This window comes from Python bivittatus, unplaced genomic scaffold (genome assembly GCF_059951505.1).
Source record: "Python bivittatus isolate LINGU-HERP-01145 unplaced genomic scaffold, Pbiv_v1 ctg000700_np1212, whole genome shotgun sequence".
Classification (NCBI taxonomy): Eukaryota; Metazoa; Chordata; class Lepidosauria; order Squamata; family Pythonidae; genus Python; species Python bivittatus.
In genome coordinates, this window is record NW_028277098.1 from 61192951 (window position 1) to 61265039 (window position 72089).

The 72089-nt window shown below is 38.6% G+C and overlaps 1 protein-coding gene and 2 non-coding genes across 5 annotated transcripts; 2 read left to right on the forward strand and 1 right to left on the reverse strand.

Moving 5' to 3' along the window:
* Positions 1-8115: 8115 nt before the first annotated feature.
* Positions 8116-8188, forward strand: TRNAK-UUU (transfer RNA lysine (anticodon UUU)). The gene has a single exon. It is a non-coding gene; the product is annotated as a tRNA-Lys (tRNA).
* A 264-nt stretch (positions 8189-8452) lies between these two features.
* On the reverse strand, positions 8453-8525 carry TRNAK-UUU (transfer RNA lysine (anticodon UUU)). The gene has a single exon. It is a non-coding gene; the product is annotated as a tRNA-Lys (tRNA).
* A 642-nt stretch (positions 8526-9167) lies between these two features.
* MDM4 (MDM4 regulator of p53) lies at positions 9168-51954 on the forward strand. Of its 3 annotated transcripts, none has more exons than XM_007429734.4 (11): positions 9168-9650; positions 15072-15179; positions 18232-18306; positions 24715-24848; positions 26910-26959; positions 32746-32813; positions 33649-33694; positions 36082-36239; positions 40381-40527; positions 41488-41568; positions 44978-51954. In XM_007429734.4, the coding sequence occupies exons 2-11, from the start codon at positions 15105-15107 to the stop codon at positions 45533-45535; spliced, it is 1392 nt and encodes a 463-aa protein (XP_007429796.1). In that variant the 5' UTR covers positions 9168-9650; positions 15072-15104; the 3' UTR covers positions 45536-51954. The 3 variants fall into 3 exon arrangements, with proteins under 3 accessions (XP_007429796.1, XP_007429794.1, XP_087984579.1); XM_007429732.4 differs by having other exon boundaries at positions 9174-9650; positions 33649-33745; XM_088128453.1 differs by having other exon boundaries at positions 9187-9650; positions 33649-33745; positions 44981-51954.
* Positions 51955-72089: the final 20135 nt, after the last annotated feature.

Sequence of the window (72089 nt, forward strand, 5' to 3'; positions counted from 1 at the left end):
TAATAAATCAGGATAAACTTGCATCAAGGACCAGATCAAAGCCTACCAATTCTTACAGAGCACTAAATGTGGGAGATAAGATAGGAACAGATTTCTGATTGTTTCTAGCAAATAATTCAGCAATAAACCCTGCATCTTCATATGAGGTGTTATCTAAATTGCAACAGTCTCTGCATGGATTTCCTATTTCTCTGACAGGAGTTTATTCAGAACGGATTCAGCAGTGGGTTCCGGGTGAGGTTCATGGCAGACTTAAGACACCTCAGGAGAAGCGGAGACCCTGTTGCGGCAGAGACCGGCAGCCAGACAGCAGTTCAGGCCAGTGGAGCCTTTCCAGACAAGGGGAGACTCAGAGATCACCCACCTGTACTCTGGACGGCTGTTCCTTGTGAGGAGATCTTAATAAGATTTTGACCTAAGAAAGTTATAAATGGATAAAGGGGACAGCTTAAATTTGAAAGAGTAATATTTTGGCGAAATGCTTTTGATACTACTTGGAAATAATTAGACAAATAGACCATGCCATCATGAGAATGCTGATTGTTTAATATTAAAACAAAAAGAGACTTATGGACAATTGTTTTTGTACATGGTAACTATTATATGCACAAAAATGGAAAGACTCTGAAATACCTACAATGGAGGAATGGTTGGTGAAGATGACAGAGTTTGCAGAAATGGCAAAATTGACTTGTTTGATTAGGTTAAAGACAATAAGTACATTTGTTAGTGACTGGAAACCCTTTATGGACTTTTTGCTGAAAATGGGAAAAAAATGAACTTGTGATTTATGGATTTGATAATTAGAAAGGGTAGAATGTGGAAAGACGGGAGCCATGATATAACCTTAGAGAGAGAGGGTAAAATATAAATGCATTTATAACTCCTGTAAAGAAGATTGGAAGCCACTTCTTTATATTTTTCTTTCTTTTCTCTTTCTTTCTCTTTTTGTCTTTTCTCTTTCATTTCTATTTACTTATCACTTTTCTTTTACTTTATTTTTTCTTTAAATCTGTATTGTTTTTATTTTGCAAAAAACTTTTTAAATAATTTTTTTTAAAAAAATCTGATTCAGCACTAATGGCTCCCAAATTAGTGTGTGGAATATTTCAGCCTTAAATGCAAAATAATCCAGTTCAGGATTATTTTATGAGGGCAATATTGGTTTTAAATTGCAGGAAAGAGGTGAATAAACTCTGCCTTAGTATAATGGTTAACGTGGCAGGCTTGAACTACAGGTAGACCTTGACTTACGACCATTCTTCAGCAACTATTCGATTTTATGGCAGCGCTGAACAAAGGGACTTATGACTGGTCCCTGCAGTTATGGCCATTGCAGCACTCCCACAGTCATATGATCAAAATTTGGGTGCTTGGCAGTCCACCCACACTTATGACTGCAGGGGTACTTCAACTCCCTCCACCCACCTACTGTATCTCCCCCTATCTATGTCCTTTTGGCCCCCTACACTCCACGGCCCCTGCTGCCCTAGCTGACCTTTGCCAGACCTAGGGAAGATGGCCTCACGTGGCCAGGACAGGCATGCCTCATCAGCAGCAGGAGCAAGAAGATGGCAAAGGTCAGCTGGGGTGGCAGAGTGCAGGGCAGCAGAAGCCTCGGAGTGCAGGGTAGCAAGGGTGACTGCGGTTGGCACTGGGCTGTGGTGGCTTCGCACCATGCTGCTGGGGCTTCCTGGGCACTCCAGCTTTGCACCATGCTTGCTGGGGCTTCCTGGGTGCTGCAGCTTTGCACTGCGTTTGCTGGGGCTTCCCAGGCATGGCAGCTTTGTGCCTGCTGCTGGGCCAGGCTGGGGTGGCTGAGGCTTCCAGGGGTGGCTGTGGCTTTGTGCTACAGTCATGTGACATCGCGCTTTACAACCGCATTGCTTAGTGACAGAAATTCTTGTCCCAATTGTGGTTGTAAGTCGAGGACTACCGGTAGAGAAGAGCCAAGATCAAATGTCTTCACCATGAAGCTCACTGGAACCTTGGGCCAGTGTCAGTGGAAATCTATGTCTAGGCTAGGGCCCTTGAAAGTAATACAACACATAACCTTTCCCTTCTGAAAAATCAGTGTGAGTCCAGGCTTATTCCCACAACATCTTCCTTCCTCTCTTAAATTATTTCTGGAGAAATGAAAGTACAGGGGGTGTGGCTACAACTTTAACATCATACTTAACTTTTAAAAAGTTTAAAAGAAAGAAAGAAAAACTACAAATATAGTTACATTACTTGGAATGCAGGGTGAGAAATAATAGGGGAAGGGGAAGAGTACAGAGAGTGGGAAATGGAAAGAGGAGAGGAACTAATTTTTAAAGAAAATCTGAGATAGTACTCAAGGAACTGGGGTGGGAAGAGAATGTTACCTAGAGCACCCTCAAACATGGGAGCACTCCTGGCCATGATAGGAATAAAATGGGGGGAAAGAATGTGACTCTCTTGTCCTAAAGGAGAAGTGGTGAGATATGAGTGTCAGGAACAAAGGAAGCCTATCTTGACTGAATCCATGCTGAGAAGCAATTCCAAAAGCATCCATAATGCTTCTGTTCCACCAAACTCGGTTGGATTTCAATCTTCATCAATGCCCCTCCCCTGCCCAGCATAATGCTGGCTGAGTAATGGTGCAGATTGAAGGAAACATAATAATGAAAGTCAGTTCATTGTAGGGAATGACTGGAGCTGCGTTTGTGTCTTGAAGGCACTGGAATACATGTTAAGAAGAAGTGCTCTTAGAGCTAGAATTAGGATTAGTCTTAACAGTATTAACTTCATCACTGCACTGTCATTGCGGGAACTTTTTCCAGGGACGCATTAATTACAACGAAATGGTAATGTTACATTGAGAAAAAGGACCCTTATGTGTTTGTTACCAAGTACGTTCTCAATTATTTGCCAGTTCTCTACAGCCAGCTGAGGTTGCTGTCACTCCCACATGTGATAGATGACCTGACTGCCATGGCTATGGCTGAGTAATAATGAACTTTGGAGACCCTTTCCTTCTCTGATCTTGAACTGAAAGGAATTAGAGCGTTTGTTTTTTGTTTGTTTGTTTGTTTGTTTTGTTCATAGGTATGCATTCCATTCGCCTGGAAAAGATAACTATTTTTTAAATTATTATTGCTTCCAAGTATTTAACTCTGGCTATGTTTGTATATACACAAACATACCCAGAGCCATCCTGAGAACAAGAATAATTCAAATTTATTTTCAAATTAACATATTCTAAAATGGAAGTTGTATAATTTCCTATCATGCAGTGATTGATTCCAGCTTGTATTTTTTCCCCAGAGGTAAAAGGACAGAGAAGTGTCATATAACTAAGTAAACATTTCAGGTAGGTTTCTATGAAATAGTATGAGAGGCCTGCTAGAGAAGAAACTTGCAAAGCCCACTAAATGGCATCCATGCCTTGCACACACAGCTTACTTAGTAGTAAATCCCACTCATGAAACAGCTATAGCATCATATCTTTCCACACATATGCATAGTACAAAATCCATGTTAAGTCAATGCATGGCGTAGCTCACAAAAAGGGCGGGGAGCTTTTTCTTCTGGGCAGGGCCAGGAGAAAAACTAAACGTTATTTAACGTCTTTTTTATTTATCTTTATTTCAAATTAAGTATAATTAATATTATTACTCTTGAGTCAATACTTAGGTCTATCTCCTTAAAAATGTCAATTTGGTGACACTGTTCAGAACTATATCTAAGGTTTTCAGGACCGACATGTGGCCTTGTGTTATATATTTCAGATATACAACCTGGTGCGTGAGAAAAGTTCTAAGAATTTTTCATCAGACAAAATGTTTAAAAAATATAAATTTAATTATCTTGACTGATAAGATAGTTAAACTCAAAAACTGCCCTAGGTCAGTTGGTCTCATAAAGATGTTACCTTAATACTGTATAGATTTTGCTGGTCATCTGGACTTATGCAACCTAGATGTGGTAGCAGTATTGTACAATTGCAGTAACATGTTATACTTTTATTTATTTATTTATTTATTTGAATTTATTGAAATTATTTATATTTATTTATATTTATAATATTGAATTTTATTTCACTATACTTAAAGCTTAGTTGTTTCCTGGTAAAATCTGCCCCCTAGTGGAGGAAAATAAAATAGCACTGATGAGCAAATAAAATACAGTAGTGTATAACTAACAGTGAACCTATACTTAACTGGAAATCTGTCTCGTACTACCTACTACTGAGTAGACATCTACATTGTAGGAGTAATTTGCTAACTCCAAATTGTATGTAAGTTCAATCATACAGAGATCACATTAGATTTGTACTGAAATTGTAATTTCCAATTTCAGAACAAATCTACAAATTTCCATTTCAGGCTTCAACAACCCCTTGCCCTCCTTAGCAGTATTTCTGTTGGTTGGAGAAATCCAGTAATTCTAAAAAAAGTTTCAGTTCAAAAATGAAACAAAAGTAAGAAAGCAATCATGGAGTATTAAAACACTTCTTTTCAATTCACAAAAAAGTAGAAATCATACAGAAAACTACATACATACAGAAAAACTAATGTAACGCAGTAAACATGCAGTATTCTCACAAATCTGGAAGAAAATTGTAGAGATTCTGCCTAAGAAATTGGCAATGATTGCATATGTTTGCTTTAAATTCATCTCCACTCTACAGTTTTTTTCTGCATGCACCTGCATGTGATATTATAACTTGCATCTCTCTTACATACTAGAAACTACATTCTTAACCTGAAACCAAGAGAGTGGGCTACTGATCAAGACATACCACCTACAGTTTCTGTCTCGAGACTGACTTTGAACTCATGGCTAAAAGAGTTGGTCTAATTTTGGAGCTTTCTTGCTTCTTTCCCATCCCGTAGTGGTTTTGAAATAGTCTGAAGATCTCAAAAGGGTACACACTGGTGTAAATTCACTTATGCCAGGTATTTCTCCACTAACCTCTCTGATGATACATCCAGGGTTTTATAACTAAGATAGAATTGTATACTTGAAAAACAAAGTTTTATACAGAATAATACATGTTTATAAAAAAATTGGTAACTTACAGTCAGGAAGAGGTAGAGCAACAATTGGACTATAAAGTACTGTGGCTACTGTGGTCTCAGGAAATTACATTTCTGTGAGTTAAGAGGATGATACAATTTGTTAAACACTGCCTGCTATCTAATTCTGAGAAATCAGTCATCCATTATTTCATGCAATCTGAAGGAACAATATCAAAAATATACTTGGGTTTGTTGGAAACCAATATAAGTAACCTATATTAGACTGCAAAGAAGTTTGGGAGCCAAATTCAGGTAGGCAATTAGATGATGCCATATGGCAATCCTTGAAGAGATCCAAGGAATTCTTATCAGCTTCAATGCAGGAATGATAAATTAAGATTTTACATTGTGGGCATTAAACCACTGCTTTTCCATCTTTGGTGGGTGTGTGATAAAGTTTCAAAAGTTTGGAAGGAGATCTCTAATAAAATAATAGCAATGGCCAAGCAAAGAATTGAATTTTTACCTAGTTTAGGCTTGCTACATATATTTGACGGAAGGAATAAAAAGTTATAGTGCAAGAAACTTATTCTTTACTTGCTTTTAGCAGCAAATTTAATCATTGCCAACCAATAGAAATATTTAGAAAACCTCTAGCTTGAAAAATGCTTTGATGAGGCCTGTTCAGTAGCCCTCTGACAAAATTCACTTGCCCTAAAAACAAAGAGGGAAATCATTATTTTATCACAACTGGCAGAATTGTACCTGTTTTATAAAAAATAATGTGAGGACCCTTCAAGGTATATGGAAAATTTAAATTTATTATTTAAAATAACAACTATTTGGGTAATGCTATTTAAAAAATAAATAAATAATGGTTACACACCCTTTCATGACCTTTATTAGGTTACCTTTATTAAAAGTATTGCCCTACTATAGTAGTTAAATCTTTGTGGTCAAGATCTAATATAGCTATCATTATTTTCTATGCTTTAGCAGTGTGCCATACTAGAAGACAAGGATGATTTGGGTATCAAGTCTTGACTTGACAAGTGATGCTTACTAACATGTCTCTATTTTTGCTGGTGAAATGTCAGTAATTAAGTTGCTTGCTCGCTTTCCCCATGACTTTCCAAGCAACGTGCAGGATGCCTGTTAAAGAAACAAATGCTCAGGGACAAGTAATTGGGGTGGGGAGGGGGGAAAGGGGTGAGGGGCTTGACTCACGACTAGTGGCCAACAGAAGTATCAAATCTTGCTCACTTTAACAGTAAGAACAGACAGAGGGTTCAATTATAAATGGGAATACAGGTTGGATACTTCTGAATGTGTGTAGAGCTCTTTCCCTTGATAAGAAATCTGTTGAAAAACAATCTAAGGTGCCATGTCTCAGAATTAATCTTGATGTCATATATTATAATGGTGTCATATGAATAAAAGACAGTTAATAAAATGACTCCTCTCCATGGAAGGAATTTTTCCCTTGTCTCTGCTGACAGTTATGGGGGACTCTGACCTCTAGTTTTCCGTACTCAAATTTAATCAACCAATATAAGGTGGTGAATTGCTGAATTGCCTTGGAAGTGACAGGGAGTGAGATAATATATTGGTGGTCTCACGAAATTCATTCTGAAAAATGTTGATCAGTCACTTCTATGATCCTCTTCCAAAAGGGTGGAGCATCACCATCCCACAAGGCACAGCCTCCACAACAGCATTACATTTTCAAGGCAAGCTCCTTCTCTCATCGGGGGCAATGGATAAGTATGAATAGGCTCAAACATTCTTTGGCTGGCTTCACCCAGTATGTTAGTGTAAAGTGTGCAAAATTAGCCCAGTTGCTTGGGCTCACACAACACACTGAAACATAAACTAACCTCAAGAGCTGCAAGCTAGTCAACCACAGTTTGAGTTAGTGGGCTGTGTGAGTTTAGTCACCCTGAATTTGTATGCAGTTGAGCCACAAGGACTCTGTTGGAATTTTCTTTAGCATCTCACCCTTCTGTTCTAGCCTTTGGCCAACAGAGTAGACTTCTGATTAAACAGAATGTGTTTAAGTAGTAATCTTCTCTAGAAATGTACAGCAGAAGTTCTAAAATATAATTCAGAATTTTGCACGGTTGTCAAGCAAGCAACTGGCAATACAGGAGAAAAACTGGAGAATCAGAAGACACAAAGATCTAGTAGCCAGCCTCTGAACTGAATTATCTGCAATACTGTAGTGATGCATCACTAGTGACTTCTGTTTCTTCTTGGGCCCTCCATTTGCGCTCTTTCCCCACAGGCTTTAAAGCTCCCCCCTTTTTGGAGGGGTGAAGATTTGTGTGTACGGGTTGCACACTTTCCCCTCTTTTCTGGATTGAAAAAGTTTGCTTGTCCATGGCACACATAGCTAAGAACTTTGTTAAGTCTGTCAAAAATAATTAAAAACATAGGTCTTAGTTTGTTAGTTTTCCCCAATAGCACATTTGCAAAATTACCCTCTCTTTCATTTAGTAACCAAAAATCCAGCCATAGTCAGTTGCTCCTCCTTGTCTGCTTCCATCCTTGTTCTATTACAAAATCTTGGTTTGTGACCCATCCACTTTTTCTGTATGTGTGGTCAATATTGTGTGAACAAATCTAGATGTCCAGACAGAATTTGATCTGCATTTCAGAGCCCCCTCCCCTATGAAAAGGGGCTTATGTCTGGTCGATATTCACAAGGAAAAGCTCAGAGACAGCCTGAGCAGAGATATTTTAATTGGTTTGCTCATTTTGACAGAATAAAATAACAGGCGACATACATTCCGTCATTGCCTTTAGCAGGATCTTAAAAATATAGATTACATAAGTAATACTCAGGCTGAGGTAGTTTGATTACCAGTTCGATCCTTTAATTCCTCTTCAAAGCCTTGCCCTATCTTGTTTGCACCTTTTCACACTGCCTCTGAGGAATGAGAAATTGAAAAGGACATAGAAATGAAAGTTTACCGTAGCAAGAAATTAGTGAAAGGGGGAAACCATACCGATTCATATCTTGTCGGTGTAGAAATCGGCATAAACTCTGAGCAGAAATGAAAAAAACCTGCACTGAACTTCTTTGAACTGATAAAGGCCATTTGTGCGCGGAAAGAAACCTTTGCAGAGTGCCCGGATAGCTCAGTCGGTAGAGCATCAGACTTTTAATCTGAGGGTCCAGGGTTCAAGTCCCTGTTCGGGCGAAAATGATTTTTAATAGAAAATCGCATCCAAAAATTCTATGAGAAGCGTGAACCGACGGCCTTTCAAAGGACAAAATTAAACAAGAGTGTAAATCGCGTTCCTTTTTAAAATGCATAGCAAATCAGAAGCTTTAATTTTAAAACCGTCTGCATTCCGAGCAAAATCGGCGACATAAAATTCGAATTGCACCAAGAAGAAACGAAGGGGAAATTTAAAAAGAAAACCCTCGAAGCCAAAAAGCAAAGGAAAAAAAAAAATCACTTCGCCCGAACAGGGACTTGAACCCTGGACCCTCAGATTAAAAGTCTGATGCTCTACCGACTGAGCTATCCGGGCTTCATGCTGAGTATCTGTGCAACGACGCTACATAAAAGAAAGAACAGCTTGGCATGTGGTGGATTCATTTATTTGCGAGGGCCAATCAGGCATTTGTAACTTGGACGTTTCCCCAAAGCTACTATAACCGCTGTAATTTTGGAACATGAGATTAATTTTGCATTGTTGAAGTTTCACTCACATTCGGCATAGTTTATAAATGCTATATTAAATATAAATTTATAAATAAATAAATGTATTTAATTTGTATTGAATATAAATGTTATATTACCCCTGAGTTACTCACGCACACATTGCTGGTGAGAAACGAAGGGATTTGCATGAGAAGGTTGCAAAAAGAGCAGAAAGAATCAGCTTAGGGGGGAAAAATCCCCTTTGGTCAGATGCCAATGTGCATATTCACCGCTCTCCAAAGCTTGAAAAAGTTACCGACAATCTGTACGCTTAGGAAAGAGATCGGTAGCCATTTACCCTTCGGCCAATGCAGGGTGGACTACTATAATATGATCTGTCTGTAGCGTCATTAGTGCTGATTAGCCCTACACACACACACAGATACACACGACAACCCCTTGCTGTGGGTCTGTCTTCCACCCAGCCACCTTGGCCGGAAGAAAACATTTCAGCTGATTAAGAGATTTGGGTCCAAAAAGCACCCCAGCTCCAGGGACGGTAGTGGTAGTCAAAGAGATCAATACAGGGACAAGGTTAGAGATTTTATTTCACACACACACACAAAACTGCGCAGGTTGTTTATTATGGCGGAAGGAAACAAAACTTCGGAGTGCTCTATTCAAGGCTGTACTTCTCCATTCTCAGCTCAGCAGAGAAAGATATTTTTTAAAAACGACTGAACCCGGAAAGCTAGCGTTTCTCAAAAAAAAAAAAAAAAGTTTCTCAACCTTGGCGACTTGTGGTTGTGTGGACTTCAACTCCCAGAATTCCCCAGCCAGCCCTTGGCGGAGCCTCCGCTCTCTATGGTCTGGGCGGAAGGACGTGGGTCTCCATGTTGACTCGCTGGCGAAAGAGAGGCCTGCTTTCTTTCCCCTCCCAGGCTAAAATGGAGGCGACGGGATCGGCGTGAGGCCTCAGTCGTCCTCCGAGAGAGCTGGGGACAGCCTTACCGTGAGTACATCTTGCATCCTTATAGCCTCTTAGGCTGGCCGATGGCGGGACAGGTGCCGAGCCTTGGTGAAAGAAGAGCGCGGGGTTTCTAGGAGGCTGTTTAAAAGTGGAAGGAGTGAGGAGTTAGGCGGGCGTGCAGGAGAAGGATACGGGGTCGGGGAAAGAGAGCGCATTACGGCGAGTTGTCCGCTTCCCAACTTAAGGACTGATTAAAAGTCATTGGACCTGCAGGACAGTGGGGTCATCTGATAGGACCCAGGAAGTGTGCTTGTGCTGTTGTACACTGCCTTGTGGAACAACTTGCCCCTCAAGATTTGCATGGCCCTGACCCTGTAGGCCTTTCATAAGGCTCGTAAGAGGGCTAATGTATTGAGTGAGCCCATCTGTTTTATTTTCATGATTGAACAATTGTTGCCAATATAGGTTACAAGAGTAAGTCCAACGTTTCATAATTTATAAAAAAATTGAAAAAGTATCCTATCTTCCTTTCTGGATAATGACTGCAAAGAAACATTCAACATAAGCTTCTGGGTTTTTCCCCCCAAAAACAATTGTTTTATTTTTTTACCTTAGTATTCTAAATGAGGATAGTATTGACCAATGAGAAAGTGCTATAGCAGTGCTGTAATACATGAGATTCATTTCTCAGCGCAGACGAATGTGTAGGATAACTCATTAAAAAATGAACTAGTGTAAAAACCCTAATGGTACCAGTATATTGAGTATATTTTATTCCGTTGAATTGGAAAACAACACAACTTACCATGGATGAACAAAAATGTAGCTTATGTCCATTAATTCAGTTAGCATAAAGATATTTCAAAAAGAGGGATTATTGTAAAATCATATCGCAGTATGAAACTGGAAGGAGATACCTTTAATTCATTGGCATTAACATCCTGTATTCTCAGCAGGTGGCAGTACTTAGCTGACCTTATCTCAGAACAGAAATTAAGTAGGGTTGTGACTGATTAGTACTTTAGTGGAGACTGGAGCTCACAGTTTCTTGCCTGGTACCGTAATCTATTCCAGAGGAGTGCTTTCACTAGGTTCTCACATTGCACTAAGATGCAATTTGCTTTATTTGTTTGTTGCTTAGTGTAATATCTGAATTCAGCTATTTTGGTTTGTAAATATAGTTTAGTGTAATATGCAAGTTCATAAATGATGGTTTATTCAACAAACTGAGTTAAGCAAATAATAGCTTAGTGTGATGTGTGACCCGGGTCATTGTGTGAATAATTGAGAGAGGTTGAAGGGTATTACTGGTAAGGCCCATACTTGGTGTTGTCTCAGTATATTAGATTAGTAGCTGAGGAACCAAATGGTATCTTTCTGTGGCTCGGTTTGGGACAAGGCAATTAGTTGGTAAACTCATCACAGATTAAAAATAATTTTTACTTTGTGTATACCTTCACTGAAGAAGCTTTCTTTGGTAAAAGTAAGTTTATTTTACTGTTGTCTGCCATTGCAATACTGTACTATATAGGAAATACTGTGGTTTCCTAACTTACCACTCACGGCAAGAATGTGGGCAAGAAATTTTCTGAGAATATTGATAGAGGCTGGGAATCACAGGTTGCTAAAATGCTAACACAGCATTTGGTTTCACTCATTTTGCCATAAATGATGTTTGACAAATTAACATTGGTAGATTGGCACATCATTGATAATTTTGACAAAAACTAAGTAAAATCTGTTTTGGTGGTTGATGGGAGACCATAAGGAAATCCCAGGGCTGTAGGTTAAACTAGAAAGTTAAAAAATATCCCAGAAGATAGATAGTGGCAAATCAGTTTCACATTATTGCCAAGAAAATGGCATTAACATTTCCATGTAGACACTATAAGCCAAGTTAAACTCAAGGGAGTCAGTCTTTAAATTTGTAAACAAATAGGTATTAAAGATAGTATATCATGTTTTACATTTTGCATTGTTTATTGCTCCTGATACCCATTTTTAATGCAAAATTCTTCAGTGAATCTTAAAAATCTTACAATACTTGAAATTAATGCAACATTGTATTAATCATAAAGGTTTGATACACATTGTTACAACCATTTTTGCATTTTATTATTGAGATTACAGGTAATCCTCGCTTAATGACTGTTTAACGATGGCCCAGAGTTACCACTGCCTTGGGAAGAGTGCTTTATGACCCCTGTGGTCACATAATCATGATTTGTGACCTTTTTTATGATGGTTGTTAAGGGAATTGCATGGTCATTAAACAAATCATGTGGTTAAGTGAATTTTGGCAAAAAAATGTCCATTGGGGAAGCTGGATTTGCTTAATGACCATGTGATTTGCTTAACCACATGATTCACTTAATGACCACTGTGAATCATTTCACGACTGTTGTAGAAAAGGTCATAAAATCAGCTCTGATTCACTTAACGACCAAATTGTTTAGCAACCTAAATTCCAGTCCCTATTGTGGTTGGATAGCGAGGACTACATGTATGGCTGAGTGGCAACACATTCTGCAGTTTGATTTACAATGATATGTGAACTTAGCTATTATAGATTGTATACCATGGTACAGACAGTCCCCTACTCATGAACAGGCTACATTCCAAGAGGCTGTTCATAAGTCTGTTTTGTTCATAAGTCCAACCAAGTAAAAAGTAAAAAAAAAAAAAAGGCAGGAAGCAGGGCAGCGGTGTGGGCAGAAGAGCCCTATCTTCTGCTACCAATGCATTGCCAGTGAGACAGGAGAGGGGGTGATAGTGGGGGAGAGGGGGTGGAGGCATGCTGCAAATTAACCCTTTCCTGCCTTCTCCCGCCTTCCAGGAGGTTAGAGGTTTGCACTGGAGTTGGAGTTCCCAGAAAGAGTTAGTTTACGCAGCGCACTCCATTGCAGGGTGAGGCAGGAGAGGCGGTGGTGGCTCCTTGGGCGAAGGATGAGTCGATGGGGCATGGCACATTCTGTTGCCAGGCAAGGCAGGAGACCTCTGCCCCCTTCCCCCGTTCTCTGCCACTGCCCCCTCTCCCGCCTCACCCAGCAATGGAGCGCCCCACATAAACTAACCCTTTCTGGAAATTCTAACTCCAATGCAAACAGAAGATGGGAAAGGGTTAGTTTGTGCCTCCTTCTCCCATCTTCCGGTTCCACCTTCCGACCCAACTTCCGGTTCTGATTTCTGGGTCCATCTTGTTCATATTGGTGAAAGTTCACAATACAAAAGTTTGCAAGTAGGGGACTGTCTGTAGATGGTTTAGTTGTGTGAACTCAAGTAATATGGTTTATTCAACAACTTTCCCCAACAGAAAACAAACATTAAATTAATTCCATGGGTTATGCGTTTTTAAATAGTGTCTCACTATGGCTATTTTTAATACAATGCACATTTTCATTTCTGTTCTGTTGATTCTTAGAATTATAACTTTGCTTTTATGGTAGGAAGGAAATGTGCCATAGTCATTTCCATACTTGCTATCTGTCATTTTATGCATTGTTACTATCTAGTTTAAAGTTAACAATTCATTGCATATTTTCAGCCGTGGTATTAATAATATATGTACAAAAGTTGTCCGAGTTGAGTGCATGATATACTGCTTAATGCTGGTTCTGCTCCTGCTTGGGTGGCTGTTTCCAGAAGGAGGTATTGGGGTTCACACTCCTAGCAGTCATGCTTTAGGATTATGTGGACTTCTGTCCTTTTACTTATACTGCCTAACATCCATGTGGGAGAAATCATATATAGATTTGGCCCATGATGTCACCAATATTACAGTTGTCATACTGGTATGCAGATTTGTCTCTCATTATCATAAGATATGGATCACACTGTGATAGTGTTTAATCAACACTGAACAATATGTGTTGATTAATATAAGGCAAGTAAGAAACCCAATTTAGACATAATGGGGAATTATCCAAGATTGTTCATTCAGCCTTTTTCTAGATGACTGGTCACATTCTGGCTAGAGATTTTTTTTCTCCCCTCTCGTAGGGTGCTTACTGATTCAGCAATGTTATTAGAGAATCAAATGAGTTTTTTATATCTCAGAATGCCTTTATCAGCTTTGATGAGGTTGGGAAACTATGGCTGGTCCAAAATAAAATGACTAAATTAGCAATTTTGACTGGGCAGTTTGAGCATATTAATATTTTATCAGCCGCACTAGATTGTAGCCCATTTCTAGGCACAGTTTAAAATAAATTTTAATTGTTAAAATACTAAAGAGCTAGGGATCACATTACTAGAAAGAGTATCTTCTCTGGTATGAATCTATTTAAACCTAAGATCTTCCAAGGGAGTATAATGATACTTATACTGAATGAAATGATAGTATAGCTACAAAGGAGACAGTGTTCTTTATAATAACCTTCCCAAAATGGCGTTGCTGCTATGATCTTTTTGTTCTCAGGGGAACACCTTACTGCTCACTTAAGCATTTTAAAACTGAGAGTTCTGAACTCATGTAGCCTGGTCTTCCCTGTTTTATTTATTTTTTTAATGTTGAAGCTGCTTTGAATTTTATTCTTTTATGCATATTTTGATTTTATGATCTTAAATGTTCTTTGCAGTCAGTTATCCAGAAGACATAATGTTATAGAATGGCATATAAACATAATACATAAAATTTTGCCACCATTTAAAATGTGTTTGGTGACACTGAATTTGATACTACAGTAATCCTAAAACAGAAGTTGGAACTTTAGAGATGTTACCTTTTTCTTTGCTTGAGCAAATTGAAAATTAAATTGGTCTTTTTGACTTGAAAACTATATATTTATTATGGTATCTTAAAGATACAAAAATTATGGTGGCATAAAATGTATTTGCCATCAGTTTTAATTAGTTTGGGCAGATATTTATCCCATCATGGCTTGCTGACTAAATCTTGGAAGTGAAAATTTCCAGTAGTGGTTGAGTGACTCAGCAGTATTCACATCCTGTGAGTCACATTAACAAGCTACTTGTCTCAACATGTCAAAGAACAGTTTGTTCTCATTTGTCTTAAGCAGTTTGAAGAACAAGAATTGCATGGACACTTTGAATAAGGTACCTTGAAAGCCTCACTGACAGACTTAATAAAGTAGGCATTGCAGGGTTTTCTTTCAGGCTTGGGGTGTTTTTATATTCCTTACCAAAATTAAAAGATAATATGATCGGTATGGTAGACATGTTAAATGCAATTCAGGTGTTGTCCTTAGGTGATGTATATCAAATTGGCCCCAAAGGCATCAGAAAATGTTTAATCTTATGTGAGTTAGGATAGCACTGGATAGAGGTTCAAGTCTAGCCTCAGCTGTGGTACTTCACTGGATGACTTTGGGCCAGTGACTGACTCTCTTAACCCATCTATCTCCCAAAGTGTGGGGAAATATTGGGGGAAGAAATTCTGTGTATGCGCTGCTGGAGAAGTGGGGTATAAATGTATTAAATAAATAAATCTGATTTTTATTTTAGGTTTCTAATATTGACAGCTACTATACTGCCAAAATGACATCTTCTACCTCTGCACAATTTCCACCATCTGAGACTGCCTGCAGAACATCACTTGAACCAGTCAAACAGGTAATATAATTTGATTTTTCACTTTAATACTGATAGAAGAGGTTTCATCTATGTGGAACATTATCTTTTCTAACAGTTATCCATAGATTTGTTAACTTGCAAATACCTCAGTCTTTCGTAATTCAGGGACTAATTAATTTATCTAATACAGCATTAATTGTCATGGAATAGAATCCATTTAATCAAATCCACAAATATCCTATATTAGCATATGTGGATACAGAGAACAGTGAGACCTAAAAAAGCAAAATTATAAAATGCAGATCACAACAATTATATGAAAAGTATGTAAAATAGCTTTTTCTCACTGGTAGCATAAATGCCCTGGAATTGGGTAAAATTGTGTAACATTGATTCAGACCACAGATTATTGAAGGACGTGATGAAATGTAATTTAACTGTTTCAGTCTGATGGAAGTGGACTCTAGTCTCTGTAAGATGGTTCCATAATAAATATGCTATTCTTCATTAAGGGACGCTTTTCAAACTTTGCAATAATTTAATTCCCTAAAACAGTAAAATGAATTTGTGTGATTCCCCTGGCCTAAATTAAACTAATAATTCATTAAGGTTTAGGGTTGAGCAAGAAATAAATGTTATTCTTAATCATTTAACGTTATTCTATATATATCAAGTAAAACAATAATTGAAACTTTATAAAAACTTTATATGAATAATTGTATTTTTAGTGTGAAGGGTATGCTTGCTTGTATATAATTCTTGAAAACTGGGTTTCAATTGGAGGCAGTCACATACCTATACCAATGGGTGTGGGGGGGGGAGGTGTTTCCTTGCTTTAGATCAGCTTTTTAGAGTGTACTTAAAGTGATACAGCTTGAGAAACACTGGCATACTGAAAGTTGTATTTGGTGCACTCCTTTGCAGCCACATTGGGATAATAATTACAGCTCTTCCTTCCTGTCCTCCCTTCTACTGTGTCCTAATTGCTGGGTGATTTTGGGCCAGTTGTGCTCTCTCAGCCTAACCTATCTCACAGGGTTGTTGTGGGGAAAATAGGAGGGAACATTATATACATTGCCTTGACTTGTACAAATAAAGGTAGGATATAAGTGAAATAAATTCTTCAGCACAATGAGCATCTGGCAGGATAGTCAGAGCTTTGCATGGAGGCCTGCGTGGAAAGGAGTAGCAGCCAGTTAAATTTGACTATGGAGCTTCCATTGCCATATTATTTAAGGCAGGGAGGGCTACCTTTTTGACCTAAGGGCTTCATTCAGTACTGGTTGCATTCAGTATTGTGTGGGGTGTCAGTATCTGCAAGCAAAGTGGGTGGGCTTGAGAAAAAGTACATGGAGCCACATTGGGAAGGAAAACTTAACTTAGAGGAAAAAAAGAGGAATATAAATATTACAATAGGGTAAATGAAGAAATAGAATATTCTGCATACAATAGTGGTAAACCATACTGGGCCACACATATATTTGCCACCTTTTCCTAAAAATTAAAAACAGTAGTTCCTTGATTGTCCAGACCTCTATTCAGTGGACTTCTGGATATAATGGGCCAAATTTTGCTTAGATTTCATAACCAAACAGCAGATAAAGTCTGTTGTTTCAGAAGCAGGCCTGTTAATTGATACAATTTTTATCATGTGTGTCCATTTACATTATTTGCATTATCCAAATTATATAAATTGATGGATATGACCTGAGTGACATAATTTCGGATTTGACAGACATTCAGCATTAACGGAAACGCTTCTCTTCCTGCCTTCTATCTTCAGAATATCATTTCTTGAAGATTTTATCATTGGAATTTTAGGACTGGATTCAAATGATTAGAATATATTTTGGAGGATGTAAATAACAATTTTATTCTTGATGTAATTTATTTACATGCCTGTCAGATTTGAAGTTCCTAATAGGAATAAAGCCTTTTGGAACTTATGAAGTTGCTTTAGCATCCTATTAGCTCACAAAGACATGGATTTTGTAGTATGATTTAGATGTAAACAAGTGGTAGAGCTTAGAGTTCCTCTAGTTGCAAGTGAAAATTGGTTTCAACAAAGATTTTGAATGCTCTTATATAATAATTTAGAACTGGAAAGAAAATCCAGATCAGGCAACTTGGTTAAGGATGTTTTTTATTCAGTTCACTGCCAGAGAGAACTGTGACTTTGTTTGCTTGCTTATTTTCTTCACAAGTTGAAAATGTACTACCATCTTCATTTCCAGTTTGGCTTTTTCAGAGTATCTGTAGTCTTTGTCAAACTGAACTGAATTTCCCTCTTTATAGCAAATAATTGCAAAATGCAAAGTAGTAGTAGTGTTCCCTCAGTAGAATGCCAGTGTAAAGGTGGAGAATCTTGCTCTCCAAATGCTATACATATGCATTGAAATAAGGAGAGGGAAAGAGCCACTTACTATAAATTCTTGCCTATTAAAGTAAAGTATTCCTACATGTAATTTCTTGTCTAGCATAGATGCATTATTAATCTAAAAGTACTGTGATATTTTATCTTAGTATAAATAATGCTAACCTGATAAATGGTTGCTTCCAACATATTTAGAAGGTTAACGGTTACCTGATTTAGAAAGATCTACTCCTTGCCAATATTTTTCAGAACTCATTTTCAGATAGTATGTCCCCTGTTTCATGACGTTGCCTCTAATATACTGTGTGGAATTGGCAGAGCTCTTAAAATATCATTTGGCATTGACTTTTGTGGCTTTAATTAGGATTTATAAGTATTGTAATGAGAGGGAGGGAAATGAATGCATAATGAAAATTTGGATTTGACCATACGCATTGCATCTGTGTTTTTTAACATATAAAAAACATTCTCACTGAATTGAATCCTCTCCTTGGGTTTATTATTTAATTAATTTCATTGGGGAAAGTTAGCATTGCTTTTCTGAGGTTGTGTGAAATACTTGTATTTATTTTCCTCTGCTAGCTTAATATAATGAAACATATTTGGAGTTGGGGTATGTAAAACTTTAAATTTGTAACCTGTGGGAATTAGTCTTTTACATTGATTTTTCCAGTGTTATACAGCATGACTAAAAAAATTCCATATGGTGTATCTTAGGTACGACCAAAACTGCCACTCCTGAAAGTTCTGCATGCAGCAGGTGCTAAAGGTGAAACTTTTACATTAAAAGAGGTGAGTTCCTGTGTATACATTTTTGCATTGGCAAATCAGGTTACCTAAGTCTGAATTAACAAAGAAATGCCTCATAATTTGCTATTTCTAATTCAGAGCTAATGGCATCTAGTGCAGACCAAGTCTGTTTCCATATTCATATTCCATGTGATGTGGCTGTAAAATTTAAATGCAGGCTATGCTTCTAAAGCAAAGACAGTAGTCCTAACGAGTGTTCAAAAAGAGAAGGAAGAAAAGAAAATAGTATTTAATGACAGTGGTGAATACCTATTGCTTTTGTTCCCATATCCTTATCTAGTGATAAAGGCACCAGACTAGAAACTAGGGAACCATGAGTTCTAGTCCTGCCTTAAGCATGAAACCAACTGGGTGATTGTGGGCCAGTCATTCTCTCTCAGCCCTAGGAAGAAGGCAATGGCAGACCACTTCTGAAAATCTTGCAAAGACTAGCCCAGGTAATCGCCAGGAGTCAACACTGACATGAAGGCGCATATATATATATCTGTGTGTGTGTGTGTGTGTGTATACATACATACATACATATTTAGCATAACAATGAAGAAGGAAACAAGCATTTCGATAAAATCTATATAATGTAGAATTTTGAAATGGGCATTGTGCTCCATAGCTTTCCCTTTCATTTGGTAATTGGAATTTCAGATACCACTCTTGATTCTAGCATTTTGCCAATTTTTTTCTCTTCCTGATGAGATACTTGATGAGATACTATATTGATACTTATAACTTTCCAAGTTTATAAAACACATACAGTAGCATTTAATAGTCAAATGTTGTTGCTTGTCCCTAATGCCATGAGCATAATCATACCAATTCTTAAGCAGTTATAGATAGCCCTTGACTTAAGACCATCCAGTGACTGTTTGAAGTTATGATGGTGCTGAAAAAGCAGACTTAGGACCAGTCCTTGAAATTGCGGCCGTCCCAGCACCCCCGCAGTGACGTGATTGCGATCTGGGTGCTTGGCAACCCATTTGCACTTACAACCAGTTGCCAAGCATCCCATGATCATATGATCGCCATTTGCAACCTTCCATGCTGGTTTCCCCAGAAAGTCCAAGGGGAAGCCGGCAGGGAAGATTGCAAGTTGCTGGGGTAAGTCTCCCCCACCTGTGTACCCTCCTTCTGTAAGTCTCCCCGACCCATGCCACACCCCTACACACCTTCCCTGACCTGCAAGGTGCCTCTCGCACCCCCCTGTGCACCCCCCTCCCTGACCTACACTGCACCCCCATGCACCCTCCCTGACCCACGCTGCACCCCCATGCACTTTCCCTGATCTGTGCCGCACCCCCATGCACTTTCCCTAACCCGTGTGGCACTTCTCGTGCACCCTCCCTGACCCATGCAGCACCTCTCATGCCCCTCCCCGACCTTCCTCCACACCCCCGCCCACCTGCTTGCTCCCTCCCACACCCAGCAGCAGCCATTTACCTGCATGCGGGCATGGGGCTTGAACTTTCTGCTGGCTTCCCCAATGACTTTGGCTATGGAAAGCCGGCAGGAATTTGCCTCGCCTAACAACCCTGGGATCCAGTTAATATGGCAACTGGGACTGCAGGGATTGCCGTCGCTAAGCAGTGCGGTCGCACTTTACAAGCACATCACTTAGCAACAGAAATTCTGGTTCCAATTGTAAGTCAAGGACTACCTGTATTTCATTTATACCAGAACCTTGAATGCTGAACATTTGGTTTCATTCCTTCAGTACATTGGACAGAGAATAGAAAAATGTTGATGTCCATGGGAGTGTGTTCTATTAATTAAAAGGGGATTTTGTATTGCTTATTACAAGAGCACAACATGAAAATTAACTACTTACCATGACAAATAGTTCAGGGACATAAGATCTTCCTTTAAGATTATGAAGAGGATTGTAATAGATGGTTGAATTCTCAGGGGTTCCTAAGAGGTGTGGGTTTTTTGGTGGCCAATTGATGCTTGAATGTTTTTAAATTATACTATTTATTTCCTCTCCATTGAGAAAGTCATGTCAGCTAAACTGAAGACATCCTGTAAAATCATTTCTTTTAAGTTTAAAATGCAAAGTCTGTACAATATTAGAAAAATGACACAAGCAGTAATTTACAGGGCTATTCTGTCAGCTAGGAATTAAATGCTGTGGCTTTTCATTAGGAATGTGTCAGATATTCCCGCAGAGTTGTGTGACTTATTTTAAATACTTATGCATTTAAATAACTTATTTAGCTTCCAATATTTTTGCAAAAAACAAATTGAATATTTCAAATGAATGGGTTTCGGTGTTAAAATGTTAATTTGCCATAGCAGCCTACATTTAGCACAGTAAGGATCTGTTCCCTGTAATGGCTAGAAGCACTGCCAGCTTTCTTCACTTTGGATTTTTCTCCTGCCCCCCCTTTTTTTTTTGCTGCTGTCATGAAAAGGAGATTGAATTTTATGCATAATATATTGCTTGAAGGATGGACTCCTCTTACAGGTTATGCACTAGACTGCAGCTTACTTTGTTATTGTTTTATTATTTAATTTGTACTCTGATACAATCAGTTTGATTCTTGGTGACTTACATGGTAGAAAACAAATTTAAAACATTAGCAGTAAGCTTAAGCGCATAAAAGAAAATTTTCTGACAATGCAATAAGAGCAAAACAAAAATAAAATAAAAGATGGCCCCAAAATAAGTAAAAATGCTTTCCAGAACAGCTCTGCCTTCACCATCTTCCTGAATGCTTTCAGAGATGGTGCCAGACTGATTTCTTTAGCAAGACTGTTTCAGAAGATTGGCATTGTGACTGAAGAGCAGTGTCATCTTGCTTCAGCTCCCTTTATTTCCTGATGGTGGAACACTAGGAGTAGTTTTTCCCTATATGATTCATAGGTCAGGCCAATATAGGTTAGAGAAGCCAGTCCTGTAGGTACCTTGGTGCCAAACCATAAAGGGTCAAAGCTAGCAGTTAGCACTTTAAATTGCACCAGGAAGATAATTGAAAGCCACTGCAGAGCCCACAGTATAGGTTGAACATGTTCCCAACAATGTGAACTAGTTAGCACACAGCCTGGTGCATTTTGGACTAACTGCAGCTTCTGAGTGGTTTTTAAAGGCAGCTCCATGTAAAGTGTATTGCTGTAGTCTGAGTGGTACTGAGGGTATCTTCTTGTGCCAAGTAAGGCTTGCAACTTGGTAACCAGCCAAAGTTGAGCAAAGATTCTAGCCGCAGCTTCATCTGCTGTATCAGCAGGACCTGTCTAAAAGGAACCTCAAAGATAGTACCTGACCATCCAGTGATAACAGTAGTATAGATGGAGAGCTTCAGTGGAAAAACAGTACCTGTGTCTTGTTTGGGTTCAGTTTTAAGCAGGTCGGTCCCATCCAGACCCTGACAACCTCCAGGCACCAGGATAAAAGGATAATGGCATCTCCCTTCAGTATAATGATGATACTGTACCCCAAAAGTAACAGTCAACCTTACCTAGCAGCCTCATACTTATATTAAAAAGTAGGGGGGGTAAGGACTGACCCCTGTGGAATGCTGTCATGTAGGGGCCATGACCTCTGTTCCCCACTACAGTTGACTGAGCCTGAGGTAGGAAGAGACACTGCAAAACAGTGCTTCCAATCCTCAACCCCATAATTCAACTCAGTAAGATACCATGGTGGATAGTGTCAAAAGCTACTGAGAGGTCTAAAAGGTACACTCCTCCTGTCCAGATCCTGTTAGAGGTCATTAGTAAGAGCGACCAGTACTCTCTTAGTTCCATGCTTAGGCCTAAACCCTGGCTGGAAAGGGTCCAGATGATCTGCTCCATCTCTATAATGGATTCACCACCACCATCTTAACAATCTTCCCCCAAGGGAAGGTTGGCGACTGGGTGCAACACCATCAGAACTATGGATAATTTTAGGAGGGGATTTACCACAGCCTTCTTCTAAGCTGCTGCCAAAATCCCCACTGTTAAAGAGATGTTGACAGTCTCCCAGATCCAGATGGTCACACTATCCCTGCAGGAGCCAGGATAGCCATGGATCAAGCCTGCAGGTGGCAATGGATAACCTAGAGAGCACTCTATGGATGGATCCAATCCCATGTAGACCAGGGGTAGCAGTCAGTATAATTTGGATCAGAGTGTAGTCTGACACAGCAAAGGTGTGGTGGAAATTCTTTCCATTTTCAGATCACATAACTTTTTCAAGATAAACACAAAGTCTAATGCATGGCTGCTTGCATGGGATAGGCCAGAGGTTACATGAGATAAGCCCATGGTTGCTCTGGAGTCTTATCAGATCCTGACCCCAAGGCATGGAGGTTGAACTCTATCAACACCAAAAGGTGAGGAGTCTCTACCACTGAGACTAAAACTAGGAGCTTAGGAAGGGATCACACTGGGTGGCAGGGTGGCCAATTCACTGGCAGGATCTGTTTCTCTGGCACACTTTCATGCATAGGCCTCATACCCCAGTGTCTCAGGAGTGTCTATGTGTGAAAGTGGGCCACAGAGACAGATCCCTTAGTGTCTCAGTGTCCCTGATTATCAATGCCATCCTCTTCCCAACTGTTTGAGGCTGATGAAAGACCTAAAATCTGGTGGGCAAATTTCAGAAGCAGCAACATCTTCCCCTTACCTAACAAGGTTTCACTAATGCATGCCCAATCTCGCTGTTCATCCACCACCAGATCCTGAAACAAAGTTTTATAAAAGACGATGAATCAATTGAATGTGGGGTAGTGATTCTGTATGCAACCAGTACTTGGAGTTTAAACTTGCATACAAGCATCTCAAGTGCAGACTGCAAATCTTTGCCTAATTGTATTCCACAGGTTATTTTTTTGTATTTGTGAAAACTTGTCTTAGATACTGAATCCACCTATTGCTTCAATTACTTTTTCTTGAAAATACATGACATGTATCAGTTTCTGGAATGGGCTCTGGCCCCAATCAATTCTTGAATTGCAGACCAGCAGGCAAGTAGTTTGAGTATCTGAAAAGAGGAATTGTGTGTGTATATGTTTGTAAGCAAAGCTTCTGAATGAGTCCACTGGAGTTGGGTGGCCAATAAATTTAAATCAATCAATCAATCAATGAACAACCATTTGAAAAGTGGAAGAAAAACATGCACAAATTTTATACTGCAAGATATATTATGTCTGGTTGGTACTTACTGTGATCATTTTTTCATCCACCTAATAAAATTTGTGACAGCATCGTTGAAGCTATGTTTGTGAATGTGGATAGCATATATGTTTTCTTCTGTGGCTGAGAATGATTTCTTTAGCAGAATGAAAGCTGTTTCAGTATTTCCACAGAGTTAAGGTTCCAAATAATTAGTATGACAGCCTGAGTTAAAAAAATTGCTACATAGCTGTTATAACTTAAAAATGTATGTTAATTTTTATGAAACTGTTTATGCTGACACATTCATTCTTGTCTGATTGCACATAATTGTAATTTTGTCTCCTAGTTTTTCCATTTTAATCTAAAGTAATAAGCATTTCTTATTGTTTACTGATATGTTAAGATCTTACATAAATATGACTTTACAAATTTAATGAAATGATTTTGAAAATTTAGATATTCATGTTGAAAATCAGTTTCAGCACATTAGACTATATAGTATTTTATGATACCAGTTCTACTGTAGATTCTGACCTGGAATACCTTGATTTGTATTCTAATTCAACCATTGTTAGATGACTTGAACAGTGTATTTCCTAGTTTTTATTCCCAAACTGCAAAGTGAAAAAAGTAAAATGAATGCAAATATTAAATGTTCCACAAAATAAAGCATAAAGAGCAAAATTGCTTGTCAGAAGGTTTTTTATGTTTTTCATTCAGTGCAATTTTAAAAACTTGAACTAAAGAAACATCTAATCTTTAACTATATAGTGCTTAAGCAGCTATATATTCAGGATTACAACCTCTTTTCATAAAAGAGTGGTCTAAACCTCTTTTCTTAAGCTTCTTTGTCTCTAATTGCAAACTCAGGTGGTTTAGTTCTTAAAAGAGAAATGGGGCTACCACAAAAGTAGGTAAATGACTTTTTGTGGTTTCTAATGCACTGATAAATTTTATGTGGGCATTTCACTTCCTCACCAGTTTTTTTTCTTACTGTTTTACTTACCCTATAATAACTTTTGTTTTCCCTTTAGTTTTTTAAATGTATGCTCTTATTTTCTTACTATTCTTTGGATTCATTTTAGTCCTTTATTGATTTTTATCATTTTAATACTTTAGGATGCTTTATCTCCCTTAATGAGTTATGGTAAAGAGTCCATAGCTGTCTTTATGGTGTTCCTTTGTTTATTTGTATGCATTCACAAATATGCACACACAGGTTTGAAAATTACTGAAACAATTAGAATGAAACTATACTGAGGTGATGTTTTGTGTAACTGAAATTTTCATTTGTTTTAGTGTATGATCTATCTTGGAGAGTACATTGCACAGAAGCAGTTGTATGACAAAGAACAGCAGCACATGGTACACTGTGGAAGAGACCAGCTGGGGGAGCTTTTGGGCTGTCAGAGTTTCTCTGTGAAAGAACCAAGGTAGGAAATCTCCGTAATACCCATGGAATAAGATTCCCTAAATTTTAATACCTAAAGCAAAGAGTTTTCTTTTATTTTGAGTAGGTACAGTATATTTTGGCCCAGTGCTCCATTTGGGGAAGACACATCTAACTCAGTGCTTTGTTGTAAGAATTGTGTTGTAATGTGGTGGCATCTGAAGAGATTCAGAAATACATATACTGACTTTAATGACAAATATTAGAAAACAGTTATCAAAATCTGTTTTGTCAATGTTTCTTCATCCTCTTGTATAATATTTAGAAGAGATTATGGGCTAGTTAGTGAAGAACATTGAAAGGTTCTGATAACTGCCTATGTTTGTTGAAAAACTTAAACCTGCAACCAGTGGTGTGCTAGAGCCAGCTTGTACCAGCTCGTGAGAGCCCCTTGTTAAATTTTCAGAAATTTTGTAAACCGGTTAAGAGTAGAACTGAGTCTTGATGTCTAGCGTGCGAATCAGCTGTTCTATGGTAGCAGCACGGGGCAATGGTGGCAATGGAGCTGGCAGAGCTGGTTCTTAAACATTTACCAGCACGCTACCACCTGCAGCCAAGTTGGTTTATTAACTGCATCTTGATTAATGGCAAAATCAGTGGGGAAGTTAGTGGGGAAGCCAGCAGGAATTTGCAAGTCCAAGACCAGCAGGCAGGTAAGTGGCTGCTGCCGCATGGGGGAGGGAGCGAGGGGGTGCGTGAGGGGTGCAGCGAGGATCAAAGAGGGTGCAAGGGGGTGCCCAAGAGGTGTGGCGATAGTCAGGGAGGGTGAGTGAGGGTGCAGTGCAAGTCGGGGAGGGTCTTTGAGAGTGTGGTGTGGGTCAGGGAGGGTGTGCAAGGGAAGGAAGGGAGATAGGAAAGGAAGGATGGATGGAAGGGAGGAACAGAGAGGAAAGAATGAACAAGGAGGAAGGAAAGAACAGGGAGGAAGGGAAGGAAGGAAGGAAAGAGGAGGGAGGGAAGGAAGGAAGGAAGGAAGGAAGGAAGGAAGGAAGGAAGGAAGGAAGGAAGGAAGGAAGGAAGGAAGGGAGGGTGGAAGGAAGGAAGGGTGGAAGGGTGAAGGAAGAAGGACGGAAGGGAGGGAGGAACAGGAAGGAAGGAAGTTAGTTATCCAACACTTCCTTCCAGTTTCTCATAAGGAAAGTCAGTGGGGAACCTGGCAGGAAGTCAGAAGTCACTCCCACTGCTTTTTTGTTCGCCCACGGTCATTCTTTTTCTCTGTTAGGTAAAGAAATATCTCTGAAACGTGAACCCAATGGGTCATGGGTTGTCTAGTGGGTTAGGTGCAGCTATTGTTTTTGAATGTTCTTTCATGTTAGAACAAATTCTTCCAATAGGAAACTTAGAGATTAGTGCTATATAGTTTAGCCTAATCCTCTTAACTTCTGTGTTGATTTTATATTTGCATGGAGTTTTTCTAAACAATTTCTTCACCTGAAGCCTGAAACTCTTAAGTCCATTGTAACTGTACCTGCACATGGAATGGGCTCTTTGCTTGGAAGGAAGTTTAACCAAGCCTCCCAGCTTCATATCTGATATTCATCATTCTGTCAACTTGTTTAACCAAATGGTCCATCTCTGAAGGCTAGTGTTATTTTTTTCTTAAAGTATGCAGGTAACCCTGTATATTTAGCATACTTAATTCTGTATGCATACTGTGAGTTTTCCTTCTCTTGACAGAATGAGAATTCACTGCATGAATTGGATTTATGATTGCTTTCCTGCTGAATCTTTGTGTTGGCAATGGTTATAGCTTTAAGGACTTAATGGTAGGGTGAGAACTGTCATCAGAGAACTGATAATTATTCTCAGAAAAAAGTTAAACTCAATTTTAAAAATTTTGAATTGACTTGTAATTAGGCAATACTGCTTCCTATCACCTCCCTAAATCTATCTGATATAGAATGCTTTTCCTTCTCATAAATCGTATGCTCTTTCCTGACTTTGGATAGCTCATTAGAATTCTACCTTGCATAACATTTGAATTAGAAGGCAGTATTCTTTATGCAATTACATTCTGCACTCATTATTCATTATTTTTCCACAGCCCTGTTTATGATATGCTGAGAAGGAATATAACTCTTGCCACTGTTACAGGTAGGTTTCTTCAAGTTCATTCATTTCTTTTTAAAATTAATCTTGGTAAGTAGAAACATGTGAAAGCTTTTTGCTTGAAATGAACTGCTATGAGGATTGGGACTACTGGGATTCTGCAGCCCTTTGCTGACAAAAAATGATAATACGTTGACATATATTGAACTAAAACTAGACCAGGGTCACCATTATGGTGTTGATGGTTATCAGCGTGCCCATGGACACATCCTGTGGTGGTCTCCAGGCTTTCTACCTGTATGGCTTTGTACATTTTTAAAAAGCTTACTTAATGAAATGGGCAGGTAAAATGCTGGAAGGCAAAGTGTCAGCTTTCAGCATCTTTTTAATATTGAAGAATGTCTCTGTGCCCCAGATGGACTCCATAAACTTTAATAGAAAATCAGAATGGAAAATAGTTGCAGTACTGGTTTCAAATTATGTTGAGCGAAAAAGGAGAGAAAAAAAAACAAAAACAAAGAGAAGTAGGAAGCACTATAGGGAGGATAGTAAGTACAGTTGCATGGAGTATTTACATATTTCAGTGTTCTGCATGGCTTTACGTGGCAGATATTATATGCTCCCAAGCCAGTTCAGAAAGGTTTAGGGACCATGTGCTAGGTCTGTAGTGGTGTACTATCAAGGCATTTAGGATATCTTTAACATTAAACACAATGAATACAAAATTCAGTATAACTCAGTGAAATTAGTATGGTTAAGCAATGTGTTTGTGTAATATCTCTTTGGATTTACTCTTTTTGGATCAATCCAAGTGGACAAATTATCTTAATTTGGTGAAAGATTAGGTAGGTCTTAATTGTTAACCCTTATTATTATTATAACCTCCCTATACCTGTTGCTGATTACTTGTGGATTTTCTGTAGGGCTAGGAAAAGGGCTGATGAAGTATCTAATTCAATCATATCGTCTTGGTAGGTGATTGTAACAAAACATGTTGAGTTTTCTTCTTTCTTTCTGGTCTTGATGGCAAGGTCTTAATTTCTTTTCCTCTTCCAGAATCTTGGGGGGAAATAGCCATTGCTGCTTAAACGTTAGTCCTGGTAGATGACAGATTTCATATTTTATCAAAAAGCTGACTGTATTGATGTCATAGAGCCTGAATGTTGAAATGTGATATTCCTCTCTGCTTTAGTGGTGAATGTTTGTCTTGTTATTTAGTTTTTTATAGAAAAACCCATAAAACAATATTAAACATTCATAGAAACTATTTTTGTCGGACTATGATGAGGAAAAAGAAGCTACCCAAAATAGCTGTTTATTCAACATTATTTTTTGTAATAGCAGTTGTATTCACTCTATTAGCAATCACATCTAGTCTGTTCCTAATTTTTAACATAATGTTGATATGTAGTTTTGAAATTGAAAGAAAAAATTACCAAAGAGCTTTATCTATGTACTCTGCTGAAGCTTTCTGTATGTACAGTGGGGCAAAAAAGTATTTAATCAGCCACCAATTGTGCAAGTTCTCCCACTTAAAAAGATGAGAGAGGCCTGTAATTTTCATCATAGGTATACCTCAACTATGAGAGACAAAATGGGGGGAAAAATCCAGAAAATCACATTGTCTGATTGTTAAAGAATTTATTTGCAAATCATGGTGGAAAATAAGTATTTGGTCACCTATAAACAACCAGAATGTCTGGCTCTCACAGACCTGTAACTACTTCTTTAAGAGGCTCCTCTGTCCTCCACTCGTTACCTGTAGTAATGGCACCTGTTTGACCTTGTTATCAGTATAAAAGACACCTGTCCACAACCTCAAACAGTCACACTCCAAACTCCACTATGGCCAAGAGCAAAGAGCTGTCGAAGGACACCAGAAACAAAATTGTAGACCTGCACCAGGCTGGGAAGACTGAATCTGCAATAGGCAAGCAGCTTGGTGTGAAGAAATCAACTGTGGGAGCAATAATTAGAAAATGGAAGACATACAAGACCACTGATAATCTCCCTCGATCTGGGGCTTCACGCAAGATCTCACCCCGTGGGGTCAAAATGATCACAAGAACGGTGAGCAAAAATCCCAGAACCACACGGGGGGACCTAGTGAACGACCTGCAGAGAGCTGGGACCAAAGTAACAAAGGCTGCCATCAGTAACACACTACGCCGCCAGGGACTCAAATCCTGCAGTGCCAGACGTGTCCCCCTGCTTAAGCCAATACATGTCCGGGCCCGTCTGAAGTTTGCTAGAGAGCATTTGGATGATCCAGAAGAGGATTGGGAGAATGTCATATGGTCAGATGAAACCAAAGTAGAAGGTTTTGGTCTAAACTCAACTCGTCGTGTTTGGAGGAGAGAGAATGCTGAGTTGCATCCAAAGAACACCATACCTTCTGTGAAGCATGGGGGTGGAAACATCATGCTTTGGGTCTGTTTTTCTGCAAAGGGACCAGGACGACTGATCCGTGTAAAGGAAAGAATGAATGGGGCCATGTATCATGAGATTTTGAGTGAACACCTCCTTCCATCAGCAAGGGCATTGAAGATGAAACGTGGCTGGGTCTTTCAGCATGACAATGATCCCAAACACACCGCCCGGGCAACGAAGGAGTGGCTTCGTAAGAAGCATTTCAAGGTCCTGGAGTGGCCTAGCCAGTCTCCAGATCTCAACCCCATGGAAAACCTTTGGAGGGAGTTGAAAGTCCGTGTTGCCCAGCGACAGCCCCAAAACATCACTGCTCTAGAGGAGATCTGCATGGAGGAATGGGCCAAAATACCAGCAACAGTGTGTGAAAACCTTGTGAAGACTTACAGAAAACGTTTGACCTCTGTCATTGCCAACAAAGGATATATCACAAAGTTTTGAGATGAACTTTTGATATTGACCAAATACTTATTTTCCACCATGATTTGCAAATAAATTCTTTAAAAATCAGACAATGTGATTTTCTGGATTTTTTTCCCCATTTTGTCTCTCATAGTTGAGGTATACCTATGATGAAAATTACAGGCCTCTCTCATCTTTTTAAGTGGGAGAACTTGCACAATTGGTGGCTGACTAAATACTTTTTTGCCCCACTGTATTGTGTGTAAAGTGGCAGCCCAAACAATCCTTTTGAGGTACAGAAAATGGGTTTGTGAACATGCATAACATTTTCATGATAAAGGAAACAAAAGCTGTTTATTTTGCTTTTAATATTTTAAGCCATTTATTGAGTTATAGTAGGACTATATTTCCTACACTGTCAGAGGGTTAGTCTGGATGATCTTTAGGTACATCCCTGTGCTGTAATTTTATAAGAACATTAAATGCCTTTTTTGAATATAAACATACTATTGGCTTTTAGTAGGCATATGCAAGACCTACCACCATGGGAATGGAACATTCTGGAGAACTGCAGAATTTTTCTGTTTCTTCTCTAGTCCCCATCAATGTGGCCGTTCTGAGGGTAGTCTGACCCTTTTACTGAAGTTAATAGTTTGAATCACAAACAGCTACTGGCATTCCAGACAAAATCAGGGCTGCACCTTAACCAGAGCAGCACAAACTCTTTCCATTTCAGAAAAGAGTCAGACCTCACCTAGAATAACCAAAAGAAATACAGAATGTATGTACAAATATGGATTTTGGTATATTTCTTAACCTTTCTTTAGTTAGAATTGGTTGATTTACCATTAGCCTGATTTGAGTGGATGATGTCTGTTAACATCTCCACTAAGTCTGTAGAATTAATCCAGTGCTGTGGACTAGTATGGATTTCAAACAGGAATTCAGGTAGCCCTTGCTTGCCAACCACAACTGGGACCGGCAGTTCTGTCACTAAGTGCCACAGTCGCTAAGCAGAAATCACGTGACCATGCTGTATATCACTTCTGCTTCTGTTGTTAAGGAGATCATTGCAGTCATTAAGTGAGACATTGTGTGGCCGCGACTTGTGATTTCACTTCCACATTCTCCATTAATTCGGCTTGTTGGAAGCCGGTTGTGAAACTCACAAATGGCGATCACGTGACCGCAGGACACTGCAATGGCCATAAATGCGAGGATTGGTCACAAAGCTGTTTTTTCCCCCAACCGTTGTAACTTCAACAGGTCGCTAAACAAAGCAGTTGGTAAGTGAGGACTACCTGTATTGTACTGCTGACCTTGCTCTGTAGAAATTAGTATAATATCAAGGATAGTGGATTTCATGTTTGTTTATATGTGATTATTTGATTGGCTGCCTGAATGGGTGATTTAGCACATTAATTTTAAAAGCTAAAAATGAAATAAATTCTATTCTGGCAAGATATAAGATTGACATACAAAATTCAAAACTGAACTGCATAGAAAAATAAAATGCAACATTGTATCTGAAGATGCTTTCCCTAAAACAGTCAGAACAATTGCGCATTATCTTTTAATTAGGAAGTATATACAAGCAATCACTGTAACTAGTTTTGCATTGTGCATTGTAAAATTACTCTTAGTACAAGCTTTATAATATATATATGGATGCAGAAATACTCTTCATTTATGTTGCCCTTCAGCCACTGAAGGGTCCCTCCACTTCAGGGAACATGCTACCATGGAGATCTCCAATCTCTGTAAAAAGTAACTATTATAAATAGCTCTTTATTCTCAGGTTAAGGGTCATCCTAATTTCTTGCTGAGGTGCCTATTTCTGGCTAGAACTGAATTCTTGTGTGTAGTCTCAGTGTATTTTGCAGAAGATTCTGTGTTTCAATGTGATCCTTCCTTGTTTTTGATCTGATACCAGTTTTTTCTGTTTTGAGAATCATTTTGAGGTAAATACACAAAGTTACAGCAGGGTTCATACACCTTTTCCCCCCTCTAGAGTGTAGAGCAGAGAACACATTTTTCTGTTTTCGGGGGTGCTTGCTGGCAGTGGATGAGATTAGAGCTGTAAGCGAGTGAGGCTACCTCCCTTCTCCCCCTGCCCCAATTGGTGTAAAGGGGAAGAGGCAGATAATTCTCACCAGAATCAGTTGTTTTTACAGGGTTTCTGAATTTAGTCTGAAGGTTACAGTATGTCTGCTGCTGTTTTGTATGGTTAGTGAATGTGACTATTTAAAAACTTCTGGCTTCTCCCTTACTCTTTATCATTTTCCATGACACACAAGTATGTGACTTCAGAATTGGATTGGAATCTAGCTTAGAAGTTTTCTCATTATGCTTGTTCTTCTGAATGCCATAGAATCCATAACAATGTTGAGAGGCAAATAGACATGATGTTAGTAACATAGTTTATCACTGCATCTAAAAAAAAAAAAAAATAGCCAGAATGAGAGCCGTATCAGGATCATAGCAAAAGGGAAAAAGGCATTAATTCTTTGCCTTCACTGCAAGTCCCATCTAGTCACATCCAGTGTATCTGCATATTGATAAGGAAGGTACATTGTATTGGCACTAATGGGCACCTCCTAATATTGCAAATTGCAGGGATGGTAGAGATACTCATTGGGTTAAAGTGAACTGACCATATTCTGATCCTGATCCAGCTATGCACTGGCTTTTCTTTAAAAAATAATGGAATTAGGACAAATATCATGTCTATTATGTCTGTTATTCTTTCTGAAGGTGCTAGAGGGTAGTAACTAAGGAAATTAAGATTTGGGGGATAAAGAGTTGGATGTATCAGCTCATCCTTCATGTGTGAGTGAGCTTAAAAGTAGAACAACATTGGGTGAGAAGACCGTGCTGTCACCTTTAGCCATTCCAAGCCCATAGTTCCAGAACTTGGTATGTTTGCTTGACAAGGGCTCCCTCTGTATTGTGAGAATGGTTATTACCAGGGAAGGTTTTTTCTTTCTTTACCTGCTGTCTAGATGCTGCACAGACACTTGCTTTCGCAAAGGATCAGAGCGAGGATAATCCAAGCGAGGATCAGCTGAAGGTAAACCCATTGCTGGGTGGTTTCTTTTGTCGTACAGAGTGCCCCTTCTCTGTACCTGTGCAAAGTGGATTGCCAGAACTTCTGACTTGCTTACTGGTGAGCTTTTGCCTTCCTCAAAAGTTCCTGGGAATCCACAGACCAGGGACAGAGTTCTCATTCTCTGTTCTCTACCTACAGAGTTCCATTCTCTGAACATGTTCTCTGGGGTGTAGCATTTCTTATCCTTAGTCATACCAGCTTTCATTGTTATATTCCTGGGTGGGAGTTTTCTTTTAACAGGGACTGATATAGATATTAATAGTATTATTTCATGAAAACTTTTAATACCTGGAAAACCTTAGAAGAATCACAATGTTTCTCATACTATTGTTGAATTAGTACTGTCCATCTTGAGAGAAAGCTACCTAATTTGAGACAGAAATAACAAGCTTGATGTCATTCAGTTGCAGCTTTTTGGAAACATTTATTTTATTTTGGCTGCATTGTAATGTTATATATATACATTACACACGCTCACAAACACAAATTTAAGGATAGGCAACCTGGTATCTTCCAAATGTTTAGGGCTACAACTCCCATGAGCGTTGTAGTGAAAAACATACAAAACTACCAGGTTGCATATCCACAGCTACTTGATCTTTAGCAAAGGTCTTGGTCAGTTAATAAATGTAATTTTTGTGTGGTCAATAAACTCTTATTTCTACTGTAACTCTGGTGGTATTCCAACTGTATGTGACTTGCTCTTAAGCTGGTGACTAAGAAAGGAAGTGTTACATCCCTGTGCTTCTCCCATAGATCTTGGCTAATAGTTATTTTTCCTTTTTCCTTTAAGCAGAATACCACAGAGAGAAGTTTTAGCACTGAACAAGAAGATCATGAAGGTGATGTATCTGCCTTAACAGCCTTAAAGCACACATGCAAAGAGAAAGAAGGTGAATATGATCTCTCAGTTAGACAGGATTAGATTGCTTTGACTTTTGGACTAATTATTTATCTAGTGGATCTTGTAGAATATGAACATACAGTTCTTATGTTCTTGTTGTTGTTGAAGCTGTGAGACCCATGTGGTTTTCCTTTATATTTTTACTATGTATTTCATCTTAAAACAGATACTCCAAAGTATCTGTTAAATAAAATAAAACATTTTATTCCTCTCTCACGTGTACACACACACATACACACACACATGCATTAGGTAAGCGTTCAAGTACTCAGTTTGTGAAAGTTGCACACATAAAGAAAATGTCAAAGGGGAATGCTGTTTTCAAAGCTGTTCCATATAACTTTTAGAACAGTCTTACAATGCTATAAAGGTAGTGATAGCTTCTTAAGATAGCTTCCTACTACAAATTTATTAATTTGTTATAAAAGCTCTTGTTAGTAATTTCTCAAGTTAGTCTTAAACTCTGTTATTAAATATTATACAATATGTGAACAGAAGTAAATTTCCTAAACGTACAACACAAAAAGCTTTTTGCTTATAATGTTATGTTGGGGGAATAGAAATATATAACTCAGACAGATGGATATACAGTCAGGTCCAGAAATATTGGGACATCGACACAATTCTAACATCTTTGGCTCTATACACCACCACAATGGATTTGGAATGAAACAAACACAATGTGCGTTAACTGCAGACTGTCAGCTTTAATTTGAGGGTATGTACATCCAACTCAGGTGAACGGTGTAGGAATTACAACAGTTTGCATATGTGCCTCCCACTTGTTAAGGGACCAAAAGTAATGGGACAATTGGCTTCTCAGCTGTTCCATGGCCAGGTGTGTGATATCCCCTCAGTACCCCAATTACAATGTGCAGATAAAATGCCCAGAGTTCATTTCAAGTGTGCTATTTGTATGTGGAATCTGTTGCTGTCAAGTCTCAAGATGAGATCCAAAGAGTTGTCATTATCAGTGAAGCAAGCCATCATTAGGCTGAAGAAACAAAACAAACCCATCAGAGAGATAGCAAGAACATTAGGTGTGGCCAAAACAACTGTTTGGAACATTCTCAAAAAGAAGGAACGCACCGGTGAGCTCAGCAACACCAAAAGACCCGGGAGACAACGGAAAACAACTGTGGTGGATGACCGAAGAATTCGTTCCCTGGTGAAGAAAACACCCTTCACAACAGTTGGCCAGATCAAGAACACTCTCCAGGAGGTACGTGTATGTGTGTCAAAGTCAACAATCAAAAGAAGACTTCACCAGAGTGAATACAGAGGGTTCACCACAAGATGTAAACCATTGGTGAGCCTCAAAAACAGGAAGACCAGATTAGAGTTTGCCAAACGACATCTAAAAAAGCCTTCACAGTTCTGGAACAACATCCTATGGACAGATGAGACCAAGATCAACTTGTACCAGAGTGATGGGAAGAGAAGAGTATGGAGAAGGAAAGGAACTGCTCATGATCCTAAGCATACCACCTCATCAGTGAAGCATGGTGGTGGTAGTGTCATGGCGTGGGCATGTATGGCTGCCAATGGAACTGGTTCTCTTGTATTTATTGATGATGTGACTGCTGACAAAAGCAGCAGGATGAATTCTGCAGTGTTTCGGGCAATATTATCTGCTCACATTCAGCCAAATGCTGCAGAACTCATTGGACGGCGCTTCACAGTACAGATGGACAATGACCCAAAGCATACTGCAAAAGCAACCAAAGAGTTTTTGAAGGGACAGAAGTGGAATGTTATGCAATGGCCAAGTCAATCACCTGACCTGAATCCCATTGAGCATTCATTTCACTTGCTGAAGACAAAACTGAAGGGAAAATGCCCCAAGAACAAGCAGGAACTGAAGACAGTTGCAGTAGAGGCCTGGCAGAGCATCACCAGGAATGAAACCCAGCATCTGGTGATGTCTATGCGTTCCAGACTTCAGGCTGTGATTGACTGCAATGGATTTGCAACCAAGTATTAAAAAGGGAAACTTTGATGTATGATTATTATTCTGTCCCATTACTTTTGGTCCCTTAACAAGTGGGAGGCACATATGCAAACTGATGTAATTCATACACTGTTCACCTGAGTTGGATGTACATACCCTCAAATTAAAGCTGACAGTCTGCAGTTAACGCACATTGTGTTTGTTTCATTCCAAATCCATTGTTCTAACAGCCAAAGATGTTAGAATTGTGTCGATGTCCCAATATTTCTGGACCTGACTGTAGATGTTAGTGTGAGTTGTATCTCAATAGGCAGGTTTGTCAGTTGATTCACATGCGTAGTAATTTTAAACTAAATGTATCTTTACTTTTGCAGATAAAGAACTAATAGGTAACTTTTCAAAAGAGCAAACTACATTGGATTTGTTGGTTGAAGAGTGGGACGTAGCTGGCCTTCCATGGTGGTTTTTAGGGAATCTGCAAAACAATTACAAGTCCAGAAGTAATGGTTCAACAGATATACATACAAATAAGGTAAATATTTATTTTATTTATTTTTTATTTTATTTATTTAACTTGTCCCCGCCCATCTCCCCACAATGGGGGACTCTGGGCGGCTTACAACACACTAAAAACATAAATACAATTAAAAGTTATAAAAACCAAGCATTAAAAAATAAAAAAGCTAAAAAATCCAAGAGGCCGATGGGGGCCACACCAGGCCGCTTAGGGGCCAGCCAACCCCATTTCTGATATCCTCCCTCCCCGCCCCAGGGCAGATGGCAGAGCCAGGTCTTCAAATCCCTCCGAAAGGCCGGGAGTGAGGGGGCCTGTCTCACCTCCAGGGGCAAGATGTTCCAGAGGGCGGGGGCCACAGCAGAGAAGGCCCGCCTTCTGGATCCTGCTAAACGAAGTTCTTTTACTGCGGGGATCCGAAGCATGTCCCCTCTGTGAGATCGGGTGGGACGGGTTGAGATCGTGGGGGCGAGGCGGTCCTTCAGGTAGCCTGGCCCTATGCCATGTAGGGCTTTAAAGGTGATAACCAACACCTTGAATTGGACCGGGAGCAAACCGGTACCCGATGCAGCTCACGGAGCAAAGGTGTTATATGGGTCCTTCTTCGGGCCCCCAAAATTGCTCGCGCGGCTGCATTCTGGACCAGCTGAAGCTTCCGGATATTCTTCAAGGGTAGCCCCATGTAGAGCGCATTGCAGTAGTCTATCTGGGAGATAACGAGGGCATGAGTGACTGTTCGTAGGGCATCCCGATCCAGGAAAGGGCATAACTGGTGAACAACCCAAAGTTGTGCAAAAGCCCTCCTGGCCACGGCTGCCACCTGCTCTTCGAGCAGGAGTCGTGAGTCCAGGAGGACCCCCAAATTATGCACTGGGTCTGTCTGGGGCAGTGCTACCCCATCCAGAACCAACGATGACAACGTCCCGGATACAGAGGAGCCATTAACCCACAGCCACTCCGTCTTGCCAGGGTTCAGCTGGAGCCTGTTGTTCCCCATCCAGACCCTCACAGCCTCCAGGCACCGCGAGAGGGCGAACACAGCATCACTTACCTGACCAGGGATGGAGATGTATAGTTGAGTATCATCAGCATACTGATGATACCTCATCCCATGGTGACGGATGATCTCACCCAGTGGTTTCATATAGATGTTGAAAAGGAGCGGAGAGAGAACCGAACCCTGTGGCACCCAACAAAGGAGGGGCCGAGGATGGGACCTCTCGCTCCCTATCACCACCGATTGGGATCGGCCCCGGAGAAAGGAGGTGAACCAGCACAAAACTGTGCCGCCCACTGCCATATCCCTGAGCCGTCCCAATAGAATAACATGGTCAACGGTATCAAACGCCGCTGAGAGACAATTATACTAATTGACAATATTAGTAGACAATATGATGTGTATGCATAAACTTGTATACCTTAGCTTGATTTCATTATTTTATTTTGTTTTATTAAAAATTAAAAGTATTTTTATCTCATTCTCATGTGGCCTTTGACATTGAGAGAAGCTAAACTATGAAATGAGGTTAATTCTGCCCAGTTTTGGCTTTTAGTTCATCTATAGTCAGCAGTTTCCTCTAACTAACATTTCCAGTGGTGCAGTTGTTCTTCATAAGAAGTTCTTCACTAGATTGTGCAATGCCTTGAGTCCAGAAAGTTGCTTCAGAACTTACAAGGGTGTGAATGTTGCACTTGTCTGCAATTCCCAGGTCACCCACATGATCCTGGGAAAAGTCATGGGTGCTTTAAGGACTTGTGGATCAGGGCTACATTCACACCCTTTTGTGTTCCGTAGGATCTTTTTGGAATCAGATCCAAAGTACTGCACACACTCATTCCTGGTATAAACCATGGTATTTTTATTTTTTATTTTTTTAAAAATTCTTTTTATTAAAGAGTTTTACAATGCTAAAAGGTAATACAGACTGAAATCAGAAAAAAAAAGAGGAACGGAAAAAAAGAAATACAACGTGCAAAAAGGAAAAGAGAAAAAGAAGAGAAAAGAAGAGAGGTAGAAAAAAATAATATTTAAAAAAGCAACTCCCAATCTTCCTTGCAACAAGTACAGGCAAATTAATAGTTCCCCACTCCCTATGAGATTACATACCTGATTCACTTCTTCCCATAGTCCATCTCCTTATCCATTCATAGATCCAAAAATCGTCATTTCTGTCCAAATGTCAGCAAAAATTCCATAAAGGGTTTCCAGAATTTTATAAAAATATTCCATATTTTAATCCTGATCAAACAAGTCACCTGTAAATTCCTTTCTTTTGCTTCTAACAGTCTTAATTTTTAGTTCATCAAGTTGCTGTTGTAGGGTTGAATCTCCATGCAGACTTTTCTTCCCATCTTAAAGATTTTTTCAAGGTTTTAGAAACCTTTTGTAAATCCAGAAATAAGTCCTTGTCCAGGTCCTTTTTCATCTCTTGATTTGTCATTTGTGTTTGCACTCTGTCATCTCTGTTTTATAATCCTCTATTTCTTTATTTCCCAATATTTCTCTATCAGCTAGGATTTGTATCCCCTCTTCATCCTGTCTATACATACATTCTTCCACATTTTTGTCTGTCACATCTTCTTTACAATCTTCTTCAAGAAATGCATTTACAAGTACAGAAATTATAGCTGTCAGATTTGTTATGAGTTTCTCTCCCAGTTCTTCAAAAATCCTTTGAGATATCTCAAGTGTCATACCTTTAATTGTCATTTTACAGATTTAACTTTTCTTTTTCCTGCCTGGAACTTTAGTTCCCACTAATGGCCCATTTCTATATTCATGAAGTCTCAGGTTTCATTATTACTTTCTTTGTTTTCAACTTTTCAACCAATGGTCTCTTTTCTGGTAGATTAAACAATTTGTATTCCCACAGAAATGTTGTTTTGTTTACTAAATTTTTCAAAAATATTAGCAAAAGTTCTAATATTCCAAATTCATCTGGTCCCTTAATCCATTTAAAACTTTCTTAACTTAAATTCTTATTTAGGCTTGCCATTTGTTTTATGTTCTTTAAGTTCTTTAAACTGCTTGTTAACTTCTATTTTGGGATGAAATTTTACTTACCGGGTAGTTTTTCAAACTTCTTGTTTGGAAGACCTCTTTTAACTGTAAAATAATTATAAATCCAAAAGTGATTAGAAAGTGAGGTGGTCGAACTCAGTGTCCTTAAAGGCTCTGCCACAGTTGGGAGCTTGATGGCTTTCCATCTCCTAGCACTCAGACCTGTGGATGACTGCTATCCTGTGGTCTCCTCATAAGGAGCAGCTGTCTGGAGCATAAGTGGGCAATCTCTTGTCCTCTCCTTTACCTGGAGGGGTTTGTTGGATTGAACTTGCTGTTGGTCATCACTGCGTCATCTCTACTCTTTCAGAGACATCTAGTTTGTCATTTGCTTCATCCGTAAGCCCTAAACCATGGTAGTTTTTAAATGTTAGTCAGTTTTTAAATTTTTAATTTAAAAATATCTTATGATTATTTTTACTGGGGTTTTTTTTTACATGTAGTATACCACATTAGTGATTTTTTCAAAAGGATAATATAGAAATAAAAGTAAAAACGACTGAGATTTTCTGTTGTAGGGTGTCATATAGTTAGTGATCTTCAAGGAAGAAGGAAAGACTTCCAGGAAGTGGAGTTGTGGAAGCAGTGCAGGATAATGGGGAGAAAAGTAGGGGTTGGGAAAGTCATCAGTGTTAAATTAAAGAGAGGACAGTCTGATATCTGACTGCTCTTTGACTCTACCATAATGTGTAAACTTTGGCAAGGATGATGGAAGACCATTTCTTTTTTCTGCTTATTATAATGAGACTGCCTTTTCCTTTGAAAAATGAAGCTATTTGGAACGTCCAGGACCCTGGAATATTTGATTCATATGTACACATTTCCATTTAATTATTTCCTTCATGTGGTTATTGTATAATTTACATTACAACTTTTGGTTAATTGGATGTTAAATAAAATTTCTCAGCACACATTGCAGAAGTAGGAAGAATGCAATGTTAGTGAAAATTGCACCTGTCAAGTTATTTTCTACCTGGTTCCCTGTGGCTATAAAGGGAAGTTTGTGAGATCATAGTTTACAGTTACCTTTATAAAGTCAAATACAATAACAAGTCTGAAGACCTCCAAATAGTGTATTTCTTTCACTCTTTTCTTTAGGATGTGGATACTGCTGTTGTTTCAGATACTACAGATGACTTGTGGTTTCTCAGTGAATCTGCTCCAGATAACTTCAGTGTCACAGTACCATCAAAAATAGTTGGTTGTGAACAAGCTAATGAAGAAGGAAAAGAGGATAGTAAAGTAGTAAGTCCCAGTAATTGGAAGATACTTGTTAAATCAAATGAGTCTGGATGGTACTTTTATTTAATCCTTTGTTTAGCTTTTAGTAAAATAGTATCCTACACTTTCAGGTTTAGAGATCTGCAGTATTATAGACTAATAACAAATTCCCTATATAACTCATTTCATGACAAAATATCCCAAATGGCTTCTTCTGTACTGAATTAATTAAAAAAAAATGTGTTTAGATTTTCAGCTGATTCAGTAAACTTTTAAAGAAAGAATAACCTCCATAAAGATGATTTTGCAGGTATCTCTCAAGATTAATGCCATTACATGATTACACAGATTTCATTGTGTATTTTGTATATAATCTGTTGTATAGCAGAATAGGAAATAAACCAGCATAGGATTTGGTCTATGGGAAAGCTGGTCTTGCTGTGTTACTCTTGGCAGTTGTAATTAATATAAGTATAATGAGATTGCTTGAAGAATCATGGTGATAGAAAACTGCTGAAGTTGCAGATGAATTATTTTGGAAAAGTGTCTGAATGTAGCTTTTAAATAACCTTTTACAATTGGAAGTTGCAAAAAAAAGAAATATGAAAGCAGTGTATGAGACAGCCACTTGATAGCAGCACAAGTGATATAGAAAACTCTTAATTCTTTCTACCATCTAGTGGCTGTCCATATTTTTGCAGCCCAGATCTGGTAACACTAGTGTAAATGTTCATATAGTTATTAGTTACAGATTCCAGTCCACATACATCATATTATTGTCATATGAAAAGATTGTGGTTTACCTTAGTAGTCCTGTTGAAAATAACACTCTTTTTCTTTTGCTATGGTAAGAAATTCAACATTAGGAAATATTTTTATATAGATTTTGATATAAAGCATTGACAAGTCTAATGTTTTTGCACTTTAAGATGCTGAAATGGCAGTATGTCCCTTTTCTGATTTATATATATATATTTATTGTAGGTGAGTGAAGTTGTATCTTCTGATGACCTTGAAGATTCCCAGTTCTTAAGTGATGACACAGATACTGATGTTCCCTCTGAGGTGTGTTATCTAGACTTAGTATACTTGATTTGATTATAATATTCATGGTTGCAAGCTTGGTATAATTTGTTAAAACAGTGTTCTTTACGACAGTTTTTTCTGTGCTTCTTAAGAGGTAGAGCCCAACTGTTCTCATTATTGTTGTTTTTTATTGGACAATCCATCTTGTCTAATTGAGCTAAAGAAATTCAAGGTAACTGTTCAGTCATTTTATGCTTATTTTAAGTTTTTCAACTTTCTGTATCATTCTTCCATTCTTTTGATCACTGGGTCTGATTTCTAATACCCAGTTTTTTGAGCTCAGACTTCTGAGGCTCCAGGATCAGTTTTCAACCAGTAGCTGAAATGATGAAGTGCACAAAGTAATTGGTTTAGAAGGCTTTTTATAGTCTCTTTGTGTCTCACATAAAGGTTTCTGTACTTGTGCAAAGATGCAAGTGAAATATTCTAGAGCTGAGAGGATTGGGGAAAATGCTTCCTATTTCTATCATTGTGCATCCCCATAGCGACACTTCTTTATTCTGCTTAGTTCTGTCCTGATTACTGTAGCTTTAGCAAAGATCTAGATAATGTATCTTGCTTTAGAAGAAAAGATATTGCAGGTAGAAGTTAATATCCCTGCTGTTTTTTTCCTCACTTAATTATATTTTTGCTGTCATATTAGAAATAAATTAGGAGAATGGGGAAGTGGCTAGAGAAAGGGACTGGGATGTAAGGATGAGAAAACAAAAAATCCAGCATAATTTATTAATTGTCTTTTACATTTCTACCCATATTACGTATGAAGGAGGCAAATATGTGAAACAAATGATGCTTCTGCCATTTGCTTCTTCAGTCCTCCCATTAGCAAGCTAGTTAAGGGCCTGGATGGCATGTCTATTAAGTAGATCTGTATCTGGCTTGAAAATCATTCTTGTAGAGCGCTCATCAGTGGCTCCTCATCAGAGTAGACTAAAGTATTAAGTAGGGTGCGAAAGGTTTGTTTCTGGGCCCAGTAGTTTTCAACATTTTGATTAAGGGCTTGGATGAATAGGTGGGAGGAATCTTTGTCAGGCAGGGAGATGACATAAAACTGGTTAAGCTGTCTCAGGCTTGCATAACATATGGCCCGCAGACTGCCAAGCAGTCTTGTACAGCCCACCAGTATTTTTTTTTAAAAAATAGCCAATCCACTGCCACCAAATGTTGCTGCTGCCAGGAAGGATCTGCAGGTTTTTGTAGTCACTTCCACCCTGAAAGACACATTGCTGAGTGCCTCTGGGCCTCATGGACACTGCCAGCTCCTTTGCTGCCACCTGCTGCTAGCTGCCAAACAGCTGATTGCAATGCCAGTAAATCCCTTGTGGTTCGCAGTTATTTTTAAGATATTAATCTGATCCTTTCCCTCTGCAGGTTGTGCAGGCCTGGGCTACCTAATATTCTAAAAGACAGAAACACAATCGAAAATTATCTTGATAGGTTATTTTCCTATTGAAAATAACAGTGAAATTTAACATTATAAAATGGATATGAAGTGTCTTATAATATCAATGATATTCCAATGATACTAGTTTTTTTGCTGTTTTACCTTTGTTGTTTATTTGCCTATATTTCATTACCTGTACTTGATTCTTCTGTCAGTAGCAACTATCTCAGATGGGTTCATTTATTTAGTTATTTATTTATTCATTCATTCATTCATTCATTCATTCCATTCATTCATTCATTCATTCATTCATTCATTCATTCATTCATTCATTCATTCATTTCATTCATTCATTCATTCATTCATTCATTCAGTTTAGAGGCTGCCTGACTCTTAATTATTCTGGCAACTTACAATTAAAAAAGTAAGAATCATACCACAAAAGGAAAAAATTCATGAGCGACTTCAAATTAGACATATGAACAAAAACCCATCCAACAGGGGCTCAGTCATTATACTGCCCCAAGGCCTGGGAAAATAGCGTGGTCTTCTGTAGGATTCTGAACATCATCAGGGTAGGAGCCATCCAGGTCTCGGGGTGGGGGGGCTGGATATTATTCCATAGGCCAAGTGTTGAGACATAGATGGCATGCTTCTTGGGTCCTGCTAGATGACACTGCTTAACTGATGAAACCTGAAGTGTGCCCACTGTGCCCAATCTCACTGGATGGACAGAAAATGCTGGAGACAGGCCCTATGCAGTGTGTTCAGGCAGGAAAGGGTGCAATTGGCATACTAGATGTACTTGTACAAAGGCCCTCTGGGCCATAGCTGTCACCTGTTTCTATGAGTCAGCAGTGTAACATGCTGCTAAAAAGACAAATGCAACTTTAGGCTGCATCAGTACAGTAGAAGCATTATTTTTAAATCATGGTCAGTAAAAGTTCCACCGAAATCTGTATTAGACGGACCCCATACGGTGCCCAGTTTCGACCACTATATTTTAAGTATTTTTCAGAGATTCAGGCATATTTGCAGAGAATAAAGGTGAGAATGATTGAGGGATTTCCTTATTAGGAAACTCTGAGAATGAAATTTAATGCTGAAAAAAGATAACTGACAGCACTTTTGAAGTATCTGAAGGGGGAAGATGCAAGTAAATGTCAAAACTCTATCATCCCAGAGTGTAGGACAGAGAATAATGGTCTCAATTTATAAGAAAGAAGATTCTGGTTGAATGTTAGGAAAAACATCTTAATAGTAAGTGCAGTTCAGCAGTGGAGCAAATTACTAATCAGCGTCTTGTAGTCAAGCGGAGTCTGAAGAGCCATCTGTGCAGAGATGCTTAAATTTGAATTCCTGCACTGAACAAGGGGTTGGACTTCTTGCCCTGAGTAGCTGCTTCCAACATGGTGATTCTGTTATCTGTCCAACCTAGGGGACACCACTGTTCCATTATTCTGTGCTCTGATTTATTCACCTGGTTTTACTTTGCAGAAGAAACATATACATTTTCACCTCTATATTGCAGACCAAGCTTTGTTTCTTGAATGTATTTTGCAACATGTGTCATCTTGACAAACTTGCCATTGGTCAAATGAATTACAATTTTAAACTCAAAAGCCATCATCCTTGTATGTAGAGTAAGCAAGTAAACTACCATCAATTGTGTAGTTTCAACAGATTGTATATAGTTATGGAGCTGAGAAATTAACTAATTAAAGGGCTCTTGAATTTAGAATGTGATATTAAAAATTCTGTGTAGTAAAATGATACCCTAGAATAAAAGTGAATGTGCAGTTAATGGGAAAAGGGCTTCTTAATCAATGATTTAACCAGTGACTTCAGTGTTTTTAATAAACAAATTAGAATATTGATGGTTTTAATTGAGGGACTAAATGGGCCACTGTTGAAGGCACTTAAGTTATTTCTTCTTACAGAAGGAGAAAAACAGTATATGAATCCATAGATCTATGATTGGTTTGACTGCTTCTTTTCATTCAGCAGGACAGTTGGCAATGCACCAAATGCAAGAAGTTCAATTCTCCCATTAAACGGTATTGCTTCCGCTGCTGGGCCTTAAGAAAAGACTGGTTCTCTGACTGTCCCAGGCTAGTGCAATCATTGTCCACATCCAACATTGCCATAGTGCACAGTAAAGAAGACCTGAAAGGGATAGATGTCCCAGATTGCCGAAGGACAGTATCTGCTCCAATAGTACAACCTAAAGACTTGTGCAGATCAGTGGTCAAACCCATCCTGTCCTCTAAAAGCTCTATGGATTCTTTGGATCTGGCCCTGGGATGTGAAGGCAGAGAACCTTCTCTGCAGTTTGTTAAGTGCACAGAAAAAGAAGAAGTGCAGTTCCTTGAGAATAGCGAAGAATTACTGAAGCCTTGTCTTGTGTGCCAGAAGAGGCCACGGAATGGGAATATTGTCCATGGAAGGACAGCTCACTTGGTAGCCTGTTTCACATGTGCAAAAAAATTGAAGAAGGGACGATCAGTTTGCCCAGTCTGTAAGAAACAGATTCAGAGGGTGATTAAGACATACATAATATAGCTGTGTCATTTGTTTGGATGCTATAGACATTTGGTATTCAACTATTACAAGATAATGCTATGTGCTATGAGTGTGCTTTCAAGGAAAGAAAATAATATATTTTATTCTGAATTTGCAAAATAATCTATTTCTCAGCCATTATATATAACATGAAAATTAATAGTTAGCCATTTCAATTTTGGAGGAGAGCTGGTATGAATTAGAATTTAAAAAGTTATGTTTATAATCTTAGTCAGAACTTGTTCATGCTTAGACCATTTGCTAACTGTAAGTTAAATAATATGCATGCAAGTGTGCCACTTCTAAAGTCCACAAGTCTTACTGCTAAATGTTGCCAAGATGTGTTTTTCTTACTAATCATTTATAGAGCATGTAATTAATATTTCTTTGTTTGTTTTGCACAGACCTTGTAAGTAATGGAATTTGTATGTAAAAAGGATATACTCTAAGTGACAAGTTTATATCTTGTTATGAATTATGGATATATCAGTTCAAGACCTAATTTGAATATTGCCCTTTACAAAATCTGTGCTCAGGAGCAGGCGTCCCCAGATCTTCTGATGTCCCTGTAATATTAGATTCAGCAGAAGAAAATTCTGCATTAAAACTGTGAAATTTCTCACTCAGAAGTAGAAAATAATGTTTCTGCAGCTTAAATCCATGTTCTGTTTTTGTAGTCTGGTTGTCTCCAAAATGTATCCAGTGCCCATTGAAACCTTCGTAAGGACCCCACTGTGTCTGGATATAGCTTAAGTGCAATGATTAGCTGACCATGAATAGGACAAAGTTGATTGTTGCAGATTTTAAACCCATTAAGTTTCTTCTGCATATTTACATTATGATGCTTTCATAAAGGCAAAAGAAACAATCCCTTTTACATTTGTAGGTTTTTTTAGTTCTAAACAAGTCAAAAATTCAACCAGATGACATTCTCCCTAACTAATAAAGTGGAACAAGTCATTTAATGCAGTATTAAAGGGAACCACTCTCAATTGAAGTTGCTACTGAATTACTATGCATAGTCCATTGGTGTCCACTGCTCTGACATTTATGCAACCAGGCTTTGTTGATGTTCTTTCCTCTATCTAGCCGATCTCCCATTGTTGCCTTTCTTTAGCACATTCTGTTCTCTTTAGAATTTAGGCTCAGAGATAAGCAATTTGGAAGATTTAGGAATAATCTAAAGTAGGTTAAAGACAAATTGCATTCTGTGTACCAAAAATGGGACTAGGGAAACTGTTTTGAATATGCAAATCACATATTTTTTCTTATACTTAGGGGTCCTGTGAAGTAACATACCTTGCATATTAAAACTTTTATTTTTATAATCTCCATTTATACCTTTATTTGGGATAATTGTAAGATTGTTACTAGCCATGTATTTCTTGAGCCAAAGTGGCAGTAGCATTCCTGCCTCAAACATGTAATCTTTATCTCTTCTAAGCCTTTTGAATCAAGACGGTGACTTTGGGTATATTGTTGAACTGGCCAAGCTAGAGGAATTCCCTGCATTTCTTTTCTTTTAAACCCTTCATTGCTTTCTACTTTAATAAGTGCATTTTCAGAGGCAGTTGTCAAGGCCAGAGACAAACTTCCTGATATTTTGGATTACAGTTCTAACCTTTTCCATTAGCTATGCTCACTGATGGGGTTGATAGCATAAAGATCTGGAGAGCACCAGCAATGTCCTACACCATCACATGGGTTTTTTAAACTATTCCTCCTTGCTTGCATTATCAAAAGAAATAGTGCTCAATTTTGAACAGTTGGTGCTCACTCAAACAGTGTTATATATAGTGGACTATGGCTATACCTGAGTTAGAGTAAATTTGAATAAGTCAAGACAGAGAAGCTGTGATTTAAATGCAGTGCCTCATACCCATTAATTTAAATTGGCTAGTTGAATTTATACTGCAAGAAAAGTTTTTATGACATTTGCATTATGTCATAAAAAATTATATGTCCCCCTGGTTTGTTTTTAAATTTGTTATTTTCCTTAAATTTCATATTTCACTTTCAGTCAACTTCCTGTAGCAAAGATGGACAATTTCAAGGGGAAACGTTTGAGAGAATTCAAGCAATATAATATGTTTTCTCCCACAATCCCTGATCATGGAGTCAGATACTATATTGCATGTGTTTTTCCCCCCCTATTATATACAGACTGATAATATGTAATTATTTCTAGTTTTTGTGATATGTGTGTATGTGAGAGAGATAAAGATGGATTATGTTTTTATGGTATCCTGCAAAAATAGAAGCTTGGGGGGGGGGGATAGGTTGTGCATATTATCCATATGTTTCTAGTGTGGAAATTTCTCCATAGAGAAATGTAGCTTTTTTTCCTCTGAATGCTCACATGGAATCTCCAAAAATGGTGCAGTTTATTTTTCTTCTTTCTGACTACCTTAAGCTAAATGCGTATAAAGTTGCTTTTTGCTGCTTCCATGTTCTAGTTCCCCTTCTGTTGCAAGAGAGTGATATCTGTGACTTTGATTTTGGGGTCTAAACATTTTTCCATCTTTAACTCTTACTATATGCATATGGTGCATAATTTTGTTAAGGTGCTCAACTGGCTCATTAGGTGACTCCTGTTGGTAGAATAGGATGTGGTTTCATAGAATCACTTTTGAAGTAAAGTTGTCATTTTAAAAAGATGCTTATTGTGTGAAAATTGCACAAGAAAATAAGTGAAGATTTGCTGGAGATGCTTCTTAAGTTATTTCATGATGGTCAGAGTTCTATAACAATAGATTGACAGCTTGCATGTTAGACCTTTTAAAATAATTGAGCATTCCTTCAGCACAAGATGATAAGAATAGATAAGGAATTACATCCAGAAGAGCTGTAACCAAATAGTCAGTTCCATAGTCCTCTCCTCCCACATTGTTTTGATTTTGTGTTGTGAGTTTCTACATTCTTCTTTAACGTCTTGATTTTACTGGCAGAGTTTGTAAAATGACATAGAAAAGCATGTATAAATAATACAAGCTATGGAGAGATAACTCAATGATACTTTCAGTTCTATGTGAATTCTTTCTTTTAAACAGCTACTATTTAAGAAGGTTACCGGTTAAAAATAGTCTTTTTTATAGATTTTGTAGTCTTAATTAAGTCTGTGGTTTGTACATGTTCTATCATTATTAATATATAAATTTATAAATGTATTAAATATAGTGCTATTCAGCAATCTGTTTTGTCATGTGGCACTTTATTTCAAATGGGGATTGCCACCTGAACATTTTCACCTTTAATCACAAAACAATAACTGAGTTGCAGGGAGGATAACTTACAAGATAAACTAATTAGTGTGCAGCATAACTTTTCTAGCTGGAACTGTAAGTGACTTAATAATGAATGCAGCCAGAGAGGTAGTTTCAGCAAATATTGTTCCCACCAAAGGGGAATCTGAACTGAAAGCTTTAAACTTCTGCCCCTAAAGATCAGTTGCTCCAATTGTATGTCATTATTTATTTATCTTCAAACATCACCAAGCTTAAGCTTGAAATGCAACAATTGGACTTTTTGCTGTGTTGCTGTCATTGGTAGCTGCTTTATCACCCACCACCTATGAAATAGCCAGTTCTGCATGGTAGTCATAAAAGATGGTAACTGCATCACAAAGCTGGCAACCCAAAGTAAAATAATAATGTATTGGGGATACATATCTATCCATCTGTGTATACAGTATAGTACCATGAGTGTTACATTATTACTTGGAGGAGCCAGAATTTCATCCCTCTCAGCTCTGAAGTTCATAGACTGATTTTGAAGTTAAAAACAGAGGGAACTATTGGTATGGCAAGCTGCTTCTAGCAGAGAGGTTAAAAACATGCACGCTATTTAATTCTTCAGTTGTCCTTAATGTGAGCATTTGATAAAGAACAGCAGTAGAAATAGGAATAAACCAACAAAAGAAACTGCAAAATCATGGTGGTATTTCTTTGACAGAAACTTCACAGCTGTGTTGCAGCTGTGCAACAAAAATTGTTGCATTTTTCTCTGTCCTCAGATTACACCACTGGATTGGGCAAAACAGTTGTTAACAAACCCTGCCTGCATATTGTGTACTAACAATTTGCAGAAATGAAGCTCTGAATAATAAAACAGTATGGCTTATAGAGCCTTACTTTAGAAAAATATTGGTACTAATCATAAATGTGCCTTCTGATATTTTTGAAGCAAGATTTTGGTCTGAGTACACACCTATGACTGGCTTTGTGTTCAGGAAGTAGTTCTAAAGGATTTGGATTAGTTTTATTTTAACTGCAGTAAATGGACTGCTATCATCACCACTCTACTGACATACTAGATATGTTCAGGTACGTGGGTCAGTGTGCTCTTTCAAGGCTGGAGACTGAAGTGAATAGTACTCTCCTAAAGTTGGTAGAAACATTTGGGAGGATAGCTGCATTTACATAAGATTCATATTCTGTCCCCAATAAATTCATTAATGTGAACCTTTTCTGTTGAATGTCTTTCTAGCAGAAATGAAAATTTGTGTTTTCCTGATTATGAGGGTTTTTTTAAAAAAAAAGCTGTTAGCCTTTATGTGCATTATATCAGAAGGATTTTATCCAATGAAATTGATGTGATGTTTTCTTGACATGTCAATAAATAATACAAATGTGTAGTTATTCATTAACTCACCTGTTTTTCTTTCTATTAAAAAATATAATGTGGGTGTAATATGTGAAAAAAGACCTTTACTCACAAGTAAGGGCTTAAAGTGTAAGAGGAATTTGCCAAGAAGAATTTTTTATCTGCTTGGGAGATTCATGGGAATGAGCTATTTAATATATATTGCTGCTTTTATAGCAAAAAATGTTAGGGGCAAACAAATGTAATGCAGAGATTTGAAGAATCCAGACTTCACTGAAAATTGTAATGGTTTCTTGAGAACTTTTCTGAATAAAGTTCAAGAAATTATGTTAATTTCTGTAACACTTTGACATAGAAATAATTTCTATGATTTAGCTTCAGGTTTTTTTTCACCTATTTCATAGCATCTGTCATTTCTAAATGTAAGAGGAAAATGTAGAAACAGCCAATATTTCCCAATAAAAGGCTTGCTGCTATGTAAACTTATCTAAAGTATTCCTCAGTTACAACTAGATGGCAGCAACTTCATTCAAGATGTAATCAAATGAAATGTAGCATTTACACAGCTCCCAGTTAAGCTAGGAAACTTGAGTTCAATAGTCTGAATATTTATATGGCAGTCCTGTGAGGGTATCTAAGATTCTAGTGTTATCTCAGGTTTCTGCTAAAACCCAAAAATGGGATTATTAGGGTTAGGCTGAATAACAGCTGTAGCATCATCTCTGTGTCCAGTGAAAATTGGCAAGCAATACTTTGGATTTAAGATAGCTTTAAGCTTCTGGAATGTGAGTTAATTGGACCAGTCCAATTAAAATTTTGCTTTGTGATATGCCTGTGCATAGCTATGCATAAAGTGTATAAAAGTGTATTCCATTATACACTTTTCTTGTTTGTTTGTTTGTTTTTGCATTCTATATGATTGTTAGAGAGCCAGTTTGGCGTACTAGTTAAAGGCACCAGGCTAGAATCCAGGAGACTAAGTTGTAGTCTTTCCTTCAGTGCGAAGCCAGTTGGGTGGCTTTGGGCCAGCCATTCTCTCTCAGCCCTAGGAAGAAAGCAGTGGTAAACCACTTCTGAAAATGTTGCCAAGAAAACCACATGGACTTGTTCCGGCAGTCGCCAGGAATTAAGATTGACTCAAAGGCACAATCAATCGATACGTTGCTTAACATGAAAATATGCCCACCCTGCTCAAAGGTTATGCCTGAACAGGAAATACCAGCCTATGTGGAGGGCATGGCCAGCAATGGTAGGATATTGACAAGCAGATATCTTCTGATTTCATGTAGCTTCTGGTGGGCTCAAAACTGGTAGTGACAAAGGAGAAGGAAAATCATGATCCAGCGTATGCCTGTTGTAAAAAATAAAGATGCCAAACTGACATCAGCAAAGGACTCTAAAGCTTACAAGACTGTAATATTATTTGTATGGTTGGAAAACTGCATGCAGAAATTCCTATTTGTGGAAAAGTTGCCATGTTGGGGATTTTTAGCTTAGGGGAAAAGCAATTAAAGCAGAACTGTGTGTAAAAAGCACAGTGTTCAGAACACGGATAGTGAGAGGCTTTTTGTGTGTGTGTCCAGAATAGACAGGCCAGGATTATCCTGTGATGCAACTTGATGGAGATTTAGGACTGATGGAAGAATTTATTACTTCATTATAGATTTCTCTACTACAACCTGTAGTGATAGTTGCCAACTTGGGGAGCTTTCAAAGACAGATTTATATAAGGTTAAGTCCACCAGTGGCTAGTAATCACGACAGCTATATTTCACCTGTAGTATCTGAAGCAGAATGCCTCTTTATACTATTTTTTTTAACAAAAACTGCAAGAAAAAGCATTTGTTCAGTTCCTGTGATGCCTTTGGTTCCTTTTATATTATCATGGCCTTGCCGCCTCCACTCCTGGCATTACCTGCAATAAGGAGAAAGGATTCTTAAGAGTTTGATTCTCTATAGCTGGTTGCTGAGGAGTTTGATAGCTGATACTGCTCTTCATATGCCTTCAGTTCTGCAGAAATGCAAATGTAAGACATTTCTCAGCAGAGGCTCCCCAATTACAGAGATTCATGTAGTACCAAATCTGCTGCCATGTGTTAGCAAATCAACGTTCTTACCATTCTATCTGGGCATGTTAATGTGGTTTGTGCTATTTGTTTAACTTAGTGAACAAGTTTGTGTACATTTTAAATGTTTTATCTTTCATATTGTATTTATGCTGTATGTTGCTCTGGCATCAAATAAAATGAGTGTTGGTATAAAAATGTTTTCAGTGTTTTCTTGAGTATTTTCCACAGAGAACAGTTTAACTGAGCTTTAAGACCACAAACCATAATGCTTCCAAAATGGTTCCCATCTTTTTCTCCGTGGACTGAAACTCCTTACCAAGGTTTCCAATTATATTTTGGCTAATCTTACACTGAAGAATCGTTTTCTAATCCATTAATACTCTCAACTTTTCTTAAAACACTTTCAAATAGTTATACTGGCTGACCAATGCTTACAAAAATTTCTGACTGAATTAAAGAAGTGTCTATGATATTAGCGGTCATTCTGCATTTTATTTACAGTGCATTTGGAAAGTATTCGGACCCCCTTCACTTTTTTCAATTTTGTTATGTTGCAGCCTGATACTACAATTGTTCAAATTCATTTTTTTTCCTCATTAATCCACACTCAATACCCTATAATGACAAAGTGAAAACAGAATTTTAGAAATGTCTGTAAATTTATTAAAAAGGAAAAACTGAACTATCACATTGGCATAAGTATTCAGACCCTTTGGAACAACACTTGAAATTTAGCTCAGGTGTCTCCCATTTCTCTTGATCATTGCTGAGCTGTTTCTACACCTTGACTGGAGTCCACCTGTGGTAAATTAAATTGAACATGATTTGGAAAGGCACGCACCTCTCTATAGAAGGCCTCACAGCTGACAATGCATACTGTATCAGAGCAAAAGCCATGAGGTCAAAGGAACTGCCTGCAGAGCTCAGAGACAGGATTATTGCAAGGCACAGATCTGGGGAAGGCTACAAAAAAATTTCTGCTGCACTGAAGGTTCCCAAGAGCACAGTGGCCTCCATAATTCTCAAATGGAAGACGTTTGGCACAACCAGGACTCTTCCAAGAGCTGGTTGCCTGGCCAAACTGAACAATCGAGGGAGAAGAGCCTTAGTAAGAGGTGACCAAGAGCCTGACTGAGATCCAGAGATTGTGTGTGGAGTTGGGACAGAGTTCCAGAAGGACAACCATCACTGTAGCTCTTCACTGATCTGGGCTTTATGGCAGAGTTTATGGGCTTTATGGCTTTAAGCCCCTCCTCAGTGCAAAACACATGGAAGCATGCTTGGAGTTTACAAAAAAGTACCTGAAGGACTCTCAGACTGTGAGGAACAAGATTCTCTGGTCTGATGAAACCAAGATTGAACTGTTTGGCCTCAATTCTAAACATTATGTCTGGAGGAAACCAGGCACCGCTCATCACCTGCCCAATATCATCCCAACAGTGAAGCATGGTGGTGGCAACATCATGCTGTGGGGGTGTTTTTCAGCAGCAGGGACTGGGAGACTGGTCAGGGTTGAGGGAAAGCTGAATGAAGCAAAGTACAGAGATATTCACAATGAAAACCTGTTCTGCAGCACTCAGGACCTCAGACTGGGCCGAAGGTTCACCTTCCAACATGACAACAGTCCTAAGTGCACAGCCAAGACAACACAGGAATGGCTTAAGGACAACTCTGTGAATGTCCTAGAGTGGCCCAGCCAGAGCCCTGACTTGAACCCTACTGAACATCTCTGGAGAGACCTGGAAATGGCTGTCCACCGACGGTCCCCATCCAATCTGATGGTGCTTGAGAGGATTTGCAAAGAAGAATGGCAGAAAATCCCACAATCCAGGTGTGCAAAGCTTGTTGCATCATACCGAGAAAGACTGGAGGCTGTAATTGCTGCCAAAGGTGCTTCAACAAAGTACTGAGTAAAGGGTCTGAATACTTAAGTACATGTGATATTTCAGTTTTTCCTTTTTAATAAATTTACAGACATTTCTAAACTTCTGTTTTCACTTTGTCATTATGGGGTACTGAGTGTAGATTAATGAGAAAAAAGAATTTGAACGATTGTAGTATCAGGCTGCAACATAACAAAATTGAAAAAAGTGAAGGGGGTCGGAATATTTTCAAAATGCACTGTATATTGGTATGGGAGTGTTGATTCTTTTCATGCTTTGAAAAATACTTTCTGTATTGTATCTGTCCTCACAGCATCCATTAGAACTACATTCTCATGCTAGTCTTCTCCCCATATAGTATTCCACCTACCCACCCCCAACAACTCTCGAGATCATTGTTTCTCAACCTTAGCAATTTTAAGACGTGTGGATTTCAACTCCCAGAATTCCCTAGACAGTATCCTGGCTGGGGAATTCTGGGAGTTGAAGTCTACCTATCTTAAATTTGCTGAGGTTGAGAAATACTTCTCTAGATAATTGAGAATGGCCAATGGGAAGAAATGGGCATATATTTCTGTAATAACAGTGCATCGTTGATTTTGCCAGATGCTCAGAAGCCCTGAGCTGCTTTGCTGTAACCTACTCCTGGGTGAATTGCAACCATCTGTCCCTGGATTTCCTTGTAGATTTAACAAGTTGTCTCTCTTTTTCAAATAGAAGTGAACTTATTGAAGTGTGATGAAACTGTTTACCTCTACATGTGCCTCCTTGACATTTTGAGGTCTCGCCAAATGCTTTCCAATTCTCTGGTTTATTCGCTTTGCATTATAGCAAACAGTCAATTCTCTGCATAGCTCCACTCAATAATTTTCTGTGTTTTGGTGTGCTATTGCTATGCCTTTTAAGGTATGGAACTTTAATATTACTTTAAATAGTCCAGCTGTATGGGTGGTGATTCTGTAGCTTTGCTGTTCTTGATGAATCAGATCCCCACCACTGAGCATGTAGGCTGAGGCTGGCAGCATCTGGAGAGTCTGTGGATTCTGCTCCTGTCTTGTTTTAATGATTCAGTAAGCTACATGCCAATTACCTCTTAGGTCCTTGTTGACATTTTCTGGAAATGCAAATAAAAGGCAAATTCATAAAGACTGAAACAGTAGTAATAATGGCATGAAATAGTAGCCATGATGTATTAGAAAACCAGGGAAATCTCTTCTAACTATTCTATATAGAAGACAAAAGATTGCATGTACAGAAGGAAAACTTCAATAGTTTTACCTTTGAAGGCAATATTTACTATGTGCATCGTTTCAGCTGAAATGGAGAATGAAGCCTGCTAAGTTCAATATTCACACTTGAAAGTCAGCATGCTATAATGGTCAATGGATTGGACTAGGCCTGCGGAGACTTAAGTTCAAGTTCAGTCTCTGCCATGGAAACCTTGTTGTTAATGACTTTGGGCCAGTCCTTTTTCAACCTACTTCAGGATCGCTTTTGTGGGGATAAAATCAAAGGAGATACTCATGTAAACTATCTTCTTACTGGAAAGACAGGATGTTAATAATCCTACAACTGCCATATATATTCATGGATAAGCCCATCCGTGGATAAGCTGACCCTCAAATTTTTAATCAAAATAACAGGAAAAATGTACCACAATTGGTTTATCCATGGGTAATCCATGGATTACCCATTTTTTGTGGTATTTTGGTTAAAAATGTGAGCATCATCTTATCCAGTATCAAGTATATACAGGATATATGGGTACTTGGGAAATATTGCCTTATATACTTGTGGATTAGCTCAACTGTGGATAAGCTGAACCCAATTTTGGGGTGCATTATGGCACCTAAAATTCTTGGCTTATTCACAAGTATATATGGTACTTGATTTCTGTAGTGGTGTGGAACTAGGTTTGTAATGTTGTTTCCTGTGTAAGTGGATCAGTTTTGAGGCTGAGCGACTGCACTTCACTGCAAAGCTTACTGTCCATTCAGAAGCTGTCTACCAATTGTGCATTTTAAGCTGTGGTTGGAGATACAGTGGGGCAAAAAAGTATTTAGTCAGCCACCAATTGTGCAAGTTCTCCCACTTAAAAAGATGAGAGAGGCCTGTAATTTTCATCATAGGTATACCTCAACTATGAGAGACAAAATGGGGGGAAAAATCCAGAAAATCACATTGTCTGATTTTTAAAGAATTTATTTGCAAATCATGGTGGAAAATAAGTATTTGGTCAATATCAAAAGTTCATCTCAATACTTTGTTATATATCCTTTGTTGGCAATGACAGAGGTCAAACGTTTTCTGTAAGTCTTCACAAGGTTTTCACACACTGTTGCTGGTATTTTGGCCCATTCCTCCATGCAGATCTCCTCTAGAGCAGTGACGTTTTGGGGCTGTCGCTGGGCAACACGGACTTTCAACTCCCTCCAAAGGTTTTCCATGGGGTTGAGATCTGGAGACTGGCTAGGCCACTCCAGGACCTTGAAATGCTTCTTAGGAAGTCACTCCTTCGTTGCCCGGGCGGTGTGTTTGGGATCATTGTCATGCTGAAAGACCCAGCCACATTTCATCTTCAATGCCCTTGCTGATGGAAGGAGGTGTTCACTCAAAATCTCACGATACATGGCCCCATTCATTCTTTCCTTTACACGGATCAGTCGTCCTGGTCCCTTTGCAGAAAAACAGCCCCAAAGCATGATGTTTCCACCCCCATGCTTCACAGTAGGTATGGTGTTCTTTGGATGCAACTCAGCATCCTCTCTCCTCCAAACACGACAAGTTGAGTTTAGACCAAAACGTTCTACTTTGGTTTCATCTGACCATATGACATTCTCCCAGTCCTCTTCTGGATCATCCAAATGCTCTCTAGCAAACTTCAGACAGGCCCAGACATGTACTGGCTTAAGCAGGGGGACACATCTGGCACTGCAGGATTTGAGTCCCTGGCAGCGTAGTGTGTTACTGATGGTAGCCTTTGTTACTTTGGTCCCAGCTCTCTGCAGGTCATTCACTAGGTCCCCCCATGTGGTTCTGGGATTTTTGCTCACCATTCTTGTGATCATTTTGACCCCACGGGGTGAGATCTTGCATGGAGCCACAGATCGAGGGAGATTATCAGTGGTCTTATATGTCTTCCATTTTCTAATTATTGCTCCCACAGTTGATTTCTTCACACCAAGCTGCTTGCCTATTGCAGATTCAGTCTTCCCAGCCTGGTACAGGTCTACAATTTTGTTTCTGGTGTCCTTCGACAGCTCTTTGGTCTTGGCCATAGTGGAGTTTGGAGTGTGACTGTTTGAGATTGTGGACAGGTGTCTTTTATACTGATAACAAGGTCAAACAGGTGCCATTACTACAGGTAACGAGTGGAGGACAGAGGAGCCTCTTAAAGAAGTAGTTACAGGTCTGTGAGAGCCAGACATCTTGCTTGTTTGTAGGTGACCAAATACTTATTTTCCACCATGATTTGCAAATAAATTCTTTAAAAATCAGACAATGTGATTTTCTGGATTTTTTTCCCCATTTTGTCTCTCATAGTTGAGGTATACCTATGATGAAAATTACAGGCCTCTCTCATCTTTTTAAGTGGGAGAACTTGCACAATTGGTGCCTGACTAAATACTTTTTTGCCCCACTGTATTCCCTTCAGTCCCAAGGGATCAGGAAGCTAGTGAGGTTGTGTGCAAAGGAGCACATCGCATTAAGTATAATTTGGAGTGACTCATTCTAGACCAGTGTTTCTCAATCTTGCTGGCTGGGGAATTTGGGGAGTTGCAATCCACACCTCTTAAAGTTGCCAAGTGTGAGAAACACTGTTCTTGACATTTCCAGTTGGAACAAACTGCAAATAAGGCAATGGGAATGAGTTTGGTGATAAAAAATCGTTGAGAAATGAGTTTGTTTGAACAATGCATGTTCTTGAAGTTTTACCATGTTTCATTTTGTTTCTTGCTTTCTTGCTGTCAGCTATACTGATGGTTTTGTGATTAATGTTGATGCAATATCTCCTGTGTTTCCATGGCTTCCAGTGTTACCAGAATGCCTCTTTAAAGTAAAATGATGAATCTTACATGTTGGCTAGCTGGCTCAGGAAATTTGTATAAATGTTATAGGATAAAAGATCTGTTTATTTAATGAAATGGTTGAATAGTTCCCAAGTATTATAAACAGCTCCTTATGTCCAGGCCAGAATATAGTAGCAACAAGACGTTAACTACAACAACAACAGTCAAAACAACAAATACCCCCAAGAAATTGTCTTTATGTGAATATTGTAGTGCTATGCAAATAAATAACTATGGCAAGCTATCTGTAGAGCAATGTTTCTTAAAGTGTGATCCTAGGACCCCTGGGGGTCTCCCAAGACCCTCTCAGGGGTCCTTGAAATCAAAATTATTGGCCAGCCTATGTTGAAAAATAATACAATATTAAAATCCCATCCAACAATCATGAGAAGTGGCAGTGAATGTATCAATTTTAATTTTTAATACAGTAAATATCAATAAATATAACCTGTATGAATAAAAGCTCTTTTGGGGTCTTCCATAACTTTTTAAAAGTGGGAAGGGGTGCTGAGAGGGAAAAGTTTAAGAAACACTGCTCTACAGATATCTATCTTATTGCATATCTATTCTTTGCTAATACAAAAGCAAGAGATAGATGCAATTGTCATTGTAGCACCAAGTATAAATATTGGGAGTGTGGAGTTTGCAGACTAGTATCCAGACTCCTCCTGCTCTAGACCACACTGTTCTGATTTGCAGTCTTCCCATGCTGTGATGTAAATAAACTTCTACAGTCTATTGTGAGTCACTCCTAAAATGTCACAACCCCTCTGTTGTCACAGGTGCATTTCAGTAGGGCCAGAAAAAGTTGAGGCTAAAATGAAACATGGGAAGTGGTACCTTTTACTGAGTCAGATAGTTATGGGAGCTGTTCTCCAACAAACTCTGGAAGAGCACTGGTTGCCTACCCTTCATCCCCGACTGTATTTACTAACATCAGCTTTTTGCTTCAGAGGGGAATTATACTTATTCTGCCTTAAGATGCCAAGGATTGGACACAGGCCATTTTGCGCACAAAATTCATGCCTCACGTTTGGGCAATGACCTTTGAAACCACAATAAAAAAATGTAAATCTTGCTGTATCTTGCTTTTCAGCTTTGGTTCTCAGAAATACGTTGGGGTTCCTTGTGATCAGTATTAACTCAGGCTTTGGGTCAGATGCTTTCTGTGCTGGAACAAATAACATGTAGTCGTGGATGTACTTCAGTTCAAGATCAGTATATGCAAACAAAATCCAATATGTCTTTTTGATCTTCAGGGATTATTGTAAAACCCAATAGTATATCCTAGCCTGATCTTTCAGAAAGTGATTTGTTCCTCTGCCACAGATGGGTGAGTGAAGCTTCTGCCTGTGGAGACCTTGGCAACAGATTGCCATGTGCAGCCAGTCTGGGCATTGCTTTCCCGCAGATGTGCATACAGTACACTGCCATTTGAGAGCCACATGCAATCTGCTAATGCCTTTGAAAGCTCCCACCAAACCCTAATTTTTAATATGACAACATGGGAGAACTTCTAAAAACATAGGGAGATAGATTGACTTATTTAATTTAAATAAATAAATAAATAAATAAATAAATCTATCTATCTATCTATCTATCTATCTATCTATCTATCTATCTATCTATCTATCTATCATCTATCTTGGCCCTCCCTGCTTGTTTGGCTTGGCCCTCCCTACTTTTTGGACAATCCCTTTCAACCTAAAATGGTTGTGCACCACTGCTTTGCACTGGATTCAGGCAGAATGCATGAATGGGACAATTGTGTTGGTAGGTTTCCAAAGCTTGACTTTCCTCAAAGAGTCCAGGATCTCAGTTTCTTTTTTTCTTTTATTCCAACTAAGCACAGTGAATTGAGAGAGTGACAATTTCATCATCCTTTGGTGAGCTTCATTGCTGAATGGGGATATGAATTTGAATCTTTTCAGTCACTAAAGGCAGTATTAACATGCTTGCCCAAGGTTAAGAGTGATTGCCTGTATATCTGCAAAGTGTTCCATTTGCTAGGTAAAATGAGGGTAAAGATGAAAGAAATTAAAGAAATATTTATTAGTTTCTATTCAGTTGGTGTAAGCATGTAAAAACAGTATGGATTATCAGTACTTTGTCTCCCAGAAGTCCCAATTATGTGGATGCCTGCAATAATTACCCATGATTACAGGAGTTAGGTAAAGATGTGTTTAAACAAAACGTAAAGTAATTACTGCTGTTTATTTTTAATTTAAATTAGTGTTATTAATATTAATAAGGCAATTAATTTTACAATGAAATTAATGTCAGTGGAGTTATTAGAATTAATTACTTGACTGATTAAATGATTGAATTCACATTAATTTGAGTTAAGATACTCTGATTCTCAGCTCTCAGATGATGATATTCTCCAAGGTCTTGAATCTGAGTATTTATCCAGATAAACAAGTGTATTTGACTCTTATTTATGTGAGCCAAAGAGGCTATTCATTCTGTTTCTTACCTGTCTGGCCTAAAATTTTTGGAAGATTGCACACAGTCAAAAATGCAACATCTATGACTACTAAGAATATTACTAGGTTTTCCAGTTAAATTTTTTTGCACCAGTCAACTCTGAAAATTACAAATGGTTTCTAAAGCTTCAGCCATAAACACACTTACTTGGGGGGAAAAGAAACAATTTAATTCATTGACTCTTGCTCATATCCAAACTATGCAGTGATTAATATAAAATCCTCTTTTAGTTAAACTTGACTCCTGGTAATTTCATATATGCATCTGTATAGTTATCCTGGTAGCAATATGAAGTGATTTGCCATTATCTTTTTTCAGGATGCTGTTTTAAAAAATATTTTTTTGTCTTGACTAGAGTCTTAGTAAGTACAAACCAGGTCCAACCCCTTTTAGCTTTTTGAGATCCATCAAGGTGGTCTAGGTGCCTTTTGCGTAGCTGGACATGATGTAGGCCATGAAGCACCAATTGTTCTGCAAGATCAGCTTCCTAGGCACATCCAGAGATGCAATAACTTACCTTATAAGTAAATTAAAATGTGCATTACCATTTCAATATTTATTCAAAATGTATCCTACAAAATTACTCTACAGAAATCCTTACAATTGAAAACACCCTTTCAACAATTACCTCTTAACGTAGGGATCTATATATTTTTAATGAATCCATTTTAAATTCCCTTGGTCCTACTTTAAGTCCTTCAGCACTTGATGGTGATGAAATTGTAGTGAGGAACGAGGGTGTAAAGTTGGAATATTTCTGTGCTATAGAACTCTACAAGATCCCAGTGTGTACAATTTTGCATGTGGATATATTTTTTTCTACATGGAAATGCTAGAGAAATCAACCATATCCAGCTGATGCTCTCCAATGTATTGGAACTACAGCTCCCAAAATTCCCACTGGCCATGCTAATTTAATCTTCTGGGAGATATCCTAACCCATGGCACAAGGCTGCTATAGAAACTTTTGGATGCTAATGCCATCATTCTTTCCCCATAAGGTTTTATAGTTATAACTATAATTAGTATGTTTGTAGACGTACCTCTGCCTTAGTGGGAAGTTTTACTAATCATCTTGGTGGATCTACTGGGATTTACCATTCTGGATGTACTCAGATTAAATATTTACTAAAAAAAATTTCTTGCCTTTGCCTGTTTCTTTCTTTTCATTAAAGATTAAGCAGATGGGCATTGGTATTTTACCAGAGTTTTTTAAAAAAATCACTTTCTTACCACAGTTCTGGTGGAGTGAACCTGAAATGTGAGTTTTATGCTGTCTTGATCAGTTTCTGCCAGCAATGAGATCATAGAGGGCTTACAGTAGGCATGCTGAGCTTTTCCTGAGAATATTGAGTTTCAACCAAATATACAGAAATCCAAACCAAATATTCATAGCAAATTGGGTAAATATAGACTCACAGAGGGCCAAATCTGGAGAAGTTCTGGCTTGATCTCGCAAACTATACTGATTGTCTTCTTGTGATCAAAGGGTTACATAGCATGCCTCGCGACTATCCAGCCTCTAAAATCCAACAGTTCAGTGCCCAGCTACTTGTATTCAATTAGTCTTTCAGATGCTCCATCTGTTTATCTAAAATAAATGGTTCTTTATACCGGGGATAGGGAAAATTCTCCACTATTTATTGATTTATTTAGAGGGCTTTTAAGCAGCTTCAGTTGGGCTGTTTCCAAAAGTTTAAGGCAGAATGCAAACTGCTGAAAAGTACCCATCATAAGGATGGTAAAACAAGGAAGGATTAACAGTTTTAGTCCAATATTTTTCCTTAGGTTTGGTCCTTCAAGCAGTTCATTAGATGATTTTCAGCCATAGAGTGCTTAGAGTAGCAATAATAAACAGAATTTCTGAAAATTTAAAATTGGAGGGAAACCTGAATAACAATTGAGTTTATATCTTCACAAATGGATCAGCAATTACAAATGTTGTCTCAAAAGCCTTGGGAGTACATAGAAGATTGCTAGCATATAGGAAAGACTAATCCATTTAAGTCAACACATCTCTCTTAATTTTCTCCTAATGTTTTAGTCCTGCAGAATTCATTATTAGCACATTCTGTTTTCCCACCTTTCTTTTCCTGCTGTTTTGGGTAACATCTGGCCTGATTAAGGCTGGATTTCTTGAACAGTTTTTCTTAACCTCAAAAATTTGCTCACAAGTCTGAATGTGGTTAGTCATGATACAAAACTGTAGAGTTGTGAATCTTTGGAGATTTGGGGACTTGTATTCCTAAAATATATATATTAAGGGAAGCTAGATTGGAAGAAGAGAAGTGTGGTTTTAAAACTGGAGGAAGAAACATCAATAATCTGCACAATGCTGATGACATTACCCTGGTAGCTGAAAATACAAAGGATCTGCAAGCCCTAATACTAAAAGTCAAAGAGCACAGTGAAAAAAATGGGACTAAAATTAAATATTAAAAAGGCCAAACTAATGACAACAGATAGAACAACCAGCCTTAGAATTGGCAGTGAATATATTGAAGTGGTGGACAGGTTCTGCCTTTTAGGATCAACCATCAACAGGAAAGGAACAAGCAGTCAAGAAATACATCACAAACTAACACTTGGTAGAGCAGCCATGAAGGTCTTGGAAAAGATATTCCGATCCTGAGATGGGACTATACAAACAAAGATCAGAATCATACAAGGCATGATATTCCCTGTGACACTCTATGGAAACAAAAGTTGGATTTTGAAAAACAGGAAGAGTATTCATGCCTTTGAACTTTGGTGTTGGAGAAGACTCTGGAGAATACTGTGGACAACCAAGAGAACATACTGATGGATCATCGAACAAATCAACCCAGAGTTCTCACTTGAGGCACAAAGGACCAGGCTCAAATTATCATACTTCGGACGCATTATGCAAAGACCCAGCTCTCTGGAAAAGTCTGTAATGCTGGGAAAGGTGGAAGGAAAGAGAAGAAGAGGATGACCAGCAGCAAGGTGGACAGATTCAGTTACAATGGAATGAGTGTACTGTTAGAAGACCTGAAAGAACGGGTTAGGGGTAGATCATCATGGAGAAAATCTATGTGGTAGCTAGGAGTTGAAAACAACTTGATGACACATAATTCCTAAAAAAAGTGAAGTAGGAATATTACAAGTAAGAGCAACACTTGAGCCACTGTGCTTCCTCATTCTATCACACATCTGTAAGAATGCTTAAAAATGTGTTCATTTTTTAAAAAATCTCAGAAACCGTGAGCAATGAACTAAGCAAGATCTACCAGCAGATAAAATGATACATAGACCTTTCTCTGCTCATCTACTCCACATAGCCAGTAGGTGGCAGTGTTTCTTCAAATTCAGGTTAGCATAGAAATATTACCATAACAACTAAAAACATCTCCTACCGCTGCTCAGCTGAATCAATAGCACAGCCTGGGAGGAATGCTGTTGAACAGCAACAGGACATTTGGAATTCTGAGTGCAAACCACTTCCTCATTCAGGAAAACACATCTTAGGTTTTCTCAGTTGTCTTTTATAGAGAAAGTTGCAACCCAATCCTAATGATGCTTCCCTGGGAATAAACCCATTTAAATTGTGTTTGTTTTTCTGTTACTATCCTTAGTCTTACCCTATATTGCACATGTCCTCCAGAATTTAATCAGGAACTCTGCATTCCATATCCTTATTGTATCAGCACTATTAGGGATTCCTGAAATTTGTGTGAACAACAGCTTGGTAGCTCTTATGAACCTAAGGCAGTGTTGTCCAAACTTGGCCACTTTAAGATGAGTGGACTTCAATTCCCAGAATTCCCCAGCCAGCATGGCTGGCTGGGGAATTCTTGGAGTTGAAGTCCACTCATCTTAAAGTGGCCAAGTTTGGACAACACTGACCTAAGGCATATGGCTTATGAGAGATTTTCCATATTAGGTATGTGCACGTAGGGTGGTCTGGAGTAACCTCCTCACCTTGATCATTTTCTCTTGTGTGGACTTCAGCTCCCAGAATTCCCTCACCAGACTGGAAGTACAATCAGTACATTTGGAGAGTGCCCGTGTTGAGGAATGCTGATCCAGAAAGTTGAGGTCACACTTCAACACTGCACGTTCCAATGGCGATCCATATACCTGGAAGGTACTAGTTTGGGAAGGATTTTATGCAACAGGAGTGGATTCTCTTCCTATCAGCATCTCAGGAGCTTCGTTGCACATGTCTTAAGATCTTGTCTGCTTCCTGAAATGCTATCAGGGAGTTCTGTCTGCCCTTACCTAGACATAGATTGAGTTGAAACATAACACTAAGCTGTGGTTTGTATAGAAATCCACATAACATACTAAGCCATAATTTGTGAACCACTGTTCCTGGATATGCAGCATAGATTAAGCCCAAATCAAACAAACCACAGTGTGACTTAGTGAAATGTCTGAATTCAGTGATATATTGCTGAGCTTCTGCTCAAGAATTTGCCTGCTTTCCTTTCTCTATACTGCTGGGCTGTCATCTCCTGCCTTTATGTGACACCTACAGTTTCTCCCAAGGGTATCAGCAGAGTACAGTCCAAAAGGTCAAAGTGGTGGCCACAACAATGCAATCAAAGCTCTGTCATAAAAACCAGGTGGAGCTTTGATGATTGCATCGCAGCCATCATCTTGACTTTTTTGGCCATACCCTGTGGACACTCCTGTTCTCTGTCTACTACAGTGCAAAGATAATGTTCTCTTTGCTAGGAGGAAGGCAGTGGGAGCTGGGAAGAAACTGAAAGGGATGCAGGGAAGGGAGGTGGGTTTCTAGGCCTCTACTCTTTCTTTCTTTGGAGGATAAAAACACACACACTATATATATATTTCTAAAAGAATACAAATAATCCTGTGCATAGATATCATTAAAGGTGTGACCCCCCTGGTTGCAATCCCACTTGAAGCTTTATTTGTAGCATCTGTTAACAGCCAACCTATTTATCATCTTGTGTCATCTAGTTCCAGGTTTGATAGAACCGGAGATTCCAGAGGCAGCAGACCTGGTCAGGTTAGAAACAGCAGCCTCAACCTTTCCATTTCTGCTCACTCATTAAGAAGAAAGGAAAATACTTTTTTGCAACACTGATTCCTGATTCAAAATCTATAGCCACATTAGAAAAAAAGACTGAAAGCTGTTTTGTATATCAGTGGGAAATATTCTGGATTAATAGGAATTCAAAAAGGTGAGGCTTACGCTAGCCTTCTTTTTCATCTCACGTCTACTTCCCAAGTCTCCTGAGGACAATAGGATCTGTCTCTGGAGACACTTCCCAAGCTTCTACAAATTAACAATTTGAGTGCAGTGAGCCAAACTGGATGTGCAGACGTTGGGCCATCTGTATGCCTGTCATTTTGAGTTGTACATCATTCCAATGGGACTAGATAATCAAGCTCTATTGAACTAGCCACCTGAGGCTCTCCCTGCATTGTGCTTTAGAAAATAGACATTAATTTAGCTAATGTGAGAGGACAACGCAACTTTTGTTTTTCGCACCTGAGGATGAAGGCAGTTGTATTTAGAACCTACATCCTGAATCTGTGCATATGAACTTGGAAGTAAAGTGAGTTCACTAAGCTTTACCCCTAACTCAGTCCACAGGATTTCAGATTAATAACTGTCTAGTTTGTTTAGCATGTGGAAGTTGAAGCTGTTTGGATCTGTCTCTTTCCAGATTGTTAAAAACACATAGACCCAGATTATCCATTTGGAGCTTGGGAGTAGTGCATGCTTGAAAGAAAGCACGGTTTGTCCCTACTGCTTTAAAGGCAGTTTAAAGAAAATCAGCCTGTCTCTAGCACATGGGTATAATTAACATTAAATGTTGATTTTATATTTTTGGCAAGATGCTGCAGCAGTTGGTGATGTGTCAGTTCTGGTCCAGATAATTTTGGATTATGGTGATTTATTTAGATCCCTTCCAGTCCAGAATCTAATCTGGTGTAACAAATGGGAAGGGGATAGTTTAAAACTCTCTGACAGATCCCATTTTCCAAGGGTTCCCCCATAAAATAATATATGATAGGCTGCCACCTGTCAGATAAAATCTGATGCCCGCCAGTTCAAATAGCTGGAGAGTTCTCACATCTTCCAAAGATTTCACCTTTCAGCCCAACTCTAAGAAAAATACAAAGAAAGTTGTTCTGGATCTTCCTACCCAAATCCAGAAATACCAAACTTAAAAAAATGTGCCACTCCTGAAGCACAACAGGTACAGCAGTATGCAATTGTGCAATTTTGTACATAGGAAAGCTTTTAATGAGAAATTCCCTATTAAACCAATAAAACTAGATCTCTGTATGTAAAGAGTTTATTGAGAAGAAAGGAATACAGGAAAACAATAGAAGTGTCAGGATTTTCTGACTGATACTAGACTTCCCTGCCCTCTTTTTCCCCTGCTGATACTAGAACTGAAAGTTATGCAAGGAGAAATATCTCTCATAAGTAAGTTTACTGCAAAAACTAGAAAAGATAATTTTCCAGTGACTGCCAAGTATAACATTACAAGCCCTATTTATACTGAATTCAGATTCAAAGCTTAGTGCCTTGCCTTAGCAGTGCAATGGATCAAGGTGTCTGGGTGAAAGGAAACATTCCCACTTGGACCTCGTTATTGCACCAGATATATCTGGTTTCAGGCTGTTTCCTTCTGACCTGGCCCAAACTACCTTCATAGGAACGCACAATTACATATGTAAAAATCCAAGCTAAACTTATGATTGTCCATTTTAATAAGATCTTAGTATATATATAGTTTGTTGTAGAGAGAATGGTTGGAGGAAATCATCTGGATCTCCTGCTTGGACATTGTTAGGCAGGTTTTCTTTTCTTCTTTCCTTCTGTTCTGAACACTATCCTCAGTCTCATAAAATACAGAGGACATGAACGTCTGTCTTTGGAAAGACAGGCTATTGCTTTGCCCAGTTAAACCAAATGTTCCATTTCTGATGTCCTGAGACTAGCCAGCAAATCAGAAAATTCTCTAATGATTGAACACACCTTCCCAATTAGCTCTGGTTAAATGATAAAGGGGCTGATTAGTGATGCAACTGATTACATGGGAGAAGTTGTTTTGGAAAACAAAAGATTAATTTCACCTATTTAGACTTCTCAGCATGGGTCAATTGAATGGAAGCTTTAGGAGCACTATTGTGCCATACCATAAATTAGAGGTTTCTCATATATACTGCCACTTAAGTCTAGTTTTGACAGAATTTGTTTTGAACAACTGAATAAACTGAGCAAGTGCTTACACATCTAACCATATTGATAATACACAATGTAAATGGATACAATGATTTCTTGGAATAGAGGTAGCCCAGGTTCATTATGCCTATCAGGTTCTCTGGGCTTTGAGAGATCACTGAGGTGATAATCAGGTTTTCTGCAAGGCACCCCCCCTTCTGACTATTTGCACTGAGCAAGCTTTGCAGTGGTGCAGGGTAAAACATCTGCAGAAAACCTGACTAATTGATCTTGGTATTGACCAAAACTCAGAAAAACCCAACCACAAGGAATGGATACAATGAATAAAGACAGCAATGAATACAGAGTTAGAGTACAAAAGTAACAGATAAAACAAACCGTTGGACTTCTATTGTTGAGATTTGAGGTACAGTACATAATAGAGCTTGGAACAGTGGGAAAGGTGTCTTAGAAGTCCATATGAAAAAGAAACATACTAGAGAATTAAAGTGTTTTCCAAAAATACAATCCACTTTTCCAAGCTTCTGAAGCAGCTATTTCATAGTGATTATCTCGACCTGTGTTTGAAACGCAGGAGTGATTTTTTGAATCGAATTCTGTGAATAGCTCGCTCTTCAGTGAGAAAAAGGGCAAAAAGTAGCATGAGAAGTAGATAAGTCCTTGTGCTCTGAAGTTATTTTCACCCTTTGCAGATCTAAGTTTCAGAGCAGCATCAATTCCACCTGGATGACTGAGAATCTTCATAAACATAACTTAAGATCCAGAGTTTCCTTTAGAGTCCAAGAAAAAAACAGGATCTATTGGAGGTATATCTCTTCCTCTTTCAGATATTTTGATTAAACTGTTGGGCTACAAAAGTAATTTAGGTAGTCCTGAAGTAAACTGTTGAATAATCTAGGTCTCTTGGTTCTCTGTGCACTCCAGCAAGGTGAGGTCAATAGAAGGGAATGCTACTGAGTTCCAAAGATTTAGTTGTGTTTCTGCTTTGTCAGGTTTGCTTAATATGGCTCACCAAGGGATCAGAATAGTTTTATTCATCACAGTCTATCAATGAGATAGACTTCCTAGGTTATTCAACAAAGAACAATTTAGCTCTTGAAGGAATTTTTCCCAGGTCAATTTTTGACCCTCAGAGCCATCAACAGGCCTGCTTAAAGCAGACAAATGAGAGTGCACATCTGGAGGATCTGGAAATGTTGATTATTGGGAAGAAATTATTGGACACATCTGTGATTGATGACTCTCCAATTCTGAATCAGTGTTTAAAATCATCCAACTTCATTCTACCTGTACTGACCACAAGGCAGATACGTTCTTTCTCTGGGACAGACATAGATACTTTTGAGAAGGATACAATAGGGATAAGAACAAGCATTTTCTTCTGCTAATCCCTTTGTTTTATTAGTATTTCTAGGGTAGTCTTTTTCAGAATTTTGGCCCCATTGGGTCATAAAGCTGCAGCTTATCCGCAATTAAAATAGGCAGACTGGCACTCACCATTTCTAGGGTGCATTTCTAGGGATAAGCACCCTTTGAAAAGCACCATATCTTTCAGTTTTCCCCCACTTGATTGCAAAGTTGCTCAGCTCATTTTATAATGGCATTGTTATGTCAGGGTAAACTGTTTAGATGAGTGAGAAGAGTTAGTTCAGCTCTCCACAGCCCTCTGCAAACCTCTACAGTGGGAATATTTCAAGAATATGCTAACATCCTTCCCCATAGCCCAGTTGAGCATGCCATGAGAACTTTAGGTATCTAAAAACTTCTCCATGAAAAGCATGTGCTCCACCACTGAGCTATAGTTGGTGCATCTTTCTTTTCCCATTCACTTCTACTGTATTTCCCTTCAGTTGTTTCATATAAGTTGAGTACAGGTAAAGTCTTTCAAATCAAGCTGAACTCCTGGTGATTTATCAGAAGTGTCCCTGTCATTTTCTTGGCTGTACTATGGAAGTGGTTTGCCATTGGTTTCTTTGAAAAGTTTTTTTTTTCCCCCCAACTTCCTAGTCTAACCTATTGTAGGGGAGACAGGTGGGAGAGAAATCCAATCAATCAATCAATCAATCAATCAATCAATCAATAAAAAATAGCCCTGAGATTTCTTGTTCAACCTGACTTAGTTTTCCAAGATCAGTCAGACTTGACCAGGAACTGCTACCTGAAATGAGACAGTGCCCCAACAGTCTCAACAAGTTTAACAAGGCCTCAGCACATGAGGCTCACGGAAGATGGGGCCACTGAGTGGAGCAGCAAGTAGATTATGGGCAAGTGACTTGAAGACATGAAAATAAGGATGCTACAATGGCTTGCCTCCGTCACTCAGTCCTCAAGAAAGTACTTTGCTTTTGCCTTGAACTTTGGAGGAGGCAGGTTTTTGGGTAGGCAGGTCTAGCTGTGGGCTAACACAGTTCTTGTCTGCTAATATAAATCAGGATGAGGGAATTTTCAGGAGGCCAGGTCCACTCTTAGTCAACAGAGCTCCATGTTAGCCTTCAGATAGATCAGGCCAACGGGGTCAATCTCCTAAACTGGATTTTACTGCATGATGAATTGATTGTTTTGTTCTGGTCTCTGATTATTTTGTCTCTAGAAGGGATGAGTTCCCCTAAAACATACTATTTCTTTGTCTTCCTTCATCATATTTTGCAAGAATCTATCTATAGTGTTAATTTAGGGCTGTATGTAGAAGGTGCCATGATAGATTGTCTTACTTTGAGAAGAGATTTCGGTTTCTGGATCTTGGAAATTTTAATACACAGTAGTAGATAGGGATCTATAGATGGAAGTTTGAACTTCTTTCTAAAGAGAACATCCAACTGGCAAGACAATTGTGTGGAACTTAAAAATCATCTGCTGAAATTGGTTAGATGTGTGATATGCTAATGAGTCTATATAAGGCAGGGTTGAAGTTTGTAAAAAGATGAATAAATTACTAATCCTATCCCCAAAGTAATGCAAATCTGTAGAATTATAGAATATAAGGGTTGGAAGGGATCTTAGTTTTAACTGACTCACCAGTGTGGGAATCCATTACTACAGAAACTCCAATAAGTGGCCATCCGGGTTCTCTCTTTAAATAACTCCATAAAGGAGAGTCCACAACCTCATGAGGCAGTCTGTTCTACTGTTGATTAGCTCTTTCTGTTAGAAAGTTCCTGATGTTCAGTCAACATTTACTTCCTTGAATTTCAACCTGTTTCTTGTCCTGTGTTCTGGAACAACTCTGAAACTTCTGCCCTTTCTTCTGCATATCAAGTGCTTCCCACTATTCTTCATTTACTTTTTCCTTTCAGGCCTCTTACAGTCTTTGCTGTTGCCCTCTTGATGTATTACAGTTTGTCAATGTTCTCCCTTAAACATGTTGATGAAAACTGGATGCAACATTCTAAAAGTGGTCTGATCAATTAATGATTGAATTTTGACGCTACATTTATGTTGATTCAGCCTAGGACTGCATCTGTTTTTTTCTGCAGGAACACCACACTGTTGGCTCATGTTCGGTATCATATTCAATATACTTCTAGTATCTTATTTCTGAGAAATCCTCAACCCTCTTGTGCTCCTTTTGACCTGAGGATTTTTGATCATGGGATCCCACCTAGTTCTTCTCTACGCTTGTTAAAAATGAGTCTCTTGAAATTTAGTGTGCAGTGTCCATGTAGAACAATGTTTCATTTTCTCTCTGCAGAATCTTAAACCCCAAGATGCCACTTCCTCCCAAAGTCCCCACTGCTTTTGTCTTTTCAACCAGGGTGTTTCCTATTGATTAGTATTATATCTAGAAGAAATGATTCCCTTCTCTCTTCTTCAGTCTTCTGGAAAATGAGACAACCAGCAAAACCACTGGGGAATATTTTGAACCTTCCATTCTTGGCTAAATTGGTTTTCCAACAGCTGTCGAGGTAATTAATGAATCCCATTATTACTATGTCTTCCCTCTGTAATCTGGTCCAGACATTATCCAGATCTTCTGACTGGCTTCACTGTTTTTCCTCCCTTGTTTTTTTATCAAATATTCTCACCTGGACAGTCATGTTAAAAGTACTGGATCCCACTGCATATATGTACTTCCTATACATATAATGTAGCTCCTTTACCCCTTTTGTCTGGTATGCAATAGGTTATACCTTTCAGTCTTTTCATTCTACTCATGAATTTCATCCTACCCAGTTTCAGTAATGCCTACTAAATTATATGTGTCTTCCTGTATTAAGACTTCTGTTGTTCTTCCTGTTTGTTCCCATACTC

What these genes read in the sequence shown, in the direction of transcription:
- MDM4 (XM_007429732.4), top strand. Translation starts at nt 15,105, where the DNA reads ATGACATCTTCTACCTCTGCACAATTTCCACCATCTGAGACTGCCTGC. An exon ending in CAGATATACATACAAATAAG is followed by an intron (nt 36,240 to 40,380) that starts GTAAATATTTAT and finishes TCTTTTCTTTAG; the next exon opens with GATGTGGATACTGCTGTTGT. An exon ending in GAAAAGAGGATAGTAAAGTA is followed by an intron (nt 40,528 to 41,487) that starts GTAAGTCCCAGT and finishes TATTTATTGTAG; the next exon opens with GTGAGTGAAGTTGTATCTTC.